The 72,089-nt window shown below is 35.6% G+C and overlaps 2 protein-coding genes and 3 pseudogenes across 10 annotated transcripts; all 5 read right to left on the bottom strand.

Annotated features, from left to right (window-relative positions):
- Nucleotides 1–8,242, bottom strand: part of LOC113750522 — a 30,372-nt pseudogene extending 22,130 nt beyond the window's left edge.
- Nucleotides 8,243–29,711: 21,469 nt separating this feature from the next.
- On the bottom strand, nucleotides 29,712–31,370 carry LOC113750521 (annotated as a pseudogene).
- A 720-nt stretch (nucleotides 31,371–32,090) lies between these two features.
- Nucleotides 32,091–43,842, bottom strand: LOC113749909 (protein ALP1-like). Of its 2 annotated transcripts, XM_027293785.1 has the most exons (5): nucleotides 43,767–43,842; nucleotides 41,591–41,647; nucleotides 40,761–40,899; nucleotides 40,458–40,644; nucleotides 32,091–33,477 (listed from the first exon to the last, which is right to left on the bottom strand). In XM_027293785.1, exons 4-5 carry the CDS (start codon nucleotides 40,582–40,584, stop codon nucleotides 32,435–32,437), a joined length of 1,170 nt encoding a protein of 389 aa, XP_027149586.1. In that variant the 5' UTR covers nucleotides 40,585–40,644; nucleotides 40,761–40,899; nucleotides 41,591–41,647; nucleotides 43,767–43,842; the 3' UTR covers nucleotides 32,091–32,434. The 2 variants fall into 2 exon arrangements, with proteins under 2 accessions (XP_027149586.1, XP_027149587.1); XM_027293786.1 differs by lacking the exon at nucleotides 43,767–43,842 and having other exon boundaries at nucleotides 41,591–41,688.
- Nucleotides 43,843–47,154: 3,312 nt separating this feature from the next.
- LOC113750860 lies at nucleotides 47,155–48,535 on the bottom strand (annotated as a pseudogene).
- A 1,188-nt stretch (nucleotides 48,536–49,723) lies between these two features.
- LOC113748691 (protein ALP1-like) lies at nucleotides 49,724–56,795 on the bottom strand. Of its 8 annotated transcripts, XM_027292224.1 has the most exons (9): nucleotides 56,717–56,771; nucleotides 55,567–55,637; nucleotides 55,187–55,289; nucleotides 54,922–55,082; nucleotides 54,034–54,090; nucleotides 53,254–53,382; nucleotides 52,966–53,152; nucleotides 51,061–51,198; nucleotides 49,724–50,943 (listed from the first exon to the last, which is right to left on the bottom strand). In XM_027292224.1, exons 7-9 carry the CDS (start codon nucleotides 53,090–53,092, stop codon nucleotides 50,153–50,155), a joined length of 1,056 nt encoding a protein of 351 aa, XP_027148025.1. In that variant the 5' UTR covers nucleotides 53,093–53,152; nucleotides 53,254–53,382; nucleotides 54,034–54,090; nucleotides 54,922–55,082; nucleotides 55,187–55,289; nucleotides 55,567–55,637; nucleotides 56,717–56,771; the 3' UTR covers nucleotides 49,724–50,152. The 8 variants fall into 8 exon arrangements, with proteins under 8 accessions (XP_027148025.1, XP_027148021.1, XP_027148019.1 ...); XM_027292220.1 differs by having other exon boundaries at nucleotides 49,724–51,198; nucleotides 55,187–55,373; nucleotides 55,567–55,628; nucleotides 56,717–56,795; XM_027292218.1 differs by having other exon boundaries at nucleotides 49,724–51,198; nucleotides 55,567–55,628; nucleotides 56,717–56,795.
- Nucleotides 56,796–72,089: the final 15,294 nt, after the last annotated feature.

Here is a 72,089-nt window from a genome sequence, read left to right as displayed (position 1 = left end):
TGTAATAGATAGGGCTCGGAGAGCATCTGGTCCATTTCCCCTTCCCCTTGGTTGCTTGCTTTTGTTAGGCTCTTGCATCTAGTCGAGCATGCTAAGTGCTACGTGCTACGTGTTTACGAGCGTTTTGGCATGTCTACTTGCTTTCATAACCATGAATGAATGGAATGGATGAATGTACGTCACCACACTAGTCCAACGCTAGTTGTGGCTCATTATTTCATTAGGAATTCATAGAAAGGGCTAGTTCAACGCTAGACCCAATAGGATTTTCCCTTTGTTTTTCATTAATGCATTATTTGCTTGTTCACCACATATCACGCATTTCCTTTAGATTTATCATTTGGCATGATCCTCGAACCCCTTTCCCCTCATTTTAGGTTTTGCATCCCATACTAGCTATAGGGTTCATTTTGCTTGAGTGTCCCCTTCTGATAAGGGAAACGAGCGAGTGTGGCTACTCGATAGCCTTAGCACGCTAGTTTTGCCTTCTAATCAAAGGGAAAATCGGAGTCGACAAGTTAGGAGTCATTCCCATACCCGACCTGATGCATTCCCTTAGGTTCATTCATTCTCATTTATCACTCACTCATTCTTTTCAATTCACATTTTCCTTTCCTTATTGTTCATTTTGATTTCTACTTCACAAAATTGCATTTAATTACACCTATATGCACTTATCACTATATTTCATACACTTGCACACAAACACTTGGAATTTTCATACAATTGCACACGTGCACCTTTTCATACACTTGCACACAAACACTTGGAATTTTCATACAATTGCACACGTGCACCTTTTCATACACTTGCACACAAACACTTGGATTTTTAATTTCTTTCATACACTTCCACACTTGCACATTTGAGTCTCATTTGCATTAATCGACCTCTATGGGGTTTTCCTTTGTTGGCCGCCACAATTCATGTGGTTTGGGACCAAAAGCCTCACGAGAGACATCGTAGAATTTAGGATTGCATTTTTCTTTCCGTTTTGCATTCATATAGTCATATCCAACGTGCGAACATACATTGGGTAGAAAATTAGGAAAATTGGCTTAAGTCACGCAACTAGCCTTGGCTAGGTCGAAGGGGTGCCTTGGATTTTTATCCTTGCCTTCCCCTTCGTCAAATGTGACCCCCGATCCCTCTTTTGGTTACGCAGACCCAAAAGTTCTCAAAAAGGGTTTATTTACTTTTTATTCAAAAACAAAAACACTTTTTGGGTGACTTGGTACACCCTAACTCTATACCAAGTGGCGACTCCATTTTTGATACAAAAAACCCTTTTGAACTTCACTTGGCCAAATCGTCGCATTCTAAGTCCCATGGCCTTTTACTTTTCATTTTGCACACGTTCACACATTACACACCACACATCACACATTCACACGATCAAAAAGTGGGGCGCGACAGTTGGCGACTCCACTGGGGACTTCCTAAGTGGGTCCAAGCATTTGACTTAGCCATTCGTTTCCTTTTTCTACCCTTTTTATGCATTGCATTTGGATATTAGGGTTGCATTTTCTATTTTAGGGCCTTTTGCCTCGCGCGCATATCTAACTATTCCCTCACTCACGTATGTGTGATTGGTTGATTGGATGTTGTTTACTTGATTATCTCGCGCTTGCATTGCATTTGGGAGGGGTGTGTCTATCAAGTGCATTTCTTGTTTCTTGGAAAATCAAATTCAATTTCTTGACCGCTTTTATCACGTTGGGACCGGGTTTCATCCCGCCAATCTGGGCAGGACCGGGTTTTATCCCGCTGACCGCTTATTTCGGCAGGACCGGGTTTTATCCCGCTGACCGCCAATCTGGGCAGGACCGGGTTTTATCCCGCTGACCGCATTATTTGCAGGACCGGGTTTTATCCCGCTGACCGCTTATTTCGGCAAGACCGGGTTTTATCCCGCTGATCGCCAATCTCGGCAGGACCGGGTATAATCCCGCTGACCGCTTTTTTCGTTGGGACCGGATTTCATCCCGCCAACCTCGGCAGGATCGGGTATTATCCCACTGGTCGATCATCATGGCAGGTTCGGGTTTAATCCCACTGACCAATTCATTACTGGGGCAAATCTGTGGATACATTTTCAAATAAAGTCTTATGCAGTTTTCTTCATACAATCCAATTTTAAAATTTCTGTCCGGGTCTATCCCGTGGGTCTATCCCAATTTTAAATTTCTGTCCGGGTCTATCCCGTGGGTCTATCCCAATTTTACATTTCTGTCCGGGTCTATCCCGTGGGTCTATCCCAATTTTAAATTTCTGTCCGGGTCTAATCCGGCGTCGCATAGGCGTCTATCCAAGTTTACATTTTCTTGATCCGAGGTCTATCCCCGTGGGTTCTATCCTATATTTTTAAATATTCTGTCCGGAGTATCCCAGTGGTCTATAAACCCAATTTTTAAATTTCTGTTCGAGTCTTATCACCAGTGGTAATTCTATACCCAAAACTATACATTTCGTATGTCCGGGATCTATTCCAGTGATTACCAAGGCTGGGTACACTATCCCATTTGAAATTTTACTGTCCGAGGTCTATCCCGTTTAAACAATTCTGTTGGGGCATAGTCCCATTGTCTGAAATTCCCTTGTGTAGGTCAGCTCCTCCGAAAAGGGGCCAACCCAATAACACAGGCTAAGTTAATTCTTGTGTCCTACTTCTTTCCCAAGTTTTTCAAAAACTCAGACAAAAGGGGGCAAAACTGTAGACATCAAACTGTAGACACCAAATTTTTATTATTTATTTATTTATTTACTATTCGTTTTTATTTGTTCTATTTTTATTTGTATTTACTTTTAGTTTTAGTTATTTTATCCATTTTTAGCTAGAATTTCTCAAAGGGAAAAGAAAAGTGTTCAAAAAAATATGTTTTAGTTGTTTAGGATTTAGTTTCATTATTTAAAGAAAAAAGGAAAAATGAAAAATGAAAAGATGATGAATTGGAATTTGCACTTTGTTGTTTCTAGTTTATTTTTCATCCAATGTTAATTAAATTGTTTTTATTTTTACTATTATCAATTTTAATTACTTAAAAAAAAAAAAGAAAAAAAAAGGGGAATACGCGATGGCAAGCTGCGTTTTTACGCAGCTTGCAAGTAAGGGCTCGGGCAGCCCTTGGCTGCAATTTTAGAGGAGACAATGGGAGTTTTAGGGTTGGGGTGGCCCCATATAAATAGAAGATGCAGCAGCAGCCGCAAGGGGAGAGAGGGCATCGAGGAAAAGAAGAGCAAAAAGAAAAAACAAAGGAGGATTTTTCGAGCGAGGGTTTGTGGCTAAACCAAAAGAAGAAAAAGAAAAGGGCAGCCGCAAGAGAGGGAGCTTCATCGTGGGGAGAGCTAGCAAACGGGAGAGATAAGAGGGAGAGCCGAGAGCAAGGGGAGGAGATAGCCATTTTGAGAAATAGAACCAGAGGAAAACAGAAAAGTAAGATCCGGAGGGCTTGGTGAAATCTGAGAAAAGAATTGCAAGAAACTTACGGAAAAGGAGGAGCTTTCGGGCAGAGTGAGGAACCAAGAGCGACGGCCAAACGAAATCTGGTGCTGTTCCTGTGGCGAACCAAGAAACTATTGAAGCTGCTGAGAAGTTGTCATGCCATTTTCAGCCGCGGACATCGAAAGGGAGAGCAAGGACTGTAAGGTTTTCATTCTTTTTTATTAGTTTTCCTCTGATGATTGAATCTTCAAGCTTGCTGTATTCTCTGTGCGCTTCCTTTGGTTTTTATAGTCTAAAGTTGCTTCTTTTATTTACTCCTATGCCGTTTGATGGGTTTGCTGATGGGTTTTGCCCTTGAGCATGTTTCTTTCCCTAAAAGTGGAAAACTTGCTTGATGAAGGTTGTTTATGCGTGGGTTCGGCCTGAGATAGAATTTTTACAATTTATGTGAGTATGTTTGATAGGTCTCAGTCGAACTCTAGTATAATGATAATTGTATGAGATGAGCTGCAAGGCTTGCGGCAGGAAATTGCAGACGGAAATAGTGAAAAATGGCATGCTCTGTGCCTATTTTTGAAATGTTCGTTGTTTGTTCGGATGTCAAAGCTCTCTGTTTTGTTGCTGAAGTTTAGCCTAATCAAGGTCTATGATTTGTGGTCCAGTCATGCATGACTGTTTTAAGTTTTTTTTGCTTTCCATCCTTGCTGCATTTTAAGTGCCTGAACCGAGAAGCTTATAATGTTTGCGTCACTTGCTATTTCTTTTGCTGCATTTCGACCTGGTCATTTCGGTTTAGAGTGTTTGTTAACAACTTGGGATAAGAGCTGTAGTATTCGGTAAAATTGATAGGTTTCATGGGCATGAATATGTTCTAGCTGAGAGGGAAATATTGAAGAAAGAATGGTGGCTGGAGTTTGTAGAAATACATGAGTTACTTCGCATCAGTTTCTGTTTAAGTTTTACTTGTTTGATGCTGAAGTTGTGGTTGTTTGTTGAAATCAAAGTTATACATTGGTTTGAGAGAGTGTGGTTGAGGATAGCATTGGGTTTTCTGAAATCTGTGGCCAAAATTCAGCAAGGGGAAGCTGCTGCATTTTTTTTCTTTCTTTCCTTTGCCGCGTTTCCTGTCCCTTGATTACTGGTTGAGTTTGTGCACTTCAGTGTCATGTTTGAGGGAAGCAAGGGAAGGTTGAATGCTGAGTTTGCATGTTGAAATGTTTGGAGCATGCTCGAGCACTGAGATTTCTTTTGCTGCATTCTGTTTCGGTGGCATCCCGTTGCTGCATTTTGTTTTTTACTTCGGGCAGCTATCATTCCAGTTTCTCTGTTTTGATCTTTGCAAGAGAGGTGGAATGGCTGGGTTGATTTACAATTGGAAAAGTTGTGCCTTGTGATTGATATTCATTGGTAATGTTAAAGATGGCATTGGAACACAATAGGTTGCAACCAAGGTATTAGCTGGAATTTTGCAGAAACATAAGATTTACGTAGCATGCATGAAATATATTCTAAAATTTGCACTTTAACCCCCCAAGTTCCTTTTAGTTTCACTGTGACCCAACCAATTGAATAATTTCCTCAATTTGGTCCTTGACAATTTTAATTCTACAACTTCATTGCTTGTTTGTTTTAAGTAATTACTATGTGTTGTTTCAATTGTACTTAATTCATAACTTTAGGGGACTTTATGATCAAGTGAGCTTTGCTTTGCACATTTCTTTTAATTTTTCTTAAATAAATTGGTACCTTGACCATTTCTTTATTTTGGAGGATAAATAAGTGATTTCACTTCATTGGGCCCCAATTTCAAGGGAGGTACACTCTATCCCTCATTTGCACTTCATTTGCCCCTATGTGCCCCTACGTGTTATGTGGATATGCATGTCTATTTCGCTTTCCTTGCCCTTCTTTAATTCCTTGCATTTATTTCATTTACTTTTGCTTTTTATTTAAGTTATTCATTATGGGGTATGTGTACACCTCTTGGCTTGTAATAGATAGGGCCCGGAGAGCATTTGGTCCATTTCCCCTTCCCCTTGGTTGCTTTTGTTATTCATTATGGGGTATGTGTACACCTCTTGGCTTGTAATAGATAGGGCTCGGAGAGCATCTGGTCCACTTCCCCTTCCCCTTGGTTGCTTGCTTTTGTTGCTACATGTTTAATTGCTTTATTAGGCTCTTGCATCTAGTCGAGCATGCTAAATGCTATGTGCTATGTGTTTACGAGTATTTTGGCATGTCTACTTGCTTTCATAGCCATGAATGAATGGAATGGATGAATGTACGTTTCCGCTAGTCCAACGCTAGTCGGAATTCATAGAATGGGCTAGTCCAACGCTAGACCCTTAAGGATTTCCCCTCATTAGCATATCATTTGCTTGTTCACCACATATCATGCATTTTTTCTTAGTTTTATCACTTGGCATGCTCCTCGAACCCCTTTCCCTTCATTTTAGGATTTTTGCATATCATGATAGTTGTAGGGTCCATTTGCTTGGAGGGTCCCCTTCTGATAAGGGAAACGAGCGAGTGTGGCTACTCGATAGCCTTAGCACGCTAGTTTTTTGCCTTCTAATCAAAGGGAAAATCGAAGTCGACAAGTTAGGAGTCATTCCCATACCCGACCTGATGCATTCCCTTAGGTTCATTCATTCTCATTTATCACTCACTCATTCTTTTCAATTCACATTTTCCTTTCCTTATTGTTCATTTTGATTTCTACTTCACCAAAATTGCATTTAATTACACCTATATGCACTTATCACTATATTTCATACACTTGCACACAAACACTTGGAATTTTCATACAATTGCACACGTGCACCTTTTCATACACTTGCACACAAACACTTGGATTTTTAATTTCGTTCATACACTTCCACACTTGCACCTTTGAGTATCATTTGCATTAATCGACCTCTATGGGGGTTTTCCTTTGTTGGCCGCCACAATTCATGTGGTTTGGGACCAAAAGCCTCACGAGAGACATCGTAGAATTTAGGATTGCATTTTCCTTTCCGTTTTGCATTCATATAGTCATATCCAACGTGCGAAACATACATTGGGTAGAAAAATTAGGAAAATTGGTTTAAGTCACGCAACTAGCCTTGGCTAGGTCGAAGGGGTGCCTTGGGATTTTTATCCTTGCCTTCCCTTCGTCAAATGTGACCCCCGATCCCTCTTTTGGTTACGCAGACCCAAAAGTTCTCAAAAAGGGTTTATTTACTTTTTTTATTCAAAAACAAAAATCATTTTTGGGTGACTTGGTACACCCTAACTCTATACAAGTGGCGACTCCATTTTTTTTGATACCAAAACCCTTTTGAACTTCACTTGGCCAAATCGTCGCATTCTAAGTCCCATGGCCTTTTACTTTTCATTCCGCACACGTTCACATGTATATCACACACACACACACCACACTACATCATTCGAAAAGTGGGGCGCGACAAAACCCCGACCACTCTCAAGGTCTCCAGTCATTAGATCATCAACGACTTTCTTAAGGTGTTGTTCTCTAAGAATTTCTTGTCTTTTAGATGAACCTTCAAGAAAATGCACTAAGGTAGACAATGTATTATACATAGAAGAGACTTGAACATGTTTCTTTGCAACCCCTACAAGTGACAATTGCAGCTGATGTGCAAAACAATGAATATAATATGCAGAACCATTTTCCTTCATGATCAAAGTTTTTAAACCATTATATTCACCTCGCATGTTACTAGCACCATCATAACCTTGACCACGGATTTGTGATATGCTCAAACCATGCTTTGAAAATAAAACATCAATTGCTTTCTTAAGTGAAAGAGCAGTAGTATCTCTTACATGTAGAATGCCAAGAAAACGCTCAATCACATACCCATGTGAATCCACATAACGTATAACAACTACTAATTGCTCCTTTGTTGATGCATCACGAGATTCGTCACATAAAATAGCAAACAGTCCATGTCCAATGTCATTTACAATAATGCTTGTAGTCTCACTTGCCAAAGCATTTGAAATATCCTTTTGAATATCTGGAGCAATGACTTTGAGATTTTTAGGAGCATTTTCAAGAACAACCTTTTTTATGTCATCATTATGACCCGCAAGGAAGCGCAAAAGTTCAAGAAAATTTCCTTGATTCTCAGAGATATCAGATTCATCATGACCACGAAAAGCCAAACCTTGGTATAGGAGAAATCTAGCACAATCTATTGAGGCTAATAAACGAGTTCGATACTCAACCTTCATTTTCTCTGATTGCTTAAAAAATGCCATTTCGATGTGCTGATTTTGATTAATAAACTTTGACACTTACTCCAACTCAGATTGTGTGCGCTATTAGGACCACCAACATGAACATCAAATCTATCCTTTTTTTTTCCAATTTGTGAATCCTTCCTTAATGAAACTATCACCACCAGATTGTTCGCCCACATCTGGTCTATATAGATAACAGCATAAGCAATAAGCGGCATCTTTTTCAATACTATATTCTAACCAATTCTTGTAATCATCAAACCAGCCCCGAACAAATCTACACATCTTTTTTCCTATTTTTCTTTGTGGAAAAACATGCTCACGAGGTTGACATGGTGCCTTTTGTAAGTAATATCTCCGAATTTCATCTTGAAGGTTTGGATGATAATCCCCAATTTTTTTTCTTTGGGCTGGATCAGCAGGTAATTCATCGAAGTTAATCCCCAAGCAATTTCTTTTATTGTCATTTTTTGCACTTTCATTATCCTGGGCTTCTTTTTTATTAGATGACTCTTTTTCCATTGATTTCCTCTTGAAATATCTCTCCATAGCTAAAGAAATTAAAATCAATATATAAGATACTGATCCAATTAAAATATTAAATGTAAAATAAAATCTATCCAAAAACTATTTCACAATTTAAAGTTATTTATTCATTACTAATTTAATATATCAAATCAATAATCACAACATATGAACCTAATCAAGTCAATTAGATAAAAACTCAAAAGAATCCATACAAGAATAATTTAAAAGTTAAATATATGTCAAATGGCCCTCTATTCATCATTACATTAACTCCAATATAAGAAACTAATCAAGGAAAATAAAAATAAATTATATATCCATAATCCATAAAAGCACCATTTCACAAGTTAAAATATTTATCAAATAACCCATTTATTAGTTGTTACATTAACTAATCAGTTTTCAAATTTATTTAAAACAGTAATAGTCTCATGCTCTAGAAATATATTTGCCAACAAATTTAAAATAAGAAGTAATTGTTTAGAAGTTAGAACCTGATTTTGATGGTCAGATGGTCTTCTAAAATTGGTGGAAAGAATTGCAAATCAGTGGCAGAGTTGTAGATGGTCTCCCGATTGTGGCTCTGTTGGGGTCTTGAGGGGAAAATAGGAAACCAGAAATTAGAGGACTAAATTGGGAATAAGAAACCAGAGGACTAAATTGGGAAGGAAAATTGGGAATAAGAAACCAGAGGACTAAATGACGGAGAAAGGAAAATGGATTAAATGACGGAGGAAGAAAATTGGGAATAAGAAACCAAAGGACGAAATGACGGAAGGAAGGAAAATAGGAACCAAGAAAGAGACGTCGGGTATGGATTGTGGAATAAGAAAGGTGGGAAGTGGCCAAGTGAGGACAAAAAAAGTAGGACCAATAAATTGTGTATTAAGAAAGAGAACTGCCGATGATTGTGGCATGTGGGGGGACGAATTGGAACATAGTAGAAAATAAAATTTGGGAAGTGGCCAAGTGGGGGCATAGTCAAAACTAAGTTAAATATGTATTTATATTATAAGGATTTAAGGGGGGGCAGTGGGGGCCCGTGCCCCCACCTTAAATCCGCCCCTGATCTAAACACATGAGGCTATGCAACCTCAAACATTAACGCAAGATTTCTAGTTCCAAACACAAGCACAAGAACATGCATCATGAACCAAAGAGAGCAAGATTTCTGAAACTTTACTTGCAAACGAGTTGGAGCAAAGAGAGAAAAGTGAGTGAGGGTTACCTCTGAGGCTTATAGAAGTTGAAATAGCAGTGTAAATTTCCAAGAAACGTGCCAACTTCACCCAAGAGCAAAAGCCAGGTTGCTACAGTTGTGCTTAGAGTTGTGGAAACGAGGAAATTTGAGCTCGAATTCAAGGCATTTAGAGATGTTTTTTCGGGACAGTTTCAAACAAAAGTTTCTCCTCTACCACTGTGGATATTGTAGAAAAAATAATCTCCTCAAAAGGAGGCTGAGATTTGTCGAAATAGGGCGACGAACAGGGTTGGTTCATCAACCCTGGCTCAACTTTCTGCAAAAACAAGATTTTGAAGAGCCCAGTTCAGGCTTCAATTTGAGGGGCGTATAGTGATTATCTGGGAAAAGTTTCAACACAAAAGTTCTTTCTCTCTATCCCTAGAATGTGTAAAAAAATAACTACTCTAAAAGGAGGTCAAATGAAAGAGAAATCCGGATTAGAAGAGAGCTGGTTCACCAGCTCGTTTTTCCAGATTTTTTGCAGAAAAATTCCTCTTTTCCTTCTCTGTTTTCCTTTCCTCGCTCTCTCCCTTTCTGTCTTTCCACCTCCTCTCCTTCTCCTCACCCTAATGGCTGCGTTTTTGTTGCCATTTATATGAGATAAAATTTGTTAAACCCTCATCTCAAGGGCTGTTATGAGCGCTAGTCTTGCTGGACATTTTAGAGCCATTTGATGGATTTTGTACCAGAACTTTCTTGATAAGGATTGAGGGTGAGGTGGCCAAGGCTTGGGGAAAAAGAAAAGAAAGAAAACCAAATGAAATTTGATCAAAATTTCCAACTGCAACTTCTGTACTGTTGCGTTGCTTCTTTGTGCGAAGTGTGAAGATGAAGCCACGCAGGCGTGGAACAGTTTTTTTTTTTTTTTTTTTGTGCAAAAACTGCATTTTTCATTTTCTATTTTTTCCTTCTTTTCTTTTTCAGCTTTTTCCTACAAAACCAAGCAAACAAAAAAAATGATTTTGTTTAAATAAATTTTTCATTTTTTTCTTTCTTTTTCTTTTATTTTCTTTTTTTAATGAAAGATAATAATAATGATAAATAAATAAAATGAATGAATTAGCAAAATTTTTGGTGTCTACACAGTTATTTATTATATTTTTCCCTACCATGCGGAACATTCGTTCCAAATATACAATTCTATATTTGGACCAAGAAGTTCATTTTTTAAGTTATTTTTAATCCATCAATTTTTACCCATGTATTTAGGCATTTTTAGTTGAACTACTTAGATACAAGCTGTCGAAATAGCTATTCATTTTATTTTTATTTTTTACTTTTCAACATAATCAACCTTAAGCATTATAACTATTAATATAAAAATTATAATGTAAATTTTTTAATATACTTTAACAATAAAAAAAAGTTTATATAAAATTCATTTATCATCGAAACCTGCCACAAATCACATCAAATATTTCTGCTTTGCCATGGGAGTTTAGACGTGGGCCTGCCTTCTAATAGAGAATACTTCCTCCATGTGTGCCCGTGATGTTTTCGCATCGTACGCTCTTTTGGTTGGAGCATCAGTACCTTTCTACCATAGATGACTCCCATTGGTTCTCCATATTTGACACGACGTGCGTCAATTGATGTGGAAATTTTGGCAAAGACTTGTGGAAACTAATACTCCGTTTGAAAGGTATGTTTTTTTGGATATTTATATAAAATTTTAGTATAACTTACTGTAGAATCAGTAGAAACAAATTTTTTTTTTGTGTATTTGAGAATTGGGAAAATAATTTTTCTTTTTTCTTTTTTCTTTCCCCTTTCCCTTTTTTTTCTTTTTCCTTCTCCTTTTCCTCTTTCATTTCTTCTTCCTCCCTCTCTCTCCCCTCCTTCCTCCCTCCCCACTGCTACCACCCCACTTCCCCCTCCCCATCGTCGGTGCCGGAACTAGAGTCAACCTTTTTTCCTCCCTCTCTCACTCCTTCTCCCTTCCTCCCTCCCTCTTCCTCCTCTCTTTTATCCCTCCTCCTCCGCCCTTCCCCCACCACCCCCCTCTCCTTCTTGGAACCCTTCCCTTCCTCGAAGGAGGATGGGAAGAGGCTAGAAGGAAGAGGGAAGAGGGAAGAGGGATGAGGAAGGAGGAGGAAAGAGCGAGAGAGGAAAGAAAAAAAAAAAAAAAAGAGTCACGGGTGCTGGTGAAGGTGACGACCGGTGGCGAGATGATGGTGGAGGTGGTGGGAGAATAAGGTGTAGAGAAGAAGAAGAAAAAGGAAGGGAAAAAATTTTTGTATGTGTTTGGATATTTGAGGTGTGTATTTAAAAAAACTTTGAAGAGGTTTTTTTAGATTATTGTAGTTAAAGTTATTAAAAAACTTATAAAAAAACTACACAAAAAGCATGGCTTCCAAGTAGACCCTAAAACATTCTTGTTAATGTCCAACTTTGATGACCCCTTAAAACGATGAGAACATTATATTCTTTTGACTCTTTGTATTCGCGAAAGTCTAGATCGGATTTTAGCCAAATACTTTAGTGCTCCACATACTTTAGTGCTCCAAGCATATCCAAATACTTTAGTGCTCCACATATCTCTTCATAGGATTGATCATGCCATTAGTGACTGTGTGATACAAATTTAAGTATGTTTCCTTACAAGATGAAAATCCAAATAAAATGGAAGGTACATGTTTATACAATGCAAATGACGGGAAAAAAAGTCATGGAAAAATCAAGAAGAAAAATGTTAGAAAACAAGAAAGGATTTGATTAGAAAAAAAAAAATCAAACGTGAGTAGAAGTTTTAGAGAAATAAATAAGGTTTAAACAAATGAAAGATGAAAAGCTAGACTTGTCACAAAAAAAGAATGGAAACAAAAAGATTGATTTGATTAAACAATATGAAAGACTTTAACATCTATGTCTTCCAAAATCAATGCAAGGTGGAAAAAGGTTGTCTTTCCTTTTCTTTTTTTCCCCTTTGATTAGGATTCCATAATTATGGTAACTTTAAATTATAAGAAATCTAAAAAATTTAATAATGTATTAACTTGTACCTTCCATTTAATTCCTACATCCTGTTATTTGATTTTTATGCTTGTACATCTTGTGATTTAGTGCTCCCAGTTTGTTCATATGTACATACAACTTGTGATTTCGATTCATTTGTTGTGCAACTTGTCATTTGGTAACAAACACCCTTTACATAACCATAAGAATTTTCTTCCCATAAGTTCTGCCGCAAACAATGGGCCTGTTTGGCAAACAAGTTTTTGACCAAATTTGTTTGTTATAAGTTTTTTAACAATTTACAGTAACTTCAAAAAATTTCTCAAAATTTTTAAATTATACACTTCAAAACATCCAAAATTTACACACTTCAAAGAATTTTTCCTAAAATTTCTACAGTAAGTTATAGTAAAATTTTAGACAAACACCCAAAAAACTCATTTGCCAACCAGGGCCAATAGTTTATGACAAGGAAAAAAAAGGTTCATCTCCATATTTGACACGCCAGTTGACATGGAAATTTTGGCAAAGACTTGTCAAAATCAAAGATTGTTAATGATCGGTTGATGTTATATGACTAGTAGAAACTTAATATCCAACTTTGTTGATGACTTAAAATATAGAAAGCTTTGACTTGTTTGACTCTTCAAAAGACGAAGTGAATATAATGTTATTGAACCGTCCAAGGTGGAAGGAGTTACCGTTAGATGTTATGAACAAACTAATGGTTTTATTCAATTCTATCAGTTCTCTTACGTTTCAGTTCCACCATGTAATGTAAGTACTAGTATAATAGATATACTCTCGCCAACAGAAAACACTAAATCAAAAAAAAAAGTTTAATTGAAATTTGCAATAACATCTTCACCTCACATTTTAAGGATAACTCCTACATCTCTTCGAAGATTTATCATAGTTTCATAAACCTTCCTCAGATTGAAATTTGCATTTTCAGACAAAATAAACCCAAAATTAATGATGACATCGTCAAATTGTACTCATATTTTGCAAAAATACACTTACATGGTTTTTAAAATAATTATTTCAATCATCATTGATCTTAATTATTATTTTCTCTTTTTTTTGGCTTTTTGGTTTTTGCAAATTTGGGTATAAGTATTATTTTTAATGTCATCATGGTCATTGCATCGCCAAGATAGTAAGTGTAATTTTTGAAACCTAAGCAAGGTAAACCTCAAGGGAGGTACGTAAAATGATTCCCGAATTTAAACCACTCTTAAGATATTTTCTGGCTCCTCTTTGAATAACTTTGCTGAAGCTTTAGACGACAAGTATTTCCACCTGACACCTTTACAAGAACCTTTGTGATTTCTCTATTCAGAATTATATTTCCTCAAAACTCATACACTATAGCACGTGCATGACTTTCACAAAAACGTTCGTTTGGATTAGTTATTTTTTGGGTTGTTTTTGAAAAATTTTACTGTAGCAGAATTTTTAAAGTATATTTTAGAATATTTTTAGAAAATATTTTGGAATATTTAAGAGTAGTAGAATTTTTAAAATATATTTTGGAATATTTTTTAAACATTAAAAAAAATTAGACTACTTTTTAAAATACCTTTTAGAGTACTTTTTAAAAAATTTTATAGTATTTGAAAAACTAGAAGATCTAAATATTTTTTCGAATTCTCGTGTGACCCTTGACAAAACTGCATAAAGTGAAACTATGCCAGCTATAATTAAATAGACAACTTCGTAAAAATACTTTATATTAGTGGAAGAACTTCAGTGTCACAAAACATAGAAACGAGTACAAAATTTGGTAAATTACAAAATATCGTAGCACCATAAATAACCTCACAATTTATGTATAGCATAGACATTGTTTTAGTGTCTATTCAGGCTTCTTCAGGCACTATTATGTTGGGATTTTTTTTTTTTTTTGCTTTGAGCATCTGGTGTCTCCATTCTAAGTGAGACTAATCCGGATTCGATTCGGGAGTCGGGGTGAAGGTCTAATTCAGAACTTTTCAAGTTGTCACATGTAAGAATCAAACTTGGACCTCCCGTTAACATTAACAACCCGCTTACCAGTTGTCCCAAATTCATGAGTTCTATTACGTTGGTTTTACAATGTCTTTTCAGGCACTTCATGTATAGCGTAAAACTCCCATAATAGTCTCTGATTCTTTGGACTTTCATGGACGGTCGCAACTTGCAACAAGGTGTGCACCTATAACTAAAACCTGTGGTGAAGCTTTAGACATGACTCATGAGGAACCGATACATTGCCATCTGTTGAAATTTTATCATCTTTACGAGAACCTTTCGGATTAAAAGAAATAAAAAGCGAAAAACAAAAATAGATGCATTCGAAATAATTTGGTTCAATAGTAGAATCATATTGATTACGTGAAATAAAACCTAGATAAATTTTTTGAATACTTAAATTACATATAGAGCCTTGAGTGGTCGCCAATGGCTCCACGAGTGATGGAAGGCAAGGAAGTGAAATTTCAGCTGCAGTGTACCTTATATTGGAGTTGGGGATGTATCAGCTGAAGTTTAAAAAATCCGATTGAATAAAATATAATTTTCCCTACATAATACACGTATTTGCATGGTCACTCAATACTCTAAACCTGTTAGTTTACTGCCTCGCGTGAATTGGGCAGTGAAATGCCTATCTCTAATCTTAAAAAACATTCTCCTATCCGTAATCTTAAAGAAAAACAAGAGAATAAGAGGGAAAAAAAGTGATCATTAGATAACAACAAAAGAATGAAAGAAAAGAGGCATGAATTTCAAATTCATTCTCTCTAAAATAGATGTTCTTAGGGAAAAAAAAAAAGATAGAAGCAGGTAAAATATTTTGATGGAATGTATAAACTTGGATAGAATTGGTCGTGTAATTAATGATATTGTATAATGCAATTTAAGTACAGTTTCGTACAAGATGAAAATCCAAATAAAATGGAAGGTAAGTATATCTTTCTACAATGGAAATGAAATGAATGGAGGAAAGTCATGGAAAATCAAGAAGAAAAATGTTAGAAACCAAGAAAAGATTTGATTAGAAATATCAAATGTCAGTGGAAGGTTTAGAGAAATAAATAAAGTTTAGACAAATGAAAGATGAAAACCGAGTCTTGTCTCATAATTGGAACGGAAACAAATAGATTGATTTGATCAAACAATATGAAATACTTTAACATCTATGTCTCCCAAAATTAATGCAAGGTGGAAAAAGGTTGTCTTTCCTTTTTTAGCTTTGATTAGGATTCCTTAATTGTGGTAACTTTAAATTATCAGAAATCTAAAAAAATTAATAATGTATTAACTTGTACCATCCATTTAATTCCTACGTCCTATTATTTGGTTTTTATGTCTATACATCTTGTGATTTAGTACTTACAGTTTGTTCATATGTACATACAATTTGTGGTTTCGATTATTGGACATTCATTTGTTGTGCAACTTGTCATTCGATAACAAAAACCCTTACATAACCATATGAATTTTCTTCCCGTAAGTTCTGCCGCTAACAAGTACTTTGTGACGAGGAAAAAATGATCATCTCCACATTTCACACGCTAGTTGACGTGGAAATTTTGGCAAAGACTTGTGGAAACTAAAGATTTTTCATTGATTAATCAATGTTATGTGAGTGGTAGAAACTTAAAATCCAACTTTGATGACGACTTAAACTATACGATGACTTAGCTTGTTTGACCCTTTAAAAGACGAAATATATCAGATTATTGAACGATCAAAGTGGAAGGAACTAACATTAGATGTTATAAACAAACTAATGATTTTATTCAAATCCATCAATTCTCGCAAGTTTCAGTCCCACCATATAATCTATGTACTAGTACAATAGATATACTCTGCCAACAGAAGACACTAAGTCAGTCAAAAAGAACTCTTGCCAACAGAAAACACTAAGTCAATCAAAAAGAAGTTTGATGGAAATTTGCAATAACATCTGCACTCACATTTTAGGATAACTCCTTACATCTCTCCCAAAGATTTAGCATAGTTTCATATGGGTTCCTCAGATATTGAAATTTGTACTTTTAGACAAAATAAACCCAAAATGGTGACATCATCAAATTGTACTCGAATTTAGCAAAAATAACCTTATATGGTTTTAAAATTTTATTTCAATCATCATTGATCTTAATTATTATTTTCGCTCTCTTTTTTGGCTTTTCAGTTTTTGCAAATTTGGGTATTAGTATTCTTTTCAAGATTATCATAGTAATTGTGTCGCCAAGAGAGTAAGTGTACTTTTTGTTACCTAAGTAAGGCTAAACCTCAAGGAAGGTATGTAAAATTATTCCCAAATATAAACTATTTTAAAGATATTTTCAGGCTCCTCCTTGATTAGCTTTGCGAAGCTTTAGAAGGCAAGTACGTTTTGATCTTTTGACACTTTTATCACCTTGACGAGAAACAATGCGATTTCTCTAATTAGAATTAATTTTCCTCAATATTCATACCCTAGTATGTGCATGACTTTCATAGAAATGCGATTAATTTTTTCAAATTCTCATGCAACCCTTGACAAAACTACATAAAGTGAGTCCATGCCAATTATACTTAAATAGAAAGCTTCGTTAAAACTACTTCATATTAGTGGAAGAAGTTCTTGACGGGAGAATTCAGTGTCACAAATCTTAGAAACGAGTACAAAAAATGGTAAATTACAAAATGCCATATTACCATAAATAGCCTCACACTTTATGCGTAGCATAAACATTGTTTTAGTGTCTCTTCGGGCACTATCATGTTGGTTTTAAGTCATCCCACACCCCAAGACTCTAAATTAGCTCCCCATAATAGTCTGGCCAGTGGAAGATGTAAGCCTAGATTTGTCTCATAATTGGAATGGAAACAAAAAGATTGATTTGGTCAAACAATATGAAAGACCCTAACATCTATATCTTCCAAATTAATGCAATGTAGAAAAAGGTTGTCTTTCCTTTGGTTATGATTCCTTAATTGTAATAGTTTTTAAATGACAAGAATTCTAACAAAAATTAATAATGTGCTAGCTAGCCAATCTTATTTTAATATACTCCAAAATTTACACCACATTCAAGACTACAGCTCATTGAAAACTAGCATACCTGTCGAATTAGCTATCATCTAGATGCAGCTTCTTAAGCATAGATTAAATCTCTAATTCCCTTGGTATTTAAACCACATCATCTTGTTATGGTTAACTTTAGTCAACTCGAAATGAAAATTGTAGATATAAAATTTATTTTGGGGGAACTGAAAATGTATTGATTGATCGTTGTTGACAGGCTCTCCGCCCTATTTATGGCTGCAATGATGTGGTTTGATATCTAAGAGACAAAGCCAAGTTGAATGGTAATGTTTTAGGCTATTAGCCTATAACTTGGTATTGTGCAAGTAGTTTCTTTCTTACTGAGTACAATATATATGACTTCACTCATAAAAAAACGAATTTAAAAATATAGAATGCCAGTAATATATACAAATATTATAAGACCTAAAAATTATGAGATAAATTATCTTTTAATTTGTATTCGTCATATAAAACTTCAAACCTTACAATGAAAAAAAAATAGGGGAGGGTTTGAGAAGGAAACCAATGACCGTACGATTGCTTGATTAATACCCCTACCTATAACTTGGTATTTTGCAAGTATCTTTCTTATCAGGACAATATTTGTTAAAAGTTCCATGTTTTTTATTCTTTTTTTCATGTTAGTTTGCACAAAATAATACTAATACACATAACGCTGTATTTATAGGAATGATGGGCCTGTATAATGCTACTGGGCCTGGGCTGTATTTATATACAATGACCAACCATTCTGATTATTTCTCGGCCTAGGTGTTTTTTGGTGCCGAAATCTAGCCTTGATCCAATAAGCAGACTGTTTTTGGGCCTAGGACAGGAGTTTCTCTACCATCAGCCACCAATACACCCGCAAATAAATTGGTCAAAATTAGGCCAGATTCATTCCAACAAATAAACGAACAACATTACGAGACTGTAGAATACAAAGACTGATAAAAACAGGAAGGTTGAAAAATAAGTCAAAGGAATGAATTGATGATTATAGCATTAGAAACACTTTATTGGCTTCTCTATTTGTCTACTTTCTATTTCCATAATAAAAAAAGTGATGACAGCAAAATCACAAGTTGAGAATGTCAGTCGTCATGTAATCGCTTAATCATATCAAACCTACTAACCAGCAAAATATTGTGTCTTATCAATTGTTCAATTAGTGATTCGTTGAAAAACAATATGCTGGTCAGAGTGATGTGTAGTTTTACTTGCGAATGACATTAAACAAATTCATACCAAAGAAACACCTGTAGTTCAACTAAAATCCAAGTGCATCCAAAAGATGCTCTAAAAAAATGCTAAACCATAGATAACTTTAACAAAGTTGTATAACCAATAATATTATGTAGATCAACTCACCTCTTAAAAGAAAAAAAAATGCGTATATTATATGTGTACGGATGAAGATTATCCTTGTAAACTCCCGAGATGTTACTCAAGCAAGAGTCACCAACATAAGAGTGCTTCAATTACATGATGCCCAATTTTCCATTTCTATCATCAGGAAATTATTAGGACCACCTAGTTAGACTAGATTATTGCATTAGTCTTATGGGGTGATTTGTGAGAACCCGTAGTCCTGGCGAGAGCTGGGCAGGCAGTCCGCTAACCCCTTTGGTTCGCCTTAGGGGAAAGTGGGGCTGTTACATGATTCATGCATTTAGAAGTAACTTGTTAATTGCGACCGTATTCCTTCAGTATTGTAAATATAAAATTGTCAACTACATTGGTATTGAGTATATGTACTTTACTTTTGTACTATATAATCCTCAGCAGATATTAATGTTGTATATATGTACTTCACATTTGCCACCTCCAAGCCTTTCAGAAAGACGCAAAAGTCCTGAACAAAATATGTTAAAAGGACCAAAAACAAATATTGATGGCTCACTTACTATTTTTCAACTTTTTGTTTCACGCATACTTAAATTAATAGATAGACATTTAATCCGTTGTTTTAATCGGTCGTGTTCTCCATATTCCAAGACACGAACGTCAAGTGGAAAGAACAAGTGAATTGGTATCAACCATTTGTTACAAATATCTGTAACCTTGTTTTATCAGGCGCTTTTCCTTTTTTTTTTTTTTTATCAAAATTAAAACATGTCTCCCACTATATATTCCCTTACTTTCCACTATTATTTTCACCAAAGCAACAAGAAAATAACAATACCCCTTTAGTCTTCAATTATGATACCAAAAGCTTTTTCATTGTCGTTTTCCAATTATGAAGTGAGAGTGACTGTATTGACAAAGAAAAAGTGTACCATATTTTAAAAATAAAATTTCAAAATTTTCACCAGTAAAAGAAAATGTGCCTTCCAAGAGGCGACATTTTTTTGAATTCACCAAAAAAAAAGATTACCATCACTTTAAACGAACGGGACTACTCTAATTTTTTTCCCATGGGCTAACATAGTAACTTTAAACATTTAGTTTCTTAATATCTTTCGTTAGTTAGGGAAAAGTTTCACTTCCTAATTGAATTTTTTTATAAAAAAATTAGAATAGTTCTGGCACAATAAATATATGCATATGTACCTTTATAGTCCTTGATTTTATTGTTTGGAATAGTTTGGTACAGTGGATATTGAAATCAATATAGGCCTTAATTTACTACAAAGCAAGAATATATGAGTCACCACTTCATTCCTTAAAAGCGAACATTTAAGTATTTGAGACTTTGGGGATCCAACTAGAGGGGGTTACCTTGTAATGGGCTAATTTTCTAGGCCCAAATTCAAATGTACCAATTCAAAGGTTGTTCGAAATTGATTCTTGTAAACTGTTATTTGCTAAAGAAAGGTGGTCCAAACTCTCTAACCTCCAAATGGAACTCAGGATTTTACCCAAAAATTGATTGTTTGACAGGTCTAACGATTCCAAATCCTTTAATTCTCCCATCTCTGGAGCCAAAGGTCCTCTCAAGAAACTTGATGACAAGTTGATTTCCCAGAGATCTTTAAGACTCCACAAGCTCATTGAAAGCTATGTGAGATATTTCAAAGATGTTAGATTATTGAAATATCCTGAAATTGAACCGCAAATTTGATTTTGACTTAGGTTCCAAACTCTGCAAACCAGAGAGATCATGAGAGAGCGAACCAGTGATGGAAATATTGATAAGATCCAAATACCAAAGCTTTTGCATACCGCAATCCTAGTTGGAATTGAACCAGTCCAACTATTGTCACCTAGACCTAAAATTACTAAATTGCTCAAGTTTCCAATACTGTCTGGAATGTTCCCTTTGAGCTCACAGTTCTGTACATCTAACAAATTAACAGAAATAGAAAGATTCCCAATGGATCTCGGGAAACCCATTTAACAGATTGTCTTTCACCAAAATACACTTTAAAAATATGCAATCTGTGAGGGAAGTGAAGAGGCCCAATTCTAAAGATGAAGATTCACTTGTCAAATTGTTAGCAGATAGATCTATAACTGCGAGGCATCTCAAATTTCCAATGGAATTGGGGATTTGACCACTGAATTTGTTACTACCAAGAGATATTGCAGCTAGTTTCGAACAGTTTGAAATAGAGGCAAGCATTGCTCCACTGAAGTTATTCCAAGTAAGGTAAATATTTTCCAAATTGTGTTAGCCATGGCACATATTTGATGGAAGAACGCCATATAAATTATTGTAAAAAAGGTTGAATATTCTCAGAGTTGAGATGTTGAAGATCCCAACTGGTATCGAACCTTTAAGCTATCCCATCCCAAGTAAAGGCTCTCCAATTTGAACAAGTTGACAATCTCATTTGGAATCGGACCTGTCAATTCATGAAGAAAACCAATCTCATTTTAATATACTCCAAAAGTTACACCACATTCAGGTCTACAGCTGATTGAAAATTAGCATACCTATCAAATTAGCTAAGATCACGATATAGCTTCTTAAGCATAGATTAAATTTCCAATCCCCTTGGTATTTGTCCATTGAATTTATTGATCCCTAGGTAAAGAATTTAAAGCGGGGAATTTTTTGAAAAAGTTTTTTGGTATTTGGCCATCCAAATTGTTTATCTGTAGATGCAAACTTCCAAGTTTAGGAAGCTGGTCATGTGAACGTTAACATATTCCAATTATTGCCTGGTAACATCGACATGTAATATACTTCCACCAGTTAAAAATTGTATATCTAAGATTGACAATTTTTTTTTTTTAAAAAAAAGGATTTTTGGCCACTTGAAGTTCATTTCATGTCTGTTTGCCCCTCCAAGTTAAGATTGACAAAAAAAAGGGGATCTTGGCCACTGGCTATCAGCTATGGTTTACCTTAGCATTAATTTTGATTTACTTTTAGTCCCTTGCTAGTGGTTCAATTAAAAAGATAATAATACCCTTATATTACAATAAACCTCCCTTAGAAGTTGAATTAGTTATAGTTTATTTTGATAAACTATGACCGTCGTTGCACCTTGCTATCCCCTCACCCCTCCAAAAGAAAAATTATATATTATTAAGCAACTTATCATCTCTTTCATGTTTCAGAAGAATATTACCTTTGTTATTCTACTTATTTTTGTTTTTCTTTTTACTCTTCTTTTGCATTTTTTTTCTTTTCTCTCTTCTTTTTCTTGTATTTTTCCATTTCTCTCTTGCCATTACTAAGCAATTTCTTACTGTTGAAAATTGATTAATCAACCTCTTATTGATCCACATGTGCCTAAATAAATATGATTTCTACGTTAAATGTGCTTTATTATACCAGCAACATATATCTTATTATTTTATGGAATATTAGCAGTTTTATTATTCATTAGTCCATTCTTTTATTTTTGTCATAAATTTTTTATTATTCGTTGTTACTATTAATAGTTAAACATAGATTTAACTATTAATAGTTAAATCTCCTATTTATAACATAGGTTATAGTTAGTTTGTTTCTTGTGTTATAATTATTTTCAATGGAAAAGCTAAATTACTCAGGCACAACTACAAAAATAAATTTGTGAATAGTCAATTATTAATCGTTATGTATTTGATTACAAGTGGCAAGAGAGAGTGGGGAAAAGGAAGAAAACTAGTTGGAAAACTAAAAGAGAGAAAAAAATTAAAGGAAAAAAAGGGGAGGCAAAAAGAAAAATAGAAGTAATTAAAAGTAAGAGTAATTTTGATGGGAAATATGAAGAGGAAGTAAACTACCTATAAAACTTTACAAAGGGACAAAGTGCAATAAGGTTCGCAGATTGTGGGGTAAATTGCAAGTAACGCCAAAACTTAGCAGGGCAATTTTTGAAAACAAATGTCAAACTATGCGACTAAACCAAAGAATAACAAACCAAAAAAGTAACCTTCCGAATGTTATTGCCAAGATATAGCATTTTCAAATGCCCAACTTCTTTTGGTATGTATTCATTGAATTGGTTGAATGACAAACACAATAACTCAAGTCCTGAGCATTTTGTCAATCCTACTACTAATTGACCAATCAGCTGATTTCAAAATGGATAAAGCTCTTTTAGATTTGGAATACTGTGGCATATATCAGTAGGAAAAGTACCAGATAATTGTTTTTCTACTAAATCAATAAATTTCAATGTGGAGGTTTTCAAGATTGTGGGTGGTCTAGAACCATATTGCTGCTTTTTATGGACAAGATCCTGATTAAATTGTGATGATTACCCAACTCTTTTAAAAAGGTAGATGCAGAATTTCATTTCAGGGGATTACCTGTTCACCTAAATTTCTTTAACTTGAAATAAACGTTTAAAGGACCAAAAATCAAGAGATTGTAGCACAAGAAAGATAATTGTGCAATGACCAAATGCAAAAATGAAACAAAATAAAGAATAAGAAACCAAGAAAGTAACCTTTCAAATTGTTATAGCCGATATATAGCTCCTCATGCATTTTTCAAGTTCCCTACTTGTTTTGGTATGTAACCACTAAACTGGTTGTATGACAAATCTAATGACTTGAGTCTTGAGCAGTTTGATAAAGCTGATAGTATTTGGCCAATCAATAGATTTCGAGACAGATCAAGCTCTTTTAGATTTGGAAAATTGTCGCATATGTTAGCAGGAAGATCGCAAACAAAAGAATTATTTCTCAAAAACAGGTACCGAAGTCTATCCAAGATACCCAACGATGATGGAATTTCTCCCGTGTGATTATTTTTGCTTAAAGCCATAAAACTTAGTTGACGCAAATGAGACATCTCTTCTGGCAAATAACCATGAAAACTGTTGTTGCTCATGTCAAGAGAAATAAGAAATGAGAGGTTTCCAAGCCATGCAGGAATCGTACCTGCAAAACCCATGTTAGAAATATTTAAGGCCACTACTCTCTGACGATTAGAGGCACAAGTAACACCAATCTAACCACAAACAGAGGAAGAAATGGACCAATTTTTGGCCAATATTAAGTGAGGATCAGAAACTATATGGTCTCTTAAAGCCACAAGGGCAGATATATCAGTAATGATATTGGCTGTTACCATAGCTACTAGAGGAGTGGCTAATAAAAGTCCCACAGGAAAGTAATTGTATGTTCTCTCCATTTCTTTTGACTAAACTTACAAATAGAACCGACATAGGATTAATCTTATATATATATTGTCAGTATATACACTATCACCATTAGATATATGACACGTGTAAAATTTGAATTTAAAATTTAAAATTTGCTCACGTGTCATCCATCCAACCATGATAGTGTATACACCGACAGTGTATATAAAATTTACTCATATATATATATATATATATATTTTTTAAGTGAGGATCAAAAACTATGTGGTCTTTTAAAGCCACAAGGGCAGATTTATCAGTAATGATATTGGGTGTTACCATAGCTACTAGAGGAGTGGCAAATAAAAGTCCCACAGGAAAGTAATTCCATGTTCTCTCCATTTCTTTTGACTAAGCTTACAAATAAAACTGAGGGATTGAGATATACTATTTAAACCTCAATTCCGATGCCATATATGTATTTCAAGATCAAATGCCGTCAAACACTATCAGCATTTATTGTTGTTTGATGGATTTTGTCTAACAATGACATATATGGAGGGAAAAATAGACCATTTCCATCATTGGGATGATTATATGGTGGGAACGCGTACCCACGGTGCGAGTGGAAGGATGGGGCCTACGATTGAATTTCCTAGTAAAAGTAGAGAGATTTTAATTTGTGGCACTAGCATAGCAGCCTCGCACCAAAGTTTGTAATTTTCCCTACTATGCGAAACATTAGTTCCAAATATACAATTCCTAGATATTTCGATCAAGAAATTCATTTTTTGAGTTATTTTTAGGGTTATTATCACTTTACCCCCTTAAACTATATCACTACTATCAGTTTACCCCCTGACGTTATCTTTTAGTCACTTTACCCCCATACGTAATTCAACTCAACATGTTAAGAAATTTTGGACAAAAATGCCCTTTTATTTTATAGCATTACTACATTATTTTTATCACTTTATTTGTTTGGATTATAGTGATACACTCACTTTAGTTCCTAACATTATTTTTTAGGCATTTTACCTCATCATTAATCTAACTAGTATGGTCAAAAAATTTTAAATATATTTACCCTTTTTTATATATAATTAAAAATAAAAAAGTTGGAATGTTTATTCTTCCTTTTTTTCACTTTAAGAGATCAAAAAACATAAAAATAAGAGGGTTTTCTCAAATTTCTTTTTTTTCACACTTATTAATATTAAGAAAAGAAAAAGAGATAGGAAAGAAGCAGACGAAAAAATTAGATTTTGTCAAAAAAGAAAATAAAAAAAATCTAACATTATCGTATTACTTTGAGGTTGTTGGGATTAAAATTGAAATTTGGTGATAAACAAAAAAGTGAAATAATTTTAAAATAATAAAAGTATTTAATTCTTTCTTATTTGTAATTTTTAAAAAAGGAATTGAGCTCTCCCCCTCCCCCTCCCCTTCTCCATTTTTTTTTTTTTCAATATTAATAAGATTGCCAAGAAGAAGAAATTAATATTTTGACTTTTTTTCTTGATACTAAAAAGGAGAAGTGCCACTCTAAATTTTTTATTATTTTTATTATGCAAAGAGGAGGGTATTTTCTTCTAAAGTTTTTTAACTTGCTAAATTGATTTAATGGTATAATAAATTGTCTAAAAAATAACTCTAGGGGGTAAATTGATAATGAGATTATATTTTATGGGGGTAAAGTGATAATAATTTTAAGGGTTAAACATGTCTTTTCACTTTAATTAATAAAGATTTGACCGTTAGTCTTGAGGGTAAAGTGACTAAAAGATAACATTAAGGGGAAAATTGATAGTAGGTGGTAAAGTAATAATAACCCTTATTTATAAGAGTAAACTTATATACACTGACAGTGTATATACTATCACCATTGGAATAATGACATGTGTGCAAAAATTCAATTTCAAATTCGAATTTGCATAGTTGTCATTTATCCAATGCTGATAGCTTATACATTGAAAGATTAATCCTATTTTTAATCCATCAATTTTTATCCATGTATTTATGCATTTTTAGTTTAACTACCTAAATACAAATTGTTAAAATAACTATTCATTTCACTTTTATTTTTTACTTTTCAACATAATCAACCTTTAGCATTATAAGGACTAATATAAAAATTATAATCTGAATTTTTTTTTTCATTTACTTCAACAATAAAAAAGTTTTTATGAAATTCATTTATCATTTCTTCTTTGCCGTGGGAATTTAGACGTGGGCCTGCCTTCTCACTGAGAATGCTTCCATGATGTGCCGTCAATGTCTTTGTTTGCGTCGCGCGCTCCCACGGTAGGCAGGAACATGAGTACCTTCCTACCTAGTTAGATGACTCCTATCCGTTCTCCATATTTGACATGCCAGTTGATGTGGAAATTTTGGCAAAGATTTGTGGAAATTACATATTTTTATTGATTAGTTGATGTTATATACATATATATATATATAAAGTCAAACAACAATGTACATTAGTTGATGTTATATGAGTGATAGAAACTTAATATTCAACTTTGATGACGACTTAAACCATAGGTAAACTTATATTATTTAACTATTCAAAATACAATGTGTATCACGTTATTGATGTTATGAACAAACTAATGGTGGAAGAAACTATTCCACCCTTGAGGAGGGAGGAGGGGGATTTCGAGGTTGGAATTTGGAAGGATGTCAATGCACATAAGAGATGAAACTCTTCTTAAATGCCTCATAAATAAAGTATACCATTTCTAGCATTATTCTACATCCCAAGCGGCTGAGATCAACTAGTTAAAGAGCGATAGATTTGAAGAAACTACAAAATCAGATTAAAAGTAAATCTTTGACAAAAAAAAAAAGGTAAATGATCTTGTCTTCGAAGAGTCACAAAATATACACATGCCAAAATTTCCTGTGTGATTGTTAAATGTTTGATTTCTAAGTAAATTTTCTTTTACCTGTTTTCCTGTGGTCATTGCCAAACACATTATTGACACATTGAGCTCTTACCATCATTACCGAACAAACTGACAATTAAGTTTGACAAAGTAGATTCGTTTATCAACTATATGGATTTTTGTTTTGGATTTAATAGCCGTGCCCGTAAAGCTATTTCAGAAGAATAGTCGAATTCTAAAGCTCTGAATTCATATTTCAGAGTCGTACTTCAATTTTGAAGGCATATATTTTATCCAATTTGCAAAGTACCAAATCAACAAAAGCCAGTTCAAGAAATCTTCTACCCTCTCAACTCAATTTGTCCTTGCAAAACCAAAAAGAAAAAATGGGACAAACTAATGATAAAGGTAATCAGTTGAAAAACCAAATCCTCTAGATGGACTTCCTTGCCAGGTAGCATTGAAAAACTAATAACGGTGGATACATATTATGAGACACGAAATGAACAAATACACTAAGAATTCAGTAGTCAAAGACGAACCACCTGAGACTGACACCACTTACCAAGCCATGACCTCCACCATAACCCCTAACAGCAATAGCAATCTCATGTAATATTTGACTCCACATTTGATATTAAAAAATGACAATTTATTTCCATAGACTTCAGCAATTCAACGGCACATAGCATTCCTCAACCCAGGGAATCTCATTAGCAGCAGAAATCCAGGAATTTTGGGACGTTGCGGCACCCAACACCACCTTAAGATCAAGAATTCCCAAGGAGATAATGGTGGAATTTTCTGTCCAGATGCCATTCCGCGAGTTTATAAACACGATACTGAGCTTCAGGAAGTCTTCCAAGATGAACATCTTTCCTATTAGAGAAATTTATAAGTACCATCTTGAAGATTCGCCTGCCAAATTCATGGGATACAAGAAATTTGCCAATTAGTAATTTCACATGATATTATTGATGCTACTGGCATCTACTGATCATCTTCATTTTTGGAAGCAATTAGTAATGAGAGACAACGGTTTATTAGTGGAGCTGGAAAATCCACTCCCATGGCATCATAGATATCAAGTCTGGAAGATATGCGCAACCTCACTGTTGAAGAAAGGAGAGAGACGGAAGGAACTTCAGCAAGAAGATCAAGGTGCATACAATCAAATATAACTATATGCATGTACAACTTTTGATTACCAACCACACGATGGAGAGTAAGCATCTTTCCTTGTCAACAAAGGAGAGTCTCTTCCTGGTCGAGTTCACGCATGCCAACTTCTACTAAATCGTCAGGCTTCACGTCAATATACAACTCCACAAGGTGTCCATTAAATTGAAAACATCCGCTTCATTGTCAAGTCCTTTTTCTATTAAAAGCTGCATGAAATTCATTGGAAGCCAAATACATCTAGAAAAGATGTTCACAAGCTTCTTTTATGAGCATAGCAGAATTCATGCCTGAATAACATTTAGCATACTGATATGGAAAAACCAACATGCAGTATGCATGTCGAAAAAACACTGACAGACAGCAGGCCTTGTGTTAGAGGAAGGTTTTCAATGATGAATTGGTCATCAATAGAACTGCCTGTAGCATTGCAACCAAGCAGAGGACATAATGTGGATGTAAATTAAAATTTTCAGTTCACCTATCATCAATAGCATGAATAGTTAAGAGGCAACTACTAGATGTGCGCGTTACTAAAATGTACTATTGAATTGGGAATTCGAAAAAATTCTAAAATACTGATATGCAACACTAGTTAGCATGCCTGAACAACTATCAGGTAATTGCAATCCAATGAATTTAAGAAAGCCATCAACAATAAGGATCTGCATACCTTCATTGGCATATTCTCAGCTAAAGAAGTTACAAACTGAAACCTACACCTGCTTGCAAAAAGAAAAGTGGAGCGAAAAATTGCAAAACACAACAATTACAAAAACAAAAGAAAAAAAATTAGAATTAACCAGCATATCCTTAATTATATGGAACTGAAAATTCTGATAATTACTGATGACCAGACAAGAAGATGGAATTCACAATGGAAAGTTTCTCAAATCAAAATTCTTGATTGGGGGATTCTGAATTTTTTTTTAAAAAAAACACACAAAAGAAACAAACAACAGAGAAAAAAGAAATTAAACATAACTTAGAAAACAAACTAGAATCCTATGAGAGACAGCAGGACACTGAGAAAGAAGAACAAAAGCTATACTATGCAGAAGGAAAGAGGAACAAGAATTTCGAACAAATAGCTATTATGATTGTAACGGCTATTCGAGTATTTAGTGGCCTAAATCACATTGACAGTCTTAAAAAAAATTAAACCACTCTTACCCATGAATCGACCAAACAAAAAACTAAGTCATACCTGGGAAAAAGCCTTACCAGCCTAAAGAGCAAAGAAGAAGGACTTTAAAGTTGATGTAGCAAAAGGCCAGAATCTAGAGGAGCCTTTAGGTGAAGTAACCTTTGCAACCATAAGGGAGGAAGCAGAAAGATCACGCATTCAGACCCATGAAAGTAATGGTGGCAACACAAACCTAATAGACATTCAATCAGTAATTCCAGATTGCAAAAAGCCGGAAACTTTAATAACTGAAATGCTTTAAAAGGATCACAGAGAGACATTAAAGTAATTCCATCCAAGCATCTGCCCATCATTATCATCATCTGATGTGCAACAGCTGCATTGAAATGAAATTAAGGGCAAAAGCATACTTCCAACACTCCTTGCTCTTACCACCAGTACTCAAAGCTTAAAAAAAATACTAAGCCACCTATCTAAAATTACCGAAATACCCCAAAACAAGCAGTCGAAAAGAGATAAATAGTACCAAGCAAACTCTTGTTATATAGCATAAGGATACTAATTTCAGGTTTGCATTTCCAACTTCACATTAAATGGCCTTCTACCAACAAACTCCTCTTTCAATCACCAAAAGCATGATATATTCAAGGATACCTTCTCTCTGACAGGTATAGAGCGAGCTTATCCCTCAGAACTGAGGCAGTCTCATCAGCTGAATCACAGACCACCTGTCCATATCCTTGATCATGGTGAAGGGATAATGGCAATTCATCTAGTTCCTCATTTTCCATGTCAATGATAATATTATGAAGAATACGACTTACAAGTATAAACCTTGGAAGCTTGTGCTTGTCAGGTCTCCACATAACTCCATTTATGATCTTCCAGACGTCCTTCAACCTTGCTAATGCTCTCTGTGCCACAATATGAGTTGCAAAGAGACACTTATTGAAATCAACTTTCATTTGTGAAAGTTCTTTTCCCTGATAAGGAGTCAGAAGCCAAGGCAGCAAGGGATATGCTGAATCACCAATTATATATTCCTGTAATTCAGCTTCTTGGGATGGTCTTGCTTTCTTACCTGACCTCTCTCCATTCGTACATTTGTTATAGAAGGTTGAATACTGTAGCAGTGAACTTTAACTAAACTTTCCAGGCAATCTACTGAATACATCCAGGAACTTCATGTTGGGACCAACTATTGCCTGCAAAGGCATACTGTGATTCTCCTTCGAATCAAGCAACACATCAGTTCTTGGCTCCGATGTGGATAACAGCATTACAATATTGGTGGTGTCAATTGCTCAACAACAATTTGGAAGGCCTTGAATCTGTTAAAACATTGACTTCATCTCCATCAGCTCATTTTCTGTCGAAGGCCATTTGATATGCTGAATCCCCATCCTTTCAATGGCCTCCACAAACGTCCAAGTCACTTGAGGCACCATAGAATGATGTGTCCCAGATGAATCACCAGTTGTAATAAGTGAACTACCAGACCTAAGCCTTCTCAAGGCTAAAGCAACTTGATCATATAGTGACATTGGTTTGCCATTGCTAAAGGCATGATGTGTCTTGCACCGTCATCTGCTCCTTCGAACGTACATATTCAAAAGTTCTTTTAGACGTCAAAAATAGATTCAAAGCTATCCAGGCCCTTTGATGGGGATGAATTTAAATTACCTGAAATGTATGATTGGACTTGTACGACCAGTCAAATATCAGATCAAGAAAATCAAAATTCCAAAAGTGTTCTACAAAAACTCGTCGAAAAGCACAACTGAGGAACGAAAAAAATATACACCTCTGGAGGGAACCGTTCAAGAGAGATCTTCAGGGCCTCCAATGCCTAACAAATTAAGTAAAGCCAGAACAGTGGAAGTTTTCTTTAAAAGATCAAACTTTTATGCACTTGTACTTCAGAAATGCAAAGGGGGAGGGAGACAAATATTTAAAGTTTTGAACTTTTACCTTTAAAGTTTGCTATTTCAGACAAAATGCAATACTCGAAGACAATTGCAATAGCTTCAGAGAAAATTAATATAAAGCATTAATTAACCAACAGACATAATTCACTAGGAATTCAAAAAATGTACTCAATCTAAAGTACTGATATGCAACACTAATTAGCATACCTAAACAACTATCAGGTAATTGCAATCCAATGAGTTTAAGAAAGCCATCAACACTAATGATATGCATACCTTAATTGGTATATTCTCAGCTAAAGAAGTTATAAACTGAACCTAAACCTGCTTGCACCAAAAAAAAAAAAATTGAAAAAAATGGGGAAAACAAAAATTCAAAAAAAAAAAAAAAAGAACAAAAAGAAAGAATTAACCAGACAAGAAAATGGAATTCACAATGGAAAGTTTCTAATTCAAAATTTTTGATTGGGGAATTGTGAAATTTTTAAAAAACATAAAAGAAGCAAACAACAGAGAGAAAGAAATTAAACATAACTACTTAGAACACGAAATAGCACCCTACGAGATAACCAGTAAAACTAACAGGACAGTGAGAAAGAAAAACAAAGCTATACTATGCAGAAGGTAAGAAGAGCAAGAATTTCAAACAAATAACTATTATGATTGTAATGGCTATTCAAGTAATTAGAGGCCTAATTCGCATTAAAGGTCTTAGAAAAAAATCAAACCACTCTTACCCACGAATCGACCAAAAAAAAATGTCATACCTGGAAAAAAGCCATACCACCCTAAAGAGTAAAGGTGAAGGATTGATATAGCTAATGTAGCAAAAGGCCAGGATCTAAAGGAGGAACAATAAGGTGAAGTAACCATAGCAACTATAAGGGAGGAAAAAGAAAGATCACGCATTCAGACCCATGAAAAAATGGTGGCAAGACAAACCTAATAGACATTCAATAAGTAATTCTAAATTACAAAAAGCTGGAGACTTTAATAACCGAAATTGTTTAAAAGGCTCACTGAGACACATCCAAGCATCTGCCCATCATTATAATCATCTGATGTGCAACAGACACATTGAAACGAAATTAATCGCAAAGGCATAATTCCAACACTCCTTGTTCTTACCACTAGCACTCAAAGCTAAAAATTACTAAGCCACCTATACAAAATTACTGAAATACCCCAAAACAAGCAGTCGAAAAGAGATGAATAGCACCAAGCAAACTCTTGTTATATAGCATAAGGACACCAATTTCAGGTTTGCATTTCCAACTTCACAGTAAATGGCCTTCCACCTATAGACTCCTCTTTTCAATCATCAAAGGTATGATATATTCAAGGGTGGCCTTTCTCAGACAGGTATAGAGCAAGCTTATCCCTCAGAACTGAGGCAGTCTCATCAGCTGAATTGCAGACCACCTGTCCATATCCTGGATCATGGTGGTGGGATAGTGGCAATTCATCAGGTAACTCATCTTCCATGTCAATGATAATATTATGGAGAATGCAACATACAAGTATAAAACTTGGAAGCTTGTTCTTGTCAGGTCTCCACATAACTCCATTTATGATCTTCCAGACGTCCTTCAACCTTGCTAATGCTCTCTGTGCCACAATATGAGTTGCAAAGAGATGTTTATTGAAATCATCTTTTGTTTGTGAAAGTTCTTTTCCCTGATAAGGAGTTAGAAGCCAAGGCAGCAATGGATATGCTGAATCACCAATTACATATTCCTGCAATTCACCTTCTTTGGATAGTCTTACTTTCTTCCCAAACCTCTGTCCATTCTGACATTTTTTATAGAAGGATGAAAACCGTATCAGTGAACTTTCACTAAACATTCCAGGCAATCCACTGAATACATCTAGGAACTTCATGTTGGGACCAACTATTGCCTGCAAAGGCATACTGTGATTCTCCTTTGAATCCAGCCATACATCAGTTCTTGGCTCAGATGTCGATAACAGCAGTACGATATGAGTGGTGTCAATTGCTCCACAACAATTTGGAAGACCTCGAATCTGTTCAAATTTGGACTTTATCTCCATTAGCTCATTCTCTGTGGAAGGCCATCTGATATGCTGAATTCCCTTCTTCTCAATGGCCTCCACAAACCTCCAAGTCACTTGAGATACCGTAGAATGATGTGTCCCAAATGAATTACCAATTGTAATAAGTGAACTACCAGAACTAAGCCTTCTCAAGGCTAAAGCAACTCGATCATATAGTGACATTGGCTTACCATTCCTAAAAGTACATGTCTTCACCATCATGTGCTCCCTTGCAAGCGAACATACATATTCAAAAGTTCTTCTAGACATGTTGAACATAGATTCAAAGCTATCCAAGCCCTTTGACGGAGTTGAATTTAGATTACCTGCATACCAGGTGTTTAAAAGAAAAATAAACGACAGAAAACAAAAAAGCATATTTCAGACATGATAGAAAAACTTCAACCATCCATGATTTAAAAGTTCATAATTTTCCTTTTGGGATGTCACAAAACTTTTGTTGATGCGCTGAATTTGTAGGAGTGATATACAAAGACAGTGCACTTAAACCGCACGAGGGGCACATACTTGTCGAAGATATTATCTCCTATGATTATGGGAGATATTATCTTCCATAATTATCTCCCATGATTATGAGAGATATTACCTCCCATGATTATGGGATTTTATTGCTTATGATCAATCAAGTTTGAATAGATAGGATATGAGTTGATTATGTAATCCCTAAAATCATGGTTCTATTACCTTAAGTGGTGGCAGAACTATGATAGGGTTGTCCTATAAATGCTTACCTTGTAAGCATATTTTAGGGTGTGGGAAAATAAAGAAAAGTAGAGTTTTTTGTTCATTTTCCTTTTCTTTTAAAATTTACATGGTATCAGAGCTCCGGCTCTGTACCAATTCCTGCCATGAACTACCGAGCAGCCATGACTGGATCGACTGCTCACACAAGAGAAGACTCATCCTCGTCTTCAGTAGTTATCCAAACTACAGATTACTCCGCTTCAAATTCTTCTTCCCTACAAATAACCGTTCATAAATTAAATGGTTCCAATTATCTGGAATGGGCTCAATCCGTAAAACTGGCTATCGATGGCAGAGGTAAACTCGGCCACCTTACTGGAGAAATTCAACAACCAGCTGCTGAAGATCCCAATTTGAAGAGATGGCATTCAGAGAACTCTCTAGTTATCGCTTGGTTGATAAACTCTATGGAACCAGCGATAGGAAAGCCACACTTATTTCTGCCCACAGCCAAGGATGTGTGGGACGCTGTCCGGGATATGTATTCCGATATAGAGAATTCGTCTCAAATTTTCAATCTCAAGACGAAATTGTGGAAATCAAGACAAGAAGATAGAGATGTTACAACCTATTACAATCAGATGGTAACTTTATGGCAGGAATTGGATCTTTGTTATGAGGATGAATGGGATTGCCGTGTAGACAGTGTTCGATACAAGAAACGGGAGGAGAACGACAGAGTCTATGTCTTCTTGGCCGAACTAAATCAAGAACTTGATGAGGTGCGAGGTCGTATTTTGGGCAGGAAGCCTCTCCCCTCCATTCGTGAAGTATTTTCTGAGGTCAGAAGAGAAGAATCAAGGCGTAAGGTGATGCTAAAGTCCAAGGCAGAGGATGAAGTTGAGACTTCATCATTGGTTTCGAAGGGGACAGATTTGGATGGAGATAAAAGAAGGAAGCCTTGGTGTGAACACTGTAAAAAGTCGTGGCACACAAAGGACACGTGCTGGAAATTACATGGGAAACCATCGAATTTCAAGAAGAAAAATGGAGGTGATAGCAAGGTATTGCAGACTGTGAATGAGGATTCTCAAAAGCAACAAACTGACTCTGAGACACCAGCCTTCACAAAGGAACAATTAAGCCAACTGTACAAACTCTTTAAGTCTCCACAATTTTCAGTCACTGAGACAAAAAGCTTCACTCCTTTCTGTTCTTTTGCTAAAAATGGTAATCGTTTTACTATTGCTCTTTCATGTAATACATCAAATGCATCTTGTCCACAGATTGTATGGGTTATTGATTCTGGAGCCACTGACCATATGACTAGTTTGTCACAATTATTTTCTACCTACAGTCCATGTGCAGGCAATAAAAGGGTCAAGGTTGCTGACGGATCATTATCCGTCATAGCTGGCATAGGTTCCGTTGTCATCTCTCCTACTATAACACTTCATAGAGTTCTTCATGTTCCAAAGTTATCATGCAATTTGCTGTCCATAAGTAAATTAACTAGGGATCTCAAGTGTCGGATTAATTTTTTCCCCTCTTTTTGTGAGTTTCAGGAACTGACCACGGGGAGGATGATTGGATGTGCTAGAGAAAATGGGGGACTTTACCTCCTTGAAGATGGATCAAATATGACAACACCAATCAAAAACACATGTTACGGGTCCGTCTCTATTACTAGTAATAAAGAGATTATGTTATGGCACTTTAGACTAGGACATCCTAGTTTTTATTACATGAAATACTTATTTCTAGATTTGTTTAAGAATAAAGATTCATCTTCCTTTCAATGTGAAATCTGCGAATTGGCTAAACATCATCGGTCTACATTTTCTATACATCCTTATCAACCCTCAAAACCGTTTTTTCTATTACATACTGATGTTTGGGGTCCCTCTAGAATTTCAACTTCATTTGGAAAAAAATGGTTTGTTACATTCATCGATGATCACACAAGAGTTTGTTGGGTGTATTTGTTAAGAGAGAAATCAGAGGATGCAAGTGTGTTTCAAAAATTCTACAGCATGGTTTTGACACAATTTCAAGAAAAAATCAAAATTGTTCGGAGTGACAATGGAAAAGAATATTTCAATAAAATTTTAGGAAGTTTTTTTCTTGAAAAAGGGATTGTGCATCAAAGCTCCTGCAATGATACCCCACAACAGAATGGGGTAGCTGAAAGAAAAAATAAACATCTTTTAGAAGTGGCGAGGGCATTACTTTTTTCAAGAAATGTTCCTAAATATCTATGGGGCGAAGCAATTTTAACTGCTACATATCTCATAAACAGAATGCCCTCAAGAACCTTGAATTTCCAAACTCCTCTGAATTTTTTCAAAACAATTTATCCCATGTCTCGATTAACATATGAAGTCTCATTAAAGGTGTTTGGGTGCATAGCCTTTGTTCACAATCATGAACAAGGTCGAAGCAAGTTAGACCCTCGAGCAAGGAAATGCATTTTTGTTGGATATGCACCCACGCAAAAGGGGTATAAATGCTTTGACCCCATTTCGAAAAAATGTTTGTAACTATGGATGTAACATTTTTTGAAGATAAACCTTTCTTTGGAGATCCTCTTCAGGGGGGGACTCGGCATGTAGAAGAACTTGTAGAAGATGATGATGTTTTTCGTATTGAAAATCAAATTCCTGATCAAAATTTTTCTGATTTTTTAGAAGAATCTACAGCACAATTTCCTCAACAAGAATCTTTTCAAGATAATAATCCTGAAAAATCAAATGATACTCTTCAATTTGCCCGTCAAAAGGATTTTGAAAAACGTGAAAAAATTGATCAGGGATTAGAAGAGAATCTCTTGTCTTTAGTGCCAATAACAGAGTCGAATTCTCTTAGTGAAAGAGATGGGAATGTAACTGAAAAAACCCTGAAAACCTATGTCAGGAAAAATCATCGAGGAAAAGATAAAGCTCCCCCTTCTCTTCACAACAAGGAATCCGAGCCTAGGGCAGAATTTGATGTTTTTGAGTCATCAGATAAAGTTTCCTCTGATTCAAAGATTGCTGATTTGGATCTTCCTATTGCACTTCGAAAGGGAGTGCGTTCTTGTACCAAACACCCTATGACTAACTATGTCTCTTATGAAAAGTTATCCCCTACTTTCTTGACATTTACTTCACAACTTTCTTCTGTGGAAATTCCAAAGAATGTACAGGAAGCATTACAAGTTCCAGAGTGGAGAAAGGCTATTGAAGAAGAGATGTATGCTCTTGAGAAGAATCAAACATGGGAAGTAACAAACCTGCCACAAGGGAAAAAGACAGTAGGGTGTAAATGGGTCTTTACCATCAAGTATAATTCTGATGGGACATTGAAACGGTACAAAGCTCGATTGGTGGCTAAAGGATTTACTCAAACCTACGGGATCGATTATCTTGAAACTTTTGCTCCAGTGGCAAAATTAAACACTATTAGGGTGCTTCTCTCAATAGCAGTAAACCTTGATTGGCCACTCCAACAACTTGATGTCAAAAATGCATTTTTAAATGGTGATCTGGAGGAAGAGGTGTACATGGATTCTCCCCCTGGATTTGAAGGGAAGTTTCAGTCTAGAGTTTGCAAGCTAAAAAAATCGTTATATGGTCTCAAACAATCTCCTAGGGCCTGGTTTGAAAAATTTACTAGGTCGGTAAAGGATCAAGGCTATACCCAAGCTCAGAGTGATCACACCATGTTTGTTAAACACTCCAAGGACGGGAAGATAGCAGTACTCATTGTGTACGTGGATGATATCATCCTCACAGGAGATGACTTAATTGAGATGGAACGGCTGAAGAAAAGTCTTGCTTCTAGCTTTGAAATCAAAGATTTGGGAACACTACGATATTTCTTAGGGATGGAGGTAGCTCGGTCCAAGAAGGGCATGGTTGTGTCCCAACGCAAGTATGTTTTGGATCTTTTAAAGGAAACAGGGATGAGTGGATGTCGACCTGCAGACGCTCCTATGGATCCGAATCACAAGTTAGCAGATATAAAAGATGGAACACCAGTTGATACTGCTAAATACCAAAAGTTAGTAGGCAAGCTAATTTACTTGGCTCACACTCGTCCTGATATAGCTTTTTCAGTGAGTGTTGTGAGCCAGGTTATGCATTCTCCATATGAAGAGCACCTTGATGCAGTATATCGAATTCTGAGGTACTTAAAAAGTACTCCAGGAAAGGGATTGTTCTTTAAAAGAGGAGATCGAAAGACCATTGAAGCTTATACAGATGCTGATTGGGCAGGATCAGTCATTGATAGAAGATCAACCTCGGGGTATTGTACCTTTGTATGGGACAATTTGGTTACTTGGAGAAGTAAGTAACAAAGTGTTGTAGCTCGTAGTAGTGCAGAGGCAGAGTACCGAGCTATGGCTCATGGTGTGTGTGAGATGTTATGGCTGAAGAGAGTTATAGAGGAGCTAAAAAGACCTATTGAACTACCAATGAGGCTCTATTGTGATAACCAGGCGGCAATTAGCATAGCTCATAATCTTGTGCAACATGATAGAACCAAACATATTGAGATTGACCGCCACTTCATAAAAGAGAAACTTGAAGGAGGAATTATCTGCATGCCATTCGTTCCATCAGCTTAGCAGATAGCTGACATTCTCACCAAAGGACTCCTCAGACCAAACTTTGAACTTCTTACAAGCAAGTTGGACATGATAAATATATATGCACCAACTTGAGGGGGGGTGTCGAAGATATTATCTCCTATGATTATGGGAGATATTATCTTCCATAATTATCTCCCATGATTATGAGAGATATTACCTCCCATGATTATGGGATTTTATTGCTTATGATCAATCAAGTTTGAATAGATAGGATATGAGTTGATTATGTAATCCCTAAAATCATGGTTCTATTACCTTAAGTGGTGGCAGAACTATGATAGGGTTGTCCTATAAATGCTTACCTTGTAAGCATATTTTAGGGTGTGGGAAAATAAAGAAAAGTAGAGTTTTTTTGTTCATTTTCCTTTTCTTTTAAAATTTACAATACTATTATCTCTCCTTGGACAGAAGGATCAACATTACAAGTCAGGATATGGAGAAACATGCATTTGGGGGAGGAATGAGATATTGAATATGCTTGATAAATATGTCATTGCAGAATGTACAAAGGAAAGAAGAAATTTAGAACTCCAACTCCCACCCTATCGCAGTCCCCACTTTGAAGGCAAGAAGAAAAATAAAGTGGTGCATGTTCATTTCATACATGCAATCTGTCTGTTCAGAAAGTAACTAGTAATAATATATTGCAATTGTTTGTGGCCTTGAACTCTTCTAATTGGCCATTCCACTCTGATGTCTTTAACAATTGCTAGCATTGAACTTCTGTTCTAGCATGTTAGCAAAATTTATACCTACTTAACATAGGAAAAACTGAATATTGGAGATGGCATTTCTTTCTGGATACATTAGCCAGGACAAAGACAGGTTTTTATACTTTTGAAAGCCATTATTGTGCCATTGATAGTTAACTTCTAGAGCTACCAGCTTCACATGTGTGTAGGGGGCATCCCTTTGACATGTTGGACAGCGACAACTGATGAATGATCAGAAAATAAAAAGAAACGTGCTGGTTTATTGTTTAAGCAAGCTAGATGTATTAACATTTTATTTAAAGAAAGCCTGGAGCAGTGTATTACGGCATCATGCATTAAAGATAGGCAGGACAATGCAGAGGCAGACCAATAAGATTTAGTATGGATAAAAAAATAATGGCAACTCAAGTTAAAAAAATAACCTCAGATGTCACCATTGCCCCCCTTTTCTTAAATCTATACTTGGGTATACGTCTACAATTATGTTCACAGGTAATTCCCACACGGGAGATCTAAGAAGAAGAATAAGAAAGAACAGAAACAGTACACCTAAGTTCAATTTTCCTCTTTTTGATTCTTTATAGATATGATTGTTTCTTATCTGAACTTTCCAAATACTGCTATTGCTCCAAAAACTACAAGCATATGCATCGTTAGGAAAGGGAGAACAAATTAGTTGGAGAACCAAATAATAGCAAATATGCCAATTGGAGAGAGATGGGAAAAAAGAACCACAGACCATTTATGTCAGGCTCAATGCTTATCACGATGCTTGTGCAAACAATTCTTGTTCTGCTAAAAGGGACTTACCTTTCAAAAGCAATCAGTCTTAATTAGATACTAACACTTACCAGTCCATCTTCTTTAGTAGCTGATCAAACAAAACTATCTTTATGCTTTTTCTCACTGGATCCATCATAATTAGTAAAATGAAATATGGGGATGACTCAAACTTCATACAGACAACCAAATTGGGGATGTTTCCTGAACCGATTAACAATGCATTCTAGGAAAAATGAGACATAATTGCCATGGTTAGATAAAGCATAAGCCAATCAAATTACCATCATTCCAATTAATCCAAGATGTCACAATCCAATTTTGCGCTGATTACAACTGCAGTATATCACAAGTGATCACGAAAACTAACAAAACCAAAATGGCTCACATAGATAAAAAAAAATAAAAATAAAAACCAATGAACCACAAAAGAGTAATATATTGGAACTGATAACACAAGTTAAATTGAACATACTCGCAATCTTCTTGGCTAAAGCATCAAACCAATCAGCAGAGGCCATCTCTGAAGACTCAGAAGCAATATTACTTGGTTCCATTTTCTTGTCTACTTTCCTCTTCTTCTGGCCTCTTATAGGATCCATGAGCACAAAAAGAACAATTCAATAAAAATCGAAAAATCCCACTAGCCTCGAAAGCCAAAACTGCAACAATGGAAGCAAATTAATTAAACCCAACCGAAAAAAGAAAACAGAAGCCCATTTATTGCATAACAAAAATATACAACAGGGAACCTACGGAGATACCAAACAAGACATACCGAGCTGTGTTGATTAAAGTGGGATGGATGCATACGTATGTTATAAAGAAGAATAACCGCTGTATGTCAATATTCTGGCTGGTTCTGACTACCACGTGTTCACTTTGACTACCACGTGTTCACTGCTCTGGCTTTGGTCCTTCAAAAACGTATAATTTATTAGGGGAGAACTAATTCTTTTAAAACTCTGTTAGCAGGAGAAGGCAATTATTTTAGCTATCTAAAAGATGTTTACGCATTGACAGAGGCAAAACATAGGTATAATAGTTAAGTCCTAAATTGGCTACATGTATAAGCTTCAACTGCAACAAATTCGAAGAATTATGGCACAGGCTCAATCTCTGCATTTTGGGTAGATGAATGTTGGGTAGATGAATGTAAAAGAAGGGAAAATGAATTCAAACTTCTTTGCAGATCTGATTGCATCAAAAAGTGCCATTTGGATGGATGTAGAGAATACATGGGATTGAGAAACGAATAATTGCTGTGTATATAGGAGGAAACACTGTTTACCTACCCCCCCGGCGGCCACAAAAAAAGGAGGAAAGATTTAATGACAAATTGCAAATTGGCTACATAGGTTTGCGAGATGTAATTTTCAAATATTAGTGGTACTTCAAAGTGATCCATATCAAATAAAGTTCCACAGAGTAGACTGCAGTTGATATTTTACTACTGAATGTATAGCATAATTTTAGTAACAAAACAGCTACTCTTTAACAACCTTTTTCTTGAAAATCAAGAAAGAGGATTTGTTGATTGATTCCAAAAAAATAACAAGGCCTCATTAGATTTGAGCTAATGTTCTTAAACAGACGTATCCTACTTACCCCTGAATTTTCCGCCTTCTAATCAAATTTCACCATAGCCTTCATGAGCTGCACATCCTGGAGATACCCAGGAAAGTAAATTAAAGAATCTGTTTCCAAGAGCCTTAATAGAAATCTCTTGCTAGGGAGGAGTAAAAGAAAATATCAAATACAGATGACATGTAACATAGGGAAAATTTTCTACAGACAGAACAAAATTAACAGCCTAGAGGGCAAAAGGAACATAAAAACACCACAATGCAAGTGCCCTAATGCAGAATGATAAAGACAGAATTATCAACTAAAGAACGACGTGGATATCGAAATAGAACTCGACCTGCAATGTTCACAAGAAATATTTCATAAACAATAATTTAACCAACTGATTAACAAACCATTTTCTTATTAGAGCAATTTATTACTGCAAAAGTTTGTGAATCTAGAAATAAAATATAACATGCTGAACCCTTCTTGAAAAAGCATCTCCAGATAAGAGGAAATGCAAATTTGGATAATCTTGCGAAAGGGCAAAGATTTTATGTTCTAACAACTGAGGAACACCAAAATATGAATTAGCCAACAGCTTTATTAATCTAAACTACATGCAAGCCCGAAACAATTCGTAACCTCAGCTTAGAATACAAAACAACTTCCAAAAAAGCATGCCAATCCATAATAAGGGTTCTCAAAGTTTAAACAAGAAAAGAGGGAAGACAGAGAGAGGTCTCAAACTAAAAAAGAATTTTCAAATAATTCAAACCAATCCATAAAAAGGGGTCTCAGTTTTAAACAAGAAAACTAAAATACGAGAAAGTTTGGGGTCTTAAAATTAATCGAACTACCTCTTCAAGCAAGGGAATTCTAAATTATTCAGGGAATCACCCTCCTTGCAAGTAGGACCATGGTTAACCATCTTGGTCGAGTCCGATACGACTCGGCCGAGTCATAACTAGAACGGAGGGGACCAGTAATATACCGATCCCCGAATGGTAGATAATTCCATATCCGTGGCGAGTCACTCTGACTCAACTGATATTGGCTGATTCGAATCCGTGGTGCATAGAATCGGCCAAAATATCTGAGTCCACTCAGAGTCGACTCGGATATTTGTTCAGACTGTGCCTTTTATGGTATTTCCTATTTTTAGTAATTTTTTTAGATGTTTTTGGAAATCTTTATGTGCTATAATGTGTGTATCACCCGATATCCAACGGATATGCCGCGATGGATGTGAAACAACTGCTACAATGCGACTGTGACCCGCAACGGCATACCATGAGTAGGACACTTTACTAGAAGAAAGCAGTAGATACGAAAGATGGAGAATATACTTGGACAGCTGAAACTTCAAGAGCCTGCACCAAACTCTTATTTGCAAATAAATCAGCACAGGTGAAAAACAAAGCCATAGCCATAGCTTTAAGTAAAATTGACCTTGAACATGCACAACCTACAAGTTCAAATCAATTTTAGTTGATTATAAATTCATAATTTGCAGACGCATATTCTCACAACTATGCATTAAATTTACAGCAAATTATTCACAATTTCTTCTTCTTCTTACACATGGTGCAAAATGGTTTCTTTTTCTTCTCATGCTTTAGTTCTTCAATCTCAGAGTGCTACTCCTATGCAGGAAACCCAAAATGAACATGTAAAGCCATCAAAAGTTTCAAAATCAATTTCGTTCATGCAATAAGATAAAATGAAAAGATGGCTTCTCCTGGTTTGGGCTCCCAAAAGGAGCTCAAATGCACACACACACCCAAGATTTTTCATTAATGAGAAAAATAAGATAATGCCTCCCATTAGAATACTCAATTGAATGATCCAAGTCAGCCAATTGCATATAAAGCTTGTTTAGGTAGCCAAGCACTCAAGTCCTGCTTAGACTAAAGTTAGCATCAATAAGGGTAGAAGAAGTTCCAATTACTTATGCATCTTTGACAGGAGCGAAAGTAGTTCAGAAAAGATTGCATAAGCAGATTTCTAACTCAAAAATAAAATGCCAACAGAACTAATAGCAGAGATTTAGCATCAGAGATGAAACAAGATTCCATGTCCAAAAAACTCAAACAGCAACAGAACATATCTACCTCAAAAAAAATCTTCTAAGCATATCATTCAATGATAGCCCATCAAGTTAACTAAGATATTGAATACAAAGGTTACTCAAGACAAAAATCAAAATTTTTACCGTAAAGGTGCTTTTTGGAATTACGATGGCACGGTAATCAAGATCACAAAGGCAAGCAGCATTCAATCCCCAAAAGCATGGCCATCTCAATCACAATGCTTGAACAACTTGAAAGAGTGCAGAAATTTCAATAATTCAAGAATTTACTACCAAATCCTCTAGATGTACTTCCTTGGCAGGTAGCATTGAAAAACTAATAATGGTGGATACATTTTATAAGACATGAAATGAACAAATACACTAAGAGGGTGCTTGGTTTGAGGGTATGGGATTCAGGATTTGGAATGATGTCCATTTTAAGTGCTTGGATAATAAGTGTGGGATTGAAAATTTTGGAATGAATTCCAACTCTCCATTCCCGAGTGAATTGGTGGGTTTTGTTAATTCCTATATTTGATTCCAAGACTCTTTGATGTCTCACCTAATCGGTCGCATTGGATTAGTGCATTTCGAGGTTCCCTACCCTCCTTCGTCTACCCAACCCCAACCTTTGACATCAACTGCCCCAGATTCTTATACTTCTTCCTCCAAAGAAATTCTTGCTCTTTTCACAAACCTTCAAACTCAGCTATTTGAAGCTGTTGCAGAGCTCCAAGAAATTCTTGATCTTCAAGATGCAAATCAGAAACTCTCGCAAGAAATCAGGTCAAAAGATGCTGCAATTCTTGCACTTGCAAGCAAGCTCAAAGAAGCTGAGCAGGTTCTCGACAACATTGTGGATGATTACTCGGATTATCGCCATTCAAAATGGTCCAAGTCAGAAGATGTTGCAGAAGATTCTTCAACCACCACTGTGGCATCTCAGCTGAAGCTTTCTGATATATTGTCATATCTTCATAGGGTGTGCTTGTCTAAATCAACAACTACTTGATTCCCTGATGGAAGGAATTTTTACCTTTCTCTTGCCCTTTCTTCTGCAACATCATGGTTTCATGATTACTGTAGAAACTCGGAAAACGATTTTCATCTGTGAGAGATGCCACCTGCCCATTTCCACAGATAGTCAAATTCTTAAAACAGAAGGTCTAGATTGGGGATGGTCTGATGATTTGCTAAACGCCCGTATGATTGAACCCAACAAAGAAAAAGATAGGGCAAAAATGCAATAATAATTTTGATACCCATTCCACTAAAAATTGTACCAAGCAGTAGTGAACACAATGATACTAGGAGCTTATACCCATACTGATTTTTTATAATTCATTCCGTATCCAATTCCAATTCCGGAGCATGAACCAAGCACCCCCTAAGAATTTAGTAATTATAGATGAACCGCCTGAGATTGGCACCACAAACCAAGCCATGACCTCCACCATAACCCCTAACAGCAATAGCAATCTTAATGTAATATTTGACTCCACATATGATATTAAAAAATGATAATTTATTTCCATAAACTTCAGCAATTCAACAGCACATAACATTCCTCCACCCAGGGAATCTCGTTAACAGCAGAAATCCAGGAATTTTGGGAGGTTGAATATTCCTCGGTACCCATCATCACCTTAAAGATCTAGAATTCCCAAGGAGATAATGGTGGAATTTTCTGTCCAGATGCCACTCCACAAGTTTATAAATACAGTACTGAGCTTCAGGAAGTATTCTAAGATGAACATCTTTCCTATTAGAGAAATTTATAAGTACCATCTTGCAAATTCTCCTTCCAAATTCATGGATACAAGAAATTCACCAAAAGTAATTTCACATGATATTATTGATGCTACTGGCATCTACTAATCATATTCATTTTTGCAGGCAATTAGTAAAGAGAGACGACAGTTTATTAGTGGAGCTGGAAAATCCACTCCCATGGCATCATAGATATCAAGTCTGGAAGATATGCACAACCTCACTGTTGAAGAAAGGAGAGAGACAGAAGGAACTTCAGCAAGAAGATCAAGGTGCATACAATCAAATATAACTATATGCATGTACAACTTTTGATTACCAACCACACGATGGAGAGTAAGCATCTTTCCTTGTCAATAAAGGAGAGTCTCTTCCTGGTCGAGTTCACGCATGCCAACTTCTACTAAATCGTCAGGCTTCACGTCAATATACAACACCACAAGGTGTCCATTAAATTGAAAACATCCGCTTCATTGTCAAGTCCTTTTTCTATTAAAAGCTGCATGAAATTCATTGGAAGCCAAATACATCTAGAAAAGATGTTCACAAGCTTCTTTTATGAGCATAGCAGAATTCATGCCTGAATAACATTTAGCATACTGATATGGAAAAACCAACATGCAGTATGCATGTCGAAAAAACACTGACAGACAGCAGGCCTTGTGTTAGAGGAAGGTTTTCAATGATGAATTGGTCATCAATAGAACTGCCTGTAGCATTGCAACCAAGAAGAGGACATAATGTGGACGTAAATTAAAATTTTCAGTTCACCTATCATCAATAGCATGAATAGTTAAGAGGCAACTATTAGATGTGCCCATTACTAAAATGTACTATTGAATTGGGAATTCGAAAAAATTCTAAAATACTGATATGCAACACTAGTTAGCATACCTGAACAACTATCAGGTAATTGCAATCCAATGAATTTAAGAAAGCCATCAACAATAAGGATCTGCATACCTTCATTGGCATATTCTCAGCTAAAGAAGTTATAAACTGAAACCTACACCTGCTTGCAAAAAGAAAAGTGGAGCGAAAAATTGCAAAACACAACAATTACAAAAACAAAAGAAAAAAAAAAAAAGAATTAACCAGCATATCCTTAATTATATGGAACTGAAAATTCTGATAATTACTGATGACCAGACAAGAAGATGGAATTCACAATGGAAAGTTTCTCAAATCGAAATTCTTGATTGGGGGATTCTGAAATTTAAAAAAAAAAAAACACACAAAAGAAACAAACAGAGAAAAAAGAAATTAAACATAACTTAGAAAACAAAATAGAATCCTATGAGAGATAGCAGGACACTGAGAAAGAAGAACAAAAGCTATACTATGCAGAAGGAAAAAGGAACAAGAATTTCGAACAAATAGCTATTATGATTGTAACGGCTATTCGAGTATTTAGTGGCCCAAATCACATTGACAGTCTTAAAAAAAATTAAACCACTCTAGCCCATGAATCAACCAAACAAAAAACAAAGTCATACCTGGAAAAAAGCCTTACCAGCCTAAAGAGCAAAGAAGAAGGACTTTAAAGTTGATGTACCAAAAGGCCAGAATCTAGAGGAGCCTTTAGGTGAAGTAACCTTTGCAACCATAAGGGAGGAAGCAGAAAGATCACGCATTCAGACCCATGAAAGTAATGGTGACAACACAAACCTAATAGACATTCAATAAGTAATTCCAGATTGCAAAAAACCGGAAACTTTAATAACTGAAATGCTTTAAAAGGATCACAGAGAGACATTAAAGTAATTCCATCCAAGCATCTGCCCATCATTATCATCATCTGATGTGCAACAGCTGCATTGAAATGAAATTAAGGGCAAAAGCATACTTCCAACCCTCCTTGCTCTTACCACCAGTACTCAAAGCTTAAAAAAATACTAAGCCACCTATCTAAAATTACCGAAATACCCCAAAACAAGCAGTCGAAAAGAGATAAATAGTACCAAGCAAACTCTTGTTATATAGCAGAAGGATACTAATTTCAGGTTTGCATTTCCAACTTCACATTAAATGGCCTTCTACCAACAAACTCCTCTTTCAATCACCAAAAGCATGATATATTCAAGGATGCCTTCTCTCTGACAGGTATAGAGCGAGCTTATCCCTCAGAACTGAGGCAGTCTCATCAGCTGAATCACAGACCACCTGTCCATATCCTTGATCATGGTGAAGGGATAATGGCAATTCATCTAGTACCTCATTTCCATGTCAATGATAATATTATGAAGAATGCGACTTACAAGTATAAACCTTGGAAGTTTGTACTTGTCAGATCTCCACATAACTCCATTTATGATCTTCCAGACGTCCTTCAACCTTGCTAATGCTCTCTGTGCCACAGTATGAGTTGCAAAGAGACACTGAAATCAGCTTTCGTTTGTGAAAATTCATTTGCCCGATAAGGAGTTAGAAGCCAAGGCGGCAAGGGATATGCTGAATCACCAATTATATATTCCTGTAATTCAGCTTCTTGGGATTGTCTTACTTTCTTCCCTAACCTCTCTCCATTCTGACATTTGTTATAGAAGGTTGAATACTGTAGCATTGAACTTTCACAAAACTTTCCAGGCAATCCACTGAACGTATCCAGGAACTTCATGTTGGGACCAACTATTGCCTGCAAAGGCATCCTGTGATTCTCCTTCAAATCAAGCCACAAATCAGTTCTTGGCTCAGATGTGGATAACAGCATTACTATATGGGTGGTGTCAATTGCTCCACAACAATTTGGAAGGCCTCTGTTCATACATGGACTTTATCTCCATTAGCTCATTTTCTGTGGAAGGCCATTTTATATGCTGAATCCCGTTCCTTTCAATGGCCTCCAGAAACCTCCAAGTCACTTGAGACAGCATAGAATCATGTGTCCCAGATGAATCACCAGTTCTAATAAGTGAACTACCAGACCTAAGCCTTCTCAAGGCTAAAGCAACTTGATCATGTAGTGACATTGGTTTGCCATTGCTAAAGGCACAATGGGTCTGCATCGTCATCTGCTCCTTTGCACATACATATTCAAAAGTTCTTCTAGACATGTCAAAAATAGATTCAAAGCTATCCAAGCCCTTTGATGGGGATGAATTTAAATTACCTGAAATGTTTGATTGGACTTGTACGACTAGTCAAACATCGGATCAAGAAAATCAAAATTCCAAAAGTGTTTTACTAAAACTCGTCTAAAAGCACAACTGAGGAATGAAAAAAAATTTACACCTCTTATCTTTGGTCTCTGGAGGGAACCATTCAAGAGACATCTTCAGGGCCTCCAGTGGCTGACAAATCAAGTAAAGCAGGAACAGTGGAAGTTTTCGTAAAAGATCAAACTTTAAGCACTTGTACTTCAGAAATGCAAAGGGGGAGGGAGACCAATATTTAAAGTTTTGAACTTCTACCTTTAAAGTTTGATATTTCAGAAAATATGCAATACTTCAAGACAATTGCAATAGCTTCAGAGAAAATTAATGTAAAGCATTAATTAACCAACAGACATAATTAACTAGGAATTCGAAAAATGTACTCAATCTAAAGCACTGATATGCAACACTAATTAGCATACCTAAACAACTGTCAGGTAATTGCAATCCAATGAGTTTAAGAAAGCCATCAGCACTAATGATGCGCATACCTTAATTGGTATATTCTCAGCTAAAAAATTTTTAAACTGAACCTAAACCTGCTTGCACCCCAAAAAAAAAAACTGAAAAATTGTTAAACACAAAAATTCCAAAAAAAAAAAAGAAAGAATTAACCAGCTTATACTCAATTACATGGAACTGAAAATTCTGATAACCAACAACCAGACAAGAAGAGGGAATTCACAATGGAAAGTTTCTCAATTCGAAATTCTTGATTGGGGAACTGTGAAATTTTTAAAAAAACATAAAAGAAGCAAACAACAGAGAAAAAAGAAAATAAACATAACTTAGAACACAAAATAGCATCCTATGAGATTACCAATAAAACTAACAGGACAGTGAGAAAGAAGAACAAAAGCTATACTATGCAGAAGGAAAGAAGAACAAGAATTTCAAACAAATAGCTATTTTGATTGTAATGGCTATTCAAGTAATTAGTGGCCTAATTCACATTAAAGGTCTTAGAAAAAGTTAAACTACTCTTACCTAAGAATTGACCAAGAAACAAAAATGTCATACCTGGAAGAAATCCCTACCAGCCAAAAGAGTAGAGGTGAAGGATGGATATAGTTAATGTAGCAAAAGGCCAGGATCTAAAGGAGGAACCATAAAGTGAAGTAACCATAGCAACCATAAGGGAGGAAAAAGAAAGATCATGCGTTCAGACCCATGAAGTAATGGTGGCAAGACAAACCTAATAGACATTCAATAAGGAATTCCAAATTACAAAAAGCTGGAGACTTTAATAACCGAAATGCTTTAAAAGGCTCACTGAGAGACATTAAAGTAATTCCATCCAAGCATCTGCCCATCATTATAATCATCTGATGTGCAACAGCCACATTGAAACAAAATTAAGGGCAAAAGCATAATTCCAACACTCTTTGCTCTTACCACTAGTACTCAAAGCTAAAAAATACTAAGCCACCTATCTAAAATGACTGAAATACCCCAAAACAAGCAGTCGAAAAGAGATGAATAGTACCAAGCAAACTCTTGTTATACAGCATAAGGACACCAATTTCAGGTTTGCATTTGCAAGTTCACAGTAAATGGCCTTCCACCTATAGCCTTCTCTTTTCAATCATCAAAGGTATGAAATATTCAAGGATGCCTTCTCTCTGACAGGTATAGAGTGAGCTTATCCCTCAGAACTGAGGCAGTCTCATCAGCTGAATTGCAGACCACCTGTCCATATCCTGGATCATGGTGGTGGGATAATGGCATATCATCAAGTACCTCATCTTCCATGTCAATGATAATATTATGGAGAATGCAACAAACAAGTATGAACCTTGGAAGCTTGTGCTTGTCAGGTCTCCACATAACTCCATTTATGATCTTCCAGACGTCCTTCAACCTTGCTAATGCTCTCTGTGCCACAATATGAGTTGCAAAGAGACGCTTATTGAAATCAGCTTTCGTTTGTGAAAGTTCTTTTCCCTGATAAGGAGTCAGAAGCCAAGGCAGCAACGGATACGCTGAATCACCAATTATATATTCCTGCAATTCAGCTTCTTCGGATAGTCTTACTTTCTTCCCTAACCTCTCTCCATTCTGACATTTGTTATAGAAGCTTGAATACCGTATCAGTGAACTTTCACTAAACATTCCAGGCAATCCACTGAATACATCCAGGAACTTCATGTTGGGACCAACTATTGCCTGCAAAGGCATACTGTGATTCTCCTTTGAATCCAACCATACATCAGTTCTTGGCTCAGATGTCGATAACAGCATTACGATATGAGTGGTGTCAATTGCTCCACAACAATTTGGAAGGCCTCGAATCTGTTCAAATTTGGACTTTATCTCCATTAGCTCATTTTCTGTGGAAGGCCATCTGATATGCTGAATTCCCTTCCTCTCAATGGCCTCCACAAACCTCCAAGTCACTTGAGACACCGTAGAATGATGTGTCCCAAATGAATCACCAATTGTAATAAGTGAACTACCAGAACTAAGTCTTCTCAAGGCTAAAGCAACTTGATCATATAGTGACATTGGCTTACCATTGCTAAAAGCACAATGAGTCTTCACCATCATGTGCTCCCTTGCAAGCGAACATACATATTCAAAAGTTTTTCTAGACATGTTGAACATAGATTCAAAGCTATCCAAGCCCTTTGACGGAGATGAATTTAGATTACCTGCATGCCAGGGGGTTGAAAGAAAAATAAACAACAGAAAACAAAAAGCATATTTCAGAAATGATAGAAAAACTTCAACTATCCATGATTTAAAAGTTCATGATTTTCCTTTTGGTATGTCACAAAGCTTTTGTTGATGCTGGATTTGTAGGAGTGTCATACAAAGACAGTGCACTTAAACCACATCAGGGGCACATACTGTTATCTCTCTTCAGACAGAAGGATCAACATTGCAAGTCAGCATATGGAGAAACATGCATTTTGGGGAGGAATGAGGTACTGAATATGCTTGATCATACATGTTCCTGAAATATGTCTTTGCAGAATGTACAAAGGATAGAAGAAATTTAGAACTCCAAATCCCATCCCACCCCTGTCCCCCCAATCCTAGAAGGCAAGAAGAAAAATAAAGTGGTGCATGTCCATTTCATACATGCAATCTGTCTGTTCAGAAAGTAACTGGTAATAATTTAGTGCAATTGTTCACAGCCTTGAACTCTTCTAATTGGCCATTCCACTCTGATGTCTTTAAAAATTGCTAGCATTGAACTTCTGTTCTAGCATGTTTACAAAAAAACTGAAGATTTGACGTGGCATTCTTTCTGGATACATCAGCTGGGAAAAAGACACTGGTCTTTATCTTTTTGTAACTCCTAGAGCTATCAGCTTCACATGTGTATAGGGAGCATCCCTTTGACATGTTGGACAGTGACAACTGATGAATGATCAGAACATAAAAAGAAACGTGCCAGTTCATTGTTTAAGCAAGCCAGATGTATTAACATTTTATATAAAGAAAGCCTAGAGCAGTATATTACAGCATCATGCATTAAAGAAAGGCAGGACAAAGTAGAGGCAGACCAATAAGATTTAGTATGGATAAAAAACTAATAGCAACTCAAGCAAAAAAAATAACCTTAGATGGTCACCCTTACACCCCTTTTTAAACCTATACTAGGGTATATGTCTACAATTATGTTCACACGTAATTCGCACACAGGAGATCTAATAAGAAGAATAAGAAGAACGGAAACCAAATTAAATGATAAACAACAGATAGCCAGTACACCAAAGTTCAATTTTCCTCTTTTTGATTCTTTATAGATATGATTGTTTCTTATCAGAACTTTCCGAACACTGCTATTGCTCCAAAAACTACAAGCATCTGCATCGTTAGGGAAGGGAGAATAAATTAGTTGGAGAACCAAATAATAGCAAATATGCCCATTGGAGAGAGATGGGAAGAAAAGAACCACAGACCATTTATGTCAAGTTCAATGCTTATCAAAATGCTTAAGCAAACGATTTCTTGTTCTGCTAAAAGGGACTTACCTTTCAAAGGCAATCAGTCTTAATTAGATACTAACACTTACCAGTCCATCTTCTTTAGTAGCTGATCAAACAAAACTATCTTTATGCTCTTTCTCACTGGATCCATAATAATTAATAAAATGAAATATGGGGATGAATCAAACTTCATACAGACCACCAAATTGGGGATGTCTCCTGAACCGATTAACAATGCATTCTCGGAATAATGAGACATAATTGCCATGATTAGATAAAGCACAAGTCAATCAAATTACCGTCATTCCAATTAATCCAAGATGTCACAATCGAATTTTGCGTTGATTACAACTGCAGTATATCACGAGTGATCATGTAACAAAACTAAAATGGCTTACATAACTAAAAAAAAAAAAAACCCAATGAACCACAAAAGTATTAATATATTGGAACTGATAACACAAATTAAACTGAACATACTCGCAATCTTCTTGGCTAAAGCATCAAACCAATCAGCAGAGGCCTCCTCTGAAGACCCAGAAGCAATATTGCTTGGTTCCATTTTCTTGTCTACTTTCCTCTTCTTGTGGACTCTTATAGGACCCATGAGCACAAAAAGAACAATTCAATAAAAATTGAAAAATCCCACTAGCCTCGAAAGCCAAAACTGCAACAATGGAAGCAAATTAATTCAACCCAACAGAAAAAGAAAACAGATGCCCATTTATTGCATAACAAAAATATACAACAGGGAACCAACGGAGATACCATACAAGACATGCCGAGCTGTGTTGATTAAAGTGGGATGGATGCCCACATATGTTATAGAGAAGAATAATTGCCATATGCCAATATTCTGGCTGCTCTTGACTACCGTTCACTTTTCCAGCTTTGGTCCTTCAAAACGTATAAATTATTAGGAGAGAACTAATTCTTTTAAAATTCTATTAGCAGGAGAAGGCAATTATTTTAGCCATCTAAAAGATGTTTACACATTGACAGATGCAAAACATAGGGTATAGTAGTTAAGTTCTAAATTGGCTATATGTGTAAGCTCCAACTGCAACAAATTCGAAGAATCATGCCACGGGCCCAATCTCTGCATTTTGAATAGACGAATGTAAAAGGAGGGAAAATGAATTGAAACTTCTTTGCAGATCTGATTGCACCAAAGAGTTAGAGCTGCCATTTGGATACATAGGATTGAGAAACGAATAATTGCTGTGCATATAGGAGGAAGCACTTTTTACCTACCAAAAAAAAGAGATGTAATAGACAAATTGTAAATTGGCTACACAGGTTTGCGAGATGTAATTTTCAAATATTAGTGGTACTTCAAAGTGGTCCATATCAAATAAAGTTCCACAGAGTAGACCACAATTGATATTTTACTACTGAATATGTAGCATAATTTTAGTAACAAAACAGCTGCTCTTTAACACCTTTTTCTTGAAAATCAAGAAAGAGGATATGTTGATTGATTCCAAAAAAATAACAAGGCCTTATTAGATTTGAGCTAATGCTCTTAAACAGACGTATCCTACTTACCCCTGAATTTTCTGCCTTCTAATCAAGTTTCACCAAAGCCTCTACGAGCTGCACATCCTGGAGTTACCCAGGAAAGTAAATTAAAGAATCTTTTTTCAGGAGCATTCCTTATTAGAAATCTCTTGTCAGGGAGAAGTAAAAGAAAAAGTCATACAGATGACATGTAACATAAGGAAAACTAAATTTTCTAAGGACAAAACAAAATTAACATCCTAGAGGGCAAAAGGAACATAAAAACACTAAATTGCAAGTGCCATAATGCAGAATGATAAGGACAGAATTATCAATTAAAAAATGGCATCGATATCAAAACAGAATTCGACCTACAATGTTCACAAGAAATATTTCATAAATAATAATTTACCCATTTACATAACAAACCATTTTCTTATTAGAGCAATCTAATACTGTAAAAGTTTGTGAATCTGGTAATAAAATATAACATGCTGAACGCTGAATCCTTCTTCAAAAAGCATCTTCAGATAAAAACTTTTCACTCCACAGACAGGCTTAAAGGCCAACAGCCTCAAAATGAATGCTGAAAACAAGAAGAAATGCAAATTTGGATAATCTGGCAAAAGGGCAAAGATTTTACGTTTTAACAACAGAGAAACACCAAACCATGAATTAGCCAACAGCTTTATTAATCTAAACTAAGTCTGAAACAATTCGTAACCTTAGCTCAGAATACAAAACAACTTCAAACAAAGCATGCCAATCCATAATAAGGGTTCTCAAAGTTTAAACAAAAAAGAAGGGAGACAGAGAGAGGTCTCAAACTAAAAAAAAATTTCAAAAAATTCAAACCAATCCATAAAAAGAGGTCTCAGTTTTAAACAAGAAAACTAAATTAAGGGAAGAGTTGGGGTCTAAAATTAATCAAACTACCTCTTCAACCAACGGAATTCTAAATTATTCAGGGAATCAACCTCCTTGCAAGTAGGACACTCCGCTACGAGAAAGAAGTAGATACGAAAGATGAAGAATATACTTGGGCAGCTGAAACTTCAAGAGCCTTCACCGATTTCTTATTTGCAAATAAATCAGCACTGGTGAAAAAAAAAAGCCATAGCCATAGCTTTTAAGTAAAATTGACCTTGAAAGTGCACAAACTACAAGTTCAAATCAATTTTAGTTGATTATAAATTCATACCTTGCATATGCATATTCTCACAGCTATGCATTAAGTTTACAGCAAATTATTCGCAATTCCTTCTTCTTCTTCTTCTTCTTCCTTCTTACACAACATGAGACACCTGAAATGTCAAAAGAACTTAACTGGTGGAAAATGGTTTCTTTTTCTTCTCATGCTTTAGTTCTTCAATCTCAGAGTGCTACTCCTATGCAGGAAACCCAAAATGAACACGTAAAGCCATCAAAAGTTTCAAAATCAATTTCATTCATGCAATGAGATAAAATGAAAAGATGACTTCTCCTTGTTTGACCTCCCAAAAGGAGCTCAAATGCACACACACACCCAAGATTTTTCATTTATGAGAAAAATAAGATAATGCCTCCCATTAGAATACTCACTTTAATGATCCAAGTCAGCCAATTGCATGTGAAGCTTGTTTAGGTAGCCAAGCACTCAAGCCCTGCTTTGACTAAAGTTAGCATCAATAAGGGTAGAAGAAGTTCCAATTACTTATGCATCTTTGACAGGAGTGAAAGTAGTTCAGAAAAGATTGTATAAGCAGATTTCAAACTCAAAAATAAAATGCCAACAGAACTAATAGCAGAGAGTTAGCATCAGAGATGAAACAAGATTCCATGTCCGAAAAACTCAAAACAGCAGCAGTGGAACATATCTACCTCAAACAAAGCCTCTAAGCATATCATTCAATGATAGCCTATCAAGTTAACTAAGATATTGAATACAAAGGTTACTCTAAACGAAAATCTAAATTTTTACTGTAGAGGTGGTTTTTTGGAATTACGATGGCATTCTAATCAAGATCACAAAGGCAAGCAGCATTCAATCCCCAAAAACATAACCATCTCAAACACAATGCTTGAAGAACTTGTTTTCGAGTGCAGAAATTTCAATAATACAAGAATTTAATAGCAAATGTAAGTTTTTTCTTTGTTGTGTAAAAAAAGGCTAAAAGTAAACATTTAAACTGGAAAAACAAAATGTGATGCACTTTAAGGAAGATTCAAAAGAATTACGATGGCATATACTAATGTTTGGTAGAAACAAAAGGGATAAGAAAGCTGAGTGTACATACTTAAGCTCACAAAAGGAGCTCAAACAATTTGAATCGACCAGCTCAGATTGGTTGCTAAAATTTCACTACAATTTCTATCTTTTCAGACCCTCAGAATTCCTCACTTCATCATATCCATTGTGAGTTCAAGCAAAATAACCCAACAATATCCTTCACGAGGTAACAACAAATTGTAGAGTTAATGAGACAAAAACTCATTAAAATCAGAGCCAAACAAAATCAGCGCTTCCAAGATTTTTTGACAATCTTCTGGTTACTAGCTTACCAAGAAACAATCTCTATTTTCATTTTTTTTTCCATAGTTTGTGGAGAAGTTCCACACAAACATTTTCTGGTTTGTCCAGCCGGGAAAACAGAGTATTTTGGAAGAAATAGATGGAGCTTCATAGGCTAGCTGCCAAACAAAAAAACTAGAGAACACATACAAATATGATAAGAAAACAATGGGCACTCACCGATTGACTTCCAAAATTGCAGCAGTTAGTTCACAATCAGCAAAGCGGGGCGGGGAGAGAGAACGAGGGGTATTGAAACCTGTGCTGAGGGAGCGAGGAAATGAGGAGGAAAACTTAATAATTACAAATCATCCCCTTAACGTATATCATAATACTTAGTTTACCCACTAACTTTTTTTTATGCTTCACTCTCAATTCGCAAGATGAAGCTAACCCTTTTGGGTCCATTTGGTTCATGCGATTACACCGAATTGAATTAATCATGCTATATCATCCCATGTTTGGTTGCACTATGAAATGACAAATTCTACATAATCGAATTAATCCCCTATACATGGGATAAATAATTCCATGAAAAATGTGGTATTAGTCATCTCAGGGTCCGTTTGGTTCACGGACTAGATGAGATACGATAACTCATCCTCGGATTATTCATTCTAGATTGAGTCATCCCCGGATAAATAATCCAAGTTATCTAGTGATATGAAATATGGGCCGCTTATGGGCCATGTTTCGGGCTGCAAGAGAATGAATCTTTTAGTAATAGTTTAGTAGTTTATTTTTCAGATTTCTATTTTATTTGGTAGGAATAAGTTTGGTCCAAGACCTCATGTTGAGTTGGATCCGATTTATAGAGTCTAGGCTCACTATTACTTAAGTTGGTTAATTAGCTTTTATTGGGTTATGTTGGGCCAGCTTAAAGCCTTCATTGGGTCGATTATAAGCTGTCCATTAGTTAGCCCTAACTATGATTAGTGAGTCATTAGTTTAGTTGTCAAATCGAATAAGGAAACTTGCATTGTTACCAACTTAGATTAGGTTTGCTTCTTTGTAAGGCTATAAATAGCCAAGCTTTGATAATTTAAGGGGTAGACACTTTTATCATAAAATACTTGAGAGAATTTTCTCCATCACTTTCGAGCAACCCTTGAACAACTTAGAGTTATACTCTAGTGTTCTTGTTCGGCTTATCAATTCAAGAATCGCACTTGAATTGTGGCGCCTTCTACACTTGCCTGAGGTTCACTAATTCGTTTGATTACGGGTTGAGATAGTATCAACAAGTTCGTAGTCACGGGGATTAGAGGGGTCGTAGGGTTTTCGCTGCCACCGTTTCTTGCATCCGACGTCAAATCCAACAAGCGATCTTGGGTCGCGTATCTCCTCACCAACGAGATTCGTATCATCTAGTGTTTGGTTGGTTCTCAATTGGATAGGATACGTTGGAAAATAATCCTATCCCACTAATGATCAAAACAGGGAATTCAAATTGTGGGTATACCATTGTTTAACCTCACAAGATCTAATCCAGAGCGTCCATCCGAAGCGCATTGTGGCCCCCATTTCGGCGCTTTCAATTGGGAATGTACTTTGCATTTCGCATGGGGAGTTTTCGATTCATCCGCGAACTGGAATCTTGTGAGGTTAAATAGTGGTATACTCACAATTTGAATTCACTTCAAATTGTTTGTGCGAGGCCCAGTTACGTTTGAAACGACTCAAAAATCAAGATCACGCATCACCTGTCCAAGAAGAAGAAGCGAACCACTAGAATTAGGTTCGCGTGTAGCTGTTGCCTGCTGCACAACAATGGATGCAATAAGGGACACCACATTCTCACCATTGATGCGACAAGGAAGTTATTCTTGAGATAAGGGAATACGATTAGGGTTATCAATGTATGGGCTACTTATATTCAGGCCCAACATATTTTTAATTTATTAATCAGATGGGTCAATCAAATGTTAACTAGGACTCGCATCAGGCCCAATTAATTATTGTCAATCAAATATTCTCAATTTATTGAGTCAATGAGTCATTTCAAACATAAGAAGCCACCAGAACCATACGTGCCTCTTTTCCCTTGAATTGAAATATCAACAGTGATCTGTCCACAGTGCTTTCTCAACAGTGTCGAGAGGGCCCGCAGAGCGGGCAAGCAATTTGAAGGGAATTCAAATTGTGGGTATACCACTGTTTAACCTCACAAGGTCCAATCCGGACCGTCCATCCGAATAAAATAATCTAATATTATTTAATAAAATAATCTAATAAATAATTTAATATTTATAAATTTTATTAAAATAGAATAGTTTAAAACTTTATAATTATAAAGTAAATCAAGTGTTTTGATATATAAAAATTCGCATTCAATCAAACTTAGCTCATTCGAGCCCTTAAAAATAGATTTTGACCAAACTTTTGAACATAAATTTGAAATTCAATTAAATAATGGGTCAAGTTTTGGCTAAATTAAGGCTAAATTGATTAAAATCTAACTCATTTAAGAGCATTCAATGAGCCAAACTCAGGTTAATATAGAAGATTTTTCTTTGGATCGAGTTTAAGTTTATTGAAGTCCTTATTCACAAAGTCCAATTGATAAGATTATATATTTATATAAATTTCGTTTAGAAAATAAGGTTAGTAAGGGTAATTTAGTCCAAGGGCAATATAGTCTTTCTATTATGATGTTAGTATGGCAAATTAGTCAAAAATTTTAAATCAATTAATAGGGGTAAGTCAAAATTTTTAAAATAATGAATAGGGGCAAATTAGTCAAAAATTTTAATAGAATTAGTAGGGGCTAATTGGTCTGTTTATTATGATATTATTATGTGAGAGTATGGTTATATAATAGCTAATTTGAATTTGAATCATTCATAAGGATAAATTAGTCCAAATATTATTATATTGGTAGTAGGGGCAAATTAGTCAAAAAATTTTAAAATTAGATAGTAGGGGCAAATTAGTCAATTCATAGTATATTATCATGTGAGAGTAGTATTATATAATTATAAGAGTATAAATTTGTATATTTTATAAGGATAAATTAGTTTAAAATTTTATCATTGTATCTGTTAGTCATCCCAGGATGACTAATCCCATCTCCCCCATGAGATTATTTTATCCCATAAATAGGAGATTAATTGGATTAAGTAAGATGTGTCATTTTATGTATAAAATGCAACCAAACATGAGATGACATAGGATAATTAATCCAATCCTGTGTCATCCCATGAACCAAACGGATCCTCAATGACTAACACATAGGATGAGAAAATTTTAGACTGATTTATCCTTACAAAAAATACAAATTTATACTCTTATAATTATAAAACTCTACTCTCACACGATAATATAATATGAATGGACTAATTTGCCCCAACTAATTAATTTTAAAGTTTTTTGATTAATTTGTCCCTACTACCAACATAACAATATTTGGACTAGTCCATTTGTCCTTATGAATGATTCAAATATATACTAACTATTATATAACTATACTCTCATATAATAATATGATAATAAATGGACTAATTAGCCCTTACTAATTATATTAAAATTTTTTAACTAATTTACCCCTATTCATAATTTTAAAAATTTTGAGTTACCCCTATTAATTAATTAAAATTTTTTGATTAATTTGCCATACTAACATCATAATAGAAGGACTATATTGCCTTTGGACTAAATTGCCCTTACCAAGCTTATTTTCTAAACCAAATTCTATATACATATATAATCTTATCAATTGGGTTTTGTGAATGAGCATTTCAATTAGCTCTAACTCAGTCCAAAGAAAAATCTACTATATTAGCTCGACTTTGTCTCATTTAAAGCTCTTAAGTGAGTTAGGTTTTAATTGATTTAACCCTAATTTAGTCAAAACTTGCCCCATTATATAATTAGATTTCAAATTTAGATTCAAAAATTTGGTCAAAATCTACTTTTAAGGGCTCGAATGGGCTCATTTACTTTATAATTCTAAGGTTTCAAACTACTATATTTTGATAAAAGTTATAAATATTAAAATTCTTATTAAATTATTTTATTAAAAAGAATCTACAAATTAAGGGGTGCTTTGGTCATTAAAATGGTAATTCTACCTCATCTAATCTCCAACCAAATACGAGATAAGATTATTTTCTAGCATATTCTATTTAACGCAGAATCAATCAAACACTAAATACCTTAGATTATTTATTCGGGGATGACTCAATCTAGGATTAATAATACAAGAATTAGTCATCTCATCTCATCCGAACTTAACCCTGTATGTTTTTTTAACTCTTCTCTTTTTTATTCCTAATTAGTTTTCTTTTTTTTTTTAATTTGATATTTTCATAAAAATTTAGAACGTTCATCCTCTAATTTACAAAAGTGAAGAAACTATATATTTTTCCTTCATAATTAGTCAATTGTTCATTTATTCGCCAATTTTGAAACTAAGAAACAATCTGTATTGTATTTCCTTGTAATTATGCAATTTAAAATTAATTACCCATTTTTTTACTATGACATATCACATGCCAATTATTTGGACTTTTTTTTGTTCTTTTTTCCTTTAATAAACTTTTGCTTATTAGTGTGAGGTCTTGAGAATTTGCTTATATTTTCTTATAATCCTTTTTTATTTTGAATAAGTTAATTTATAATTTCTTTTACTACTAATTTACTCTCTCAATAGTTGTAATAAATAATAGAATCGAGAGTTTTACTTTTATTTTTATAGTTAGAGTAAACTAGAGTTTTTGTACATTTTGATAGTGTGATCAGTTGGTGAGGTGTGTGTACTAAATTTGGTGGATAAGAGCGGGTATTAGACAAGAGGAAGTATATGATTAGAAGTGCTAAAAATAAGTTAATGGATCATAAGTTAAAACAAAAGTACAAGAGAGTTAAGAAAGTAGGCTTGAACCGACGTGCATCGTTTGTTACCAGTTGAGTACACCACTTGACCAATACTTTCTTTCCCTCATTTCCTTGTTTTTATTTCATTTAACCTTCCCTAATTTAACCCTAAGGCTGGCCGAATTGTTTGACCAAGAGGAAGGAAAGAAAAGAAAAAAAAAGGGAAAAAACTTGGCTTGCCAAGTGTCGGCGATCAAAGCCTTGTTTGACCAAGAAGCTTTATTCCATCTATATCTTTCTTTGAACCAAAAATTCCTTCATTTTGCTCCCTTCTTGGCCGAACCTTGAGAGGAGAAAAAGAGAGAGAGAGAGAGAGAGCTTCAATTTCCATCTTGATTCTTGTCTTGTTTAAGTTAGAATCACAAAACTAAACCGAACAAACTAGCACTAAGGAAGCAAGGAAGCTTGTGGTGGAGAGTTTTTGGAGAGGAAGCCTTGGTTTCTTCACTTTCTTCAAGGGGTGGAAGGTATAAGATGAACAACTTCCTTTCTCTTTCTTATTCTTACAAGTTATGGTGAAAATGACTTGAATCTTGAAATTTTATGGATGATAATCTAGATTTGCTGAAGATTAGTGAAATTTCAGTCTAGGGTTTATGATTTTCAGCCTTGAATTGTGTTGTTCATCCATGATATGTTGGTATTGAGTTTGGTTATGGACTTGTGTGATGATTGGTAGCTTTATTGTGACTTTTTAGCTTCTAACTAGGAATTTCCAGCTTTATTAGAGATTTTTCAGCTTTGATATTGTGATGATATATGCTAGAAATGAACTTTAATTAGATGGTTTTATAGTCTAGATTGAGAGCTGTTTTTATCTTACTAATTGTGGTATTTATTGGACTGATTTGAGATGGAAATGTGGCCTTGAAAATGGCTAAAAAATTAGGAAAAAACAAAAGAAGTGCTGTCCATTTTATTTCTTGAAGTTCAAGCGAGTGAAATCGGAACTTGAGCGATGATTCTTGGTTGAATTGAACTTAGATTGTTTAGAATATTTGAGTTCCCCTTAGTAGAGATGTATAAGATGAAATTTTTGCCAAAACCTAAATATTTTATAAGGAGAAAGTAGAGACCACTTTAAACACGATTTCCTAGTTTCTTATACCAAGTTGCGAACTTAAAAGTTTTAAACGCTTCTTTATCGAAACCAAAAGAGCGAGCATGAATTTTCTAGGATTGATAGGTAAAATGAGTAATACTTAAATGAGTTCTATTTACTTGTATTTTTTTAAACAAAACTCCTATATTTTGAAACCCTAATTGATTGTAAACTGTTAAACTGTATTTTATCGCAGATTTGGACTCCAGCCAGGGAGTTGAACCTGATCTTGGTTTTGGAAAGCAATAAATCATTGGTGAGTGTTTTCAAGTGCATGTTTGAACTTATTACTTGAATGAATTGCTTTGTTAATGTGCCTGGACGGGACTTAACTTGTTTGATAGGGCAATGGTCTACTTTATTGTACTTGTCCTAATGTGATTTATTACTATGCACTGGTTACAATTGGCTTGATATATATATATGTGTGTGTGTGTGTGTGTATGACTTGGATACTGTCTAGAATTCCAAAAACTCTGTGGCTAGTTAATCGAGTCGAGCCGACAAGGGTTTGGTCAATAAGATAACGAATCCTGGGTCTACTAGTTTGTCATGTGAACTGTTATCTTCTCGACTAATTGGTATGTTCGAGTATTACCACCACTGTTATATTGGAGTTTGGGCCGGTAGGGGATTTGAATGATGGATGGAGATTGGAGTTAAGTGGTGTACTACTAAACTGGTTACTTTACTTGAAAGTTGACGGAGTGTCAATTACTACTTGGTGAAGTTATAGCGAAGTTAACTCGCAAGAACTACTGTATCCTTTTACCTGAAAATGTTGGATATCTAATGATTTGCTATTTAAAGTGTTATTGCTCATTTTTATGAACTCTTATGCTCACTACTTTGATATTTCAAGTTTTATACGGTGGTCAACTTGCTACTTGATTTTTGCATGATGTTTGGAACTTCACTGAGTTTTGATTCACCCTACTAGTTTTGTTTTTCTTACAGGGGATATGAGCGTGGGCGTGAGACTAGTACAGGCTAGCGTTGTCTAGTTTTTGAATTTTTGCGATTGTACTCGCGCTAGTACTCGATTAGGGTTGGAAATTATCTAGAACTTAAATCTTTTGTTATATTTGAGAATGTATGAACGATTGAGACAGACTTGAGCAAAAATGTACATTCTAAGTTTGAAATTGTTGTATCATTTCTTTTTGAAATTATAACTTGTGTTCTTGAAGTCGAGAGTGAGTTGGACAGACAATCCACTAAACCTTGGGGTACACCTTAGGGGGAGGTGGGGTCGTCACAAGTGGTATCAGAGTTTAGGTTTGAATTTGTCTGAGTGAATTGAGTGGCTTGTACTTGATTTGGTTTATATATAAATGTCTAAGTGTGAAACCCTAGAGAATAGGTGGTTAACTTAGCTTTACTTGTTTAAATTGGTTATTCTTGTGATGTTACTTGTACTATAGGCAATGGAATGAAATGGCGAGAACGAAAGTGCCGAACAACCTCGGCGAGTGCTTAGCTATCAGGAGCGTCTCGGAGGGCTGGTATTTCGGTGGGCTCCAGGGCGTAGAATCCGACACTGTGACTGTTGGCGTACCTATTCATACCCCGATAAAGTAGTTCTTGCCATAGTGAGCGAGAGGGGGACGTCGGCTAGTGCCAATCGTCAAGGCCAGACGAAGATTGAGCGTCTACAAGCTGTGCTTAGAATGTAAGGGGATAGGATCCGAGAGCTTGAGGCTTCTATTCTCGAGGAACATGAGCGAACCAATGCCTTTCGAGAACAAGTTCAGGAGGCTAATGGTTGCCTTGTTCGAATAGTAAGGGAAATAAGGGATCGAACCGATAATATTTTAATCGGGTGTGGGGCACTTGTGGAGGAAGTAGTACAGGTGAACTTGGCTGGGAAAGGTCAAGAGCACGTAGCTCCTAGTGACCCTGAGGAGGAGCCAGCCGCACCTGAGGAGGTGGAGTCGGCTGGATCAGTGACGAACTAAGCTAGAGATCTAGGGTTTTGAGAGTTGAGCGAGATAGTTAGGACATAGTAGGGAATAGTTGGGATGACATCATCTTTTGTTTTGTTTTTTATATTGACGTGTTAAGGTTAATATACATAATGCTTGCTTTTGCTCTATGTCCTTTGGTTGTTATAAGTTCTTGATTTTACTAGGTTGACATGTACAGTACTTTATGAGTTGGTATGTGACTTGTTATGATATGTATATAAAGAGAGTGTATTATTTTAAATGTGTTTCATTGTTTTCACTTTATGATTTGGAACTGCTTTTATTGAGCTTTATTGCTATTTTATTTTACTTATACCTATATAGTCTATTTTTCAAAAGAGGCATGGAAGGTAGGCGAAATCAGGGACGTGGGACTAGTCGAGAACGCGGCTCTAGTCGTGGACGTAGGGCTAAATAGGTACAAGAACTGAGAGAAGAGAGAGATGCGATAGCTGAACAATAACCTTAATCTCGGGCCGAAGGAGGAGATCAGGTAACGATAGCAATCCAACAAATGACTAACATTTTAACTCGATTGGCAGAGCAGCAGGGTCAAACCTCTGTTAATCAGCCTAGTGACCCTGAAATATGGGAGGATAGGACCCTAGAGTGATTTCAAAAGTTTTCTCCTCCCAAGTTCTTGGAGGACCAGACCTTGAAATAGCAGAGAGATGGCTGGTACCGATGATCAATATTTTCGCTGTCTTGAATTATACAGAGGAAAGACAGATGAATTTTGTCGTATTCCAATTTGAGAAACCAACTAGAGTCTAGTGGAATGTAATAAGGGTTAAGTGGGAGAGAGAACGGACAGTATAGACCTGGTTGAATTTTGTGCGAGAGTTTAACGAGAAATATCTTCCACCAATAGTCCAGGAGAAAAGAGAAGATGATTTCATTAAACTACATCAAGGAACATTAAGCGTATTTGAGTATGAAACTCAATTCACCAAATTATTCAAATTTACTCCTGAATTGATAGTTACGGAGCAAAGGAGGGTGAGACGGTTTGTACAGGGGTTAAATGTGAAAATACAGGAGGTCTTGGCTACGACACAAATTAATATCTTCACGGAAGTTCTTGAGAAAGCTCAGAAAATAGAAATTGCAAGAGCGTAAGTGAAGACTTTTCATGTAAGAAAGAGGGATGCACTTAGTGGAAGCCAGGGGCAGGGGCAAGGTGATCGGGGTATGCCACCCCCTAAAGCGAGTCGAGAAACTGGCAGTGGAAGAATGTCGGGGACATCTAAGGGAGTTACTCTGAGGGAAGCCCCAGGTGGAAGGGGACAGACAAAAGGTGCCTCACAATGAGGCCAGACATCAGCCCCTCGATTGTCTTGTGGGTACTGCGGAAAATCCAATCACACTGAAGATAATTGTTGGCAGAAGGCACGAAAGTGTTTACGGTGTGAAAGCACCGACACCAAATCGCCACCTGTCCACTTACCAATGATACCCAGTAAGCCGATAGGTCAAATCCTAAACCGACCACCGTAGGAGAGACCAGACCAAGGGTACTAGTCAGAATGTATGCCTTGTACCAACAGTCAAATACCTGAGCCGTTGGAGGTGGTGGAAGATACGGTCCCTGTTTTTTATCGTTTGGCTAAGATTTTAATAAACCTTGGTACAACACATTCTTTTATCAACCCTACTTTTATGTGTGAAATTGATGTGAAGGCCGAGAGACTACCATATGATTTAGAAGTGAGAACACCTACAGGTAACCAATTTCTACTAGCTAACGAGGTGTATAGAAACTGTGATGTTTGGATTGGTGAGCGAAAATTGGTAGTCTACCTTATAAGTCTTGCCATTAAGGGGTATGACGTTATTATAGGAATGGATTGGTTAGTTTGTTATTATGCTCGGATAGATTGTAGAACAAAAGTGATCAAATTTTGTATTCCCGGTGAAGCAATCCTAAAACTATATATAAGGGGTATTTTAGTTTCATCTACCCTTATTTCGGAAATTTGGGCTAAAAACTGCTAAGTAATGGGGTACGGGGATATCTAGCCTTTCTAATTAACACTCCAGGAGAAAAGATTAAACTTGAGGATATGCCGGTGATAAGTGAATATCCAGATGTATTTTCAGAGGAATTGGTATCATTACCTCCCGAGAGAGAGATCGAATTGAAGATTGATTTAGCACTTGGAACCACTCCTATCTCAAAAATCCCTTATCGGATGGCGCCCGCTGAACTTAAGGAATTGAAATTGCAATTGCAAGACTTATTATAATGAAAATTTATACATGAGAGTGAGTCATCTTGGGGCATTCCAATGCTTTTTATTAAGAAGAATGACAGAAGCTTAAGATTGTGTATTGATTACCGAGGGTTGAATGCAGTGACCGTTAAGAATAAATATCTTTTGCCCCACATTGACGAGTTATTTGACCAGTTACAAGGGGTTGTGGTGTTTTCTAAGTTAGATTTCAGACAAAAATATTATCAATTAAGAATTAGGAAGAAGGATGTGCCAAAAATTATCTTAAATACTCGATATGGGCATTATGAATTTGCAGTGATGCCTTTTGGATTAACTAATACTCCAGCAGCATTTATGAATTTAATACATCAAGTGTTTAAAGCCTATTTGGATCGATTTGTAGTTGTGTTTATTGATGATATCCTGGTATATTCTAAAACAAAGGAGGAGCACGAGCAACACTTGAAAATAGTATTGCAAACCTTAAGAGAGCACCAGTTGTTTGCCAAGTTTAGTAAGTGCAAGTTCTGGTTAGAAAAAGTGTCATTTTTAGATCATATAATCTCAAAATACGGACTCACTGTGGATCCGATTAAAGTAGAAGCTATTGCCAAATGAAAATGGTCAGAAAATTCTACTGAAATTCGTAGTTTCTTGGGTCTAGTAGGGTATTACCGTCGGTTTATAAAGAATTTTTCAAGAATTGTGGGACTCCTAATGAATTTGACTAAGAAGCAAGAAAAATATATTTGGAATACTAAGTGTGAAACCAGTTTCCAAGAGCTTAAGAAACAATTGACCATGGCATCGGTGTTGATTTTGTCAAATGGGAAGGACAGTTATACGGTATATACAGATGCTTCGAGAGAAGGATTGGGATGCGTTTTAATGCAAAATAAGAATATAATTGCCTATACTTCTCGGAAGTTAAAATCTCATGAGTAGAATTATCCAATTTATGATTTAGAATTCGCAGCCTTTGTATTTGCTTTGAAGAAATGACGGAATTATTTGTATAGGGTGACTTTTGAAGTATTTACGGACCATAAGAGTTTTAAATATTTATTCTCCCAGAAGGAACTAAATCTGAGACAAAGCCGATGGATGGAATTCTTAGAAGATTACGATTGTACCATTAATTACCATTCGGGAAAGGCAAATATTGTGGCAGATGCTTTAAGTCAGAAGGCTCAACTAGCAGATTTGATGATAAGAGAGTGGAACCTATTAGAAAATGTTAGTGAATGGAACCCTCGTCTTGAATCACAGAAAGTTATCTTTGGGAATATTGTGGTGAAGTCGACATTGTTGGATCGAATTAAGGAGGGTGAAAAGAAAGAACCAACAGTACAAAAGTGGATGAAGAGAGTGAAGAAAGGAGAATTACCTGATTTTAACCTAGGTCCCGATGGAATTCTAAAATTTCAAAATCGCGTTGCTATACCGAAAGATGAGAAATTGAAACAGGACATTTTGAAAGAATCTCACCGGTCTAGATATACTATACATTCAGGTAGTGGTAAGATGTACCAGGATCTCAAAGGTTTGTATGGATGGGACAATATAAAATCGGAGATTGCTCAATTTGTTCAAAAGTACCTTATGTGTCAACAAGTGAAGGCTAAGCATAAAAAACCGTCGGGTTTGTTACAACCTTTAGAGATACCTGAATGGAAGTGGGAACACATAACCATGGATTTTGTGTCTGGGTTACCACGAATTTAAAAGGGTCATGATGCCATTTGGGTAATAGTGGACCAATTGACTAAGACTGTATATTTTTTGCCCGTTAACATGAAATATTCTTTGGAGAAACTTGCCAAACTTTGTATGGACGAAATTGTGAGATTATATGGGGTACCAGTGAACATAGTATCGGATAGAGACTCTAGATTTGTATCTCGATTTTGGCACAAGTTGTAAGAGTCTCTAACAACTAAGTTGAACTATAGCACGGCCTATCATTCTCAAACAGATGGACAGTTGGAGAGAACCATTCAAACTCTTGAAAATATGTTAAGAGCCTGTATTGTGAATTTTGGAGGGAGTTGGAGCCAGTACCTGACGTTAGTCGAGTTTGCGTATAACAACAGTTATCACTCTTCTATTCAAATGACCTCATATGAAGCACTTTATGGATGAAAATGTCGATCATCGATCCATTGGAATGAAGTAGGAGAGAGAAAGATTATAGATCCGACAACAATACCATGGATTGAGAAGGCCTACGAAAAGGTAAAAATGATACGTTGGAGGTTTCAAACGGCCCAAAGTTGACAAAAGAGCTATGCCGACTATCAGAGAAAGGATTTAGAGTTTGAGGTAGGAGATAAGGTATTTCTTAAAATTACCTCACTGAAAGGAAAGATCAATGCAGAAAAAGGAAAGAAATCACAACCAGGATACATAAGACCTTTTAATATATTTCAATGGGTAGGAAAGGTGGTTTACCGACTAGAGTTACCAGCCAATTTATTTCAAATCCATGATATTTTTCATGTTTCTTTGCTTAGAAAATATTATCCGGACCCGACTCACATTTTGTCGCCAGAGGATATTGAGGTTGACGAGTCTTTGACTTATGAAAAACGACCTATTCGGGTTCTAGATCAGAAGGTGAAGGACTTGCTTGTGGAAACACCATGAGGTAAAGGAAGCAACTTGGGAGTTAGAAGTAAACATGCAAGAGAAATACCCGAGTTGTTTTCGAATAAAGGTATGAATTTCAAGTTCGAAATTCTTTTAAGGGGGAAAGAATGTGAGACCTTGAGAATTTGCTTATATTTTCTTATAATCCTCTTTTATTTTGAATAAATTAATTTATAATTCCTTTTACTACTAATTTACTCCCTCAATAGTTGTAATAAATAATAAAATCGAGAGTTTTACTTTTACTTTTATAGTTAGAGTAAACTAGAATTTTTGTGTATTTTGGTAGTGTGATCAGTTGGTGAGTTGTATGTACTAAATTTGATGGATAAGAGTGGATATTAGGCAAGAGAAAGTATGTGATTAGAAATGCTAAAAATAAGTTAGTGGATCATAAGTTAAAACAAAAGTACAAGAGAGTCAAGAAAGTAGGTTTGAATCGACGTGCGCCATTTGTTACCGGTTGAGTACACCACTTGACCAATACTTTCTTTTCCTAATCTCCTTGTTTTTATTTCATTTAACCTTCCCTAATTTAACCCTAAGGCTGGCTGAATTGTTTGACCAAGAGGAAGAAAGGAAAAGAAAAAAAAAGGAAAAAACTTGACTTGCCAAGTGTCGGCGATCAAAGCCTTGTTTGACCACGAAGCTTTCTTCCATCTACATCTTTCTTTGAACCAAAAATTCTTTCATTTTGCTCCCTTGTTGGCCGAACCTTGAGAGGAGAAAAAGAGAGAGAGAGAGAGAGAGAGTTTCAATTTCCATCTCGATTCTTGCCTTGTTTAAGTTAGAATCACAAAACTAAACTGAACAAACTAGTACTAAGGAAGCAAGGAAGCTTGTAGTGGAGAGTTTTTGGAGAGGAAGCCTTGGTTTCTTCACTTTGTTCAAGGGGTGGAAGGTATAAGATAAACAACTTCCTTTTTCTTTCTTATTCTTGCAAGTTATGGTGAAGATGACTTGAAACTTGAAATTTTATGGATGATAACCTAGATTTGATGAAGATTAGCGAAATTTCAGCCTAGAGTTTATGATTTTCAGCCTTGAATTGTGTTGTTCATCCATGATATGTTGGTATTGAGTTTAGTTATGGACTTGCGTGATGATTGATAGCTTTATTGTGACTTTCCACCTTTATTAGAGATTTTCCAACTTTGATATTATGATGATATATGCTAAAAATGAACTTCAATTAGATGGTTTTATGGCCTAGATTGAGAGCTATTTTTATCTTATTAATTGTGGTATTTATTGGGCTGATTTGAGATGGAAATGTGGCCTTGAAAATGGCTAAAAAATTAGAAAAAAACAAAGAAAGTGCTGTCCATTTTATTTCTTGAAATTCAAGTGAGTGAAATCGGAACTTGAGCGGTGATTCTTGGTTGAATTGAATTTAGATTGTTTAGGGTATTTGAGTTCCCCTTAGTAGGGATATATAAGTTGAAATTTTTGCTAAAACCTAAATATTCTATAAGAAGAAAGTAGCGACTACTTTAAATACGATATCCTAGTTTTTAAACCAAATTGTGAATTTAAAAATTTTAAATGCTTCTTTATCGAAACCGAAAGAGTGAGCATGAATTTTTTAGGATAGGTAAAATGAGTAATATTTGAATGAATTCTATTTACTTGGTTTTCTTTAAGCAAAACTCCTATATTTTGAAACCCTAATTGATTGCAAATTGTTAAACGATATTTTATTATAGATTTGGACTCCAACCAGGGAGTTGAACCTGAGTTTGGTTTTGGAAAGCAATAAGTCATTAGTGAGTGTTTCCAAGTGCATGTTTGAAGTTATTACTTGAATGAATTTTTTGTTAATGTGCTTGGACGGGACTCAACTTGTTTGATAGGGCAAGAGTGTATTTTATTACACTTGTCCTAATGTGATTTATTACTATGCACTAGTTACAATTAGCTTGATATATATATGTGTGTATGACTTGGATACTGTCTGAAATTCCAAAAACCCTTTGGTTAGTTAATTGTGTCGAGCCGGCAAGGGTTTGGTCAATAAGATAATGAACCCTGGGTCTACTGCTTTGTCGAGTGCAGTGTTATCTTCTCGACTAATTGATATACTCGAATATTACCATTGTTGTTATATTGGAGTTTGGGTCCGGTAGGTGTAAGGATCGAAGACAACCTAAGGGGGGGAGTGAATTAGATAAATTAAAAACTTACCAAGTTATGAGACACTTTTTGATTAAATATGAAATTTACCCTCTTTTCTAGATGACCACACAATGGAACAAATAATGAGAAAGCACAAATACTCGTGAGTAGAAGAGATGAACAATTTATATTGCAAGATAGTAAATGAAAGAGATAGAATAGCAAACCAAATTCCAAACTACTCTTGAGTTTGAATATCACTTTATAGAGCCAGCTTCTTCAAATTGATCAAGTACAACCAATCTTTGTGTACAAGGGAATGATCATTTCCTCCTTACTCCAAATCACACTTGGTCAAGTTAGGAAGTTTTACTATCACTCGAATAACCCTCATAAAACTATACTATTGAAATAATTTTCTCATACAAGAAAAGCTTATACGAAATCTACACAACTAAAAGTACAGATCTTCATTGAAGAGAATTTTCTCACTAAAATTACTCTAAATCTTTTGTAGTTTCAATGTGCAAAAGTGCTTTAGATGCTGTTGGCCATGCACTATTTATATGAGACCAAAAAGTGTCCCATTAATACTTCCAACAGATAGAAGGCAGCTGAAGAGTCAACTA

Source organism: Coffea eugenioides, chromosome 10 (genome assembly GCF_003713205.1).
Source record: "Coffea eugenioides isolate CCC68of chromosome 10, Ceug_1.0, whole genome shotgun sequence".
Classification (NCBI taxonomy): domain Eukaryota; kingdom Viridiplantae; phylum Streptophyta; class Magnoliopsida; order Gentianales; family Rubiaceae; genus Coffea; species Coffea eugenioides.
Note: the sequence above shows the minus strand (reverse complement) of the source record. Positions and strands in the feature narration are given on the sequence as shown.

Bases quoted from the DNA above. Each gene is read 5' to 3' on its own strand.
- LOC113749909 (XM_027293785.1), bottom strand. From the start codon at position 40,584: ATGGATCCTATAAGAGGCCAGAAGAAGAGGAAAGTAGACAAGAAAATG. The intron at 33,478-40,457 runs GTATGTTCAATT...CCTGGTATGCAG, and splicing joins TTTAGCCAAGAAGATTGCGA to GTAATCTAAATTCAACTCCG.
- LOC113748691 (XM_027292220.1), bottom strand. From the start codon at position 53,092: ATGGGTCCTATAAGAGTCCACAAGAAGAGGAAAGTAGACAAGAAAATG. The intron at 51,199-52,965 runs GTATGTTCAGTT...CCTGGCATGCAG, and splicing joins TTTAGCCAAGAAGATTGCGA to GTAATCTAAATTCATCTCCG.